This window comes from Mesoplodon mirus (assembly GCF_964341445.2).
Source record: "Mesoplodon mirus genome assembly, chromosome: 19".
NCBI classification, from domain to species: Eukaryota; Metazoa; Chordata; class Mammalia; order Artiodactyla; family Ziphiidae; genus Mesoplodon; species Mesoplodon mirus.
Genome location: NC_138995.1, coordinates 63438858 through 63500367, shown reverse-complemented (window position 1 = coordinate 63500367; position 61510 = coordinate 63438858). Strand labels below are relative to the sequence as shown.

The window sequence follows — 61510 nt, the reverse complement described above, 5'->3', positions numbered from 1 at the left end:
TGGGTGGTCACACAGGCTGGGGCTGGGTGTGTTGGTGAACAAGGCCACGCGCCAGAGGGAAACTTGGTTCCTGGTGCTTCACCCGCCCCAGTGCCTTGGGGATCCTGGCTGAACTGCCTACCTGTGGGTTCCCTAAGAACTCCTGCCTCATTACAATAATCGTCCTTGCACTTGAGCCGGCTTTGTTACTGGTGTAGTGTTCTGCTGTTTTCAGCAGCCCCAGATCATTTCCCCTTTCTGGGAACCACCGAGTCTTGTGGGAATGCCACAGTGCCCTTGCCCCTTCCCTGTCCAAAGGCTGAGCCCTGTGCCAGTCAGGCTCCCTGAGCAGAAGGGCACACAGAAGTCATCCCAGTGGCAGCACTGACCAGACATGAGTTCCTGCTACAGAGAGAGCCGAGAGCTGTTCTGGTAACTGTCCTTCCTGAGGCCTGATTGTTTAGTTCTTCCTTTGATTCTCTGAGTACCCATTATCCTTCCAGGCTACTCCTTACTTGCTTTACTTGGCCATAGTTATTTATAACCCCAGAGAGTCCTAACTGATACAGAGAATGGGTTGGAGATAATAAACCCTGAGGGAAATTGGGATACTTGGAAACATTCAGTATTGGGCCTTGGAATGGGAAACTCAAAAGACCAAGGCATGTGGCAGTAAAATATTTAAGTACTGCCCATGGTCGGTCATCTGGAGTCATCTCCTTCCTGGGGTGAAGGGCTTGATAGCAGCTGTCACAGACAAATCCAAAGACTATGAAGGAGGTCGTCAGGGGGCTTCCCTGGTGGTGCAGTGGTTGGGAGTCCGCCTGCCGATGCAGGGGACACAGGTTCGTGCCCCGGTCTGGGGAGATCCCACATGCCACGGAGCGGCTTGGCCCGTGAGCCATGGCCGCTGGGCCTGCGCATCCAGAGCCTGTGCTCCGCGGCGCGGGGGGCCGCAGCGGTGAGAGGCTCACGTACCACAAAAAAGGGGGAAAAAAAAAGATGTCGTCAGGGAGCTCAGCTCTGTGCTCTGTGGTGGCCTAGAGAGGTGGGATTGGGGGTGGGGTGGGGTGGGAGGCTCAAGACAGAGGGGATATATGTATACATACAGCTGATTAACTTTGTTCTACAGCAGAAACTAACAATACTGTAAAGCAATTTTACTCCAATTGAAAAAAAGACTATGAAGAGTGTCGAGATCAGAGGTACAGGTGGGTTTCTACCTTTAACCTGCATGGCTCTGACTTTGGTCAGTTAAACCCATAGCCTTGCCCTATTCCCAATGTGAAAAACTTGGGCAGCCCTAGGGAAACACGATCCTGGCAATCAGAATGGTGGGTCTAGGAGACCGGGAAACACTGAGACCACCCCGAAGCTCCAAACCCTTGAAAACACTCCTCATTCACCACTTCCATCCCACACAGAGGAAGTCGTGGGGGCTGCCCGTGGGAGGGGCAGCCGTTGAAATGCTCTCTGATGTTCTTGGCAATGGGAAAAACCTGAGTATTGAAAAGGGGGCTGCTTCTCAGAGGAAGCATGGCTGGTGTAATCAGATCCTGGGGGGATGGGAGTCCTGACACAGATTCATGGATGTGATGCCCCCGCAAAGGATTTATATAACAAAATAAGCCAAAATCTAGGTCCAAAAGAGGCTAACTAGGGCCACCATACTCAGAAGGAGAAAGAGAGAGAGAGAGAGAGAGAGAGAAGAAAGCCTATTTAAAGAAATAATGGCTGAAAATTTCCCAATTCTGGGGAAACAAATGAACATCCAGATTCATGGCGTCAAAGAATCCCAGATAGGTTGATTTTTAAAAGTTCTACCTCAAGACACAAAATAATCAAATTCTCAAAAGTCAAAGACAAAGAGAATTTTGAAAGCAGCAAGACTGACCACAAACAAGATAGCCCTGGTAAGACTGTCAGCAGCTTTCTTTGCAAAAACTTTGCAGGCCAAGAGATAATGGGATGATACATTCAAAAGTGCTGAAAGAGGAAAACTGCCAACCAAGAATACTATACCTGGCAAAGTTGTCCTTCAGAAATGAAGGAAGATAAAGGCTTTCCCAGACAAACAAGAGCTGAGAGTTCATCACCACTAGACCTACCTTACAAAAAATGCCAAAAAGAGTTCTTCACGCTGAAATGAAAAGACACTAATTAGCATATGAAAATATGCTAATTGAAAGCACATGAAAGCATATGAAAATAAAACTCACTGGTAAAAGTGAGTATATAGTTAAATACAGAATACTCTAATACTGTTATGGTGGTGCACAAATAACTTTCAATTCTTGTATAAAAGTTTAAAGACAAAAGCATTAAAAATAACTATAACTACAATAAATTATTAATGGATACACAATATAAAAAGATGTAAATGGTGATATCAATAACAAAGTGTGTGGGGGTGGTGGAGGAAGTGTAAGTATAAAGTTTTTGTGTTCAACTGAAGTTATCCATTTAAAATAGACCATCAAAGCTATAGGATTTCTATGTGAGCCTCAGGATAAACACAAATAAAAATAGTAGATAGGGCCTCCCTGGTGGCGCAGTGGTTGAGAGTCCGCCTGCCGATGCAGGGGATACGGGTTCGTGCCCCGGTCTGGGAGGATCCCATATGCCGCGGAGCGGCTGGGCCCGTGAGCCATGGCCGCTGGGCCTGCGCATCCGGAGCCTGTGCTCCGCAACGGGAGAGGCCACAATAGTGAGAGGCCCGCATACCGCAAAAAGAAAAAAAAAAAAAAAAAAAAAAATAGTAGATACACAAGATATAAAGAAAAAGGAAATCAAAGCAGACCATTCCATAAATCATCAAATCACAAAGGAAGACAGCAAGAGAAAAACAAAGAAGCTACTGAAAAAGTCAAAAAACATTTACCAAAATGGCAATTATATGCCCTAATTTATCAATAATTACTTTAAATGTAAATGGATAAAATTCCTCATTCAAGAGACATAGAGGTACTGAATGGGTAGAAAACAAAACAAAACATGATCCAAATACATATTGCCTACAAGAGACTCATTTTAGCTTTAAGGACACATATATGCTGAGAGTGAAGGTTTGGAAAATGATATTTCATGTAAATGATATGGTAACCAAAAGAGAACAGCGGTGGCTATTCCTATATCAGACAAAGTAGACTTTAAGTCAAAAAGTGTCACAAGAAAGTCATTATATAATGATAAAGGGGTCAAATCATACAGAGGATATAATAATTATATATGTACCCAATATCAGAGTCCCTAAGTACACAAAGCAAATATTAACAGAGCTGAAGGGAGAAATGGGTAGCAATACAATAATAGTAGGGGACTTCAATACCCCATTTTCAATAATGGATAGGTCATCCAGATAGAAAATAAACAGCAGTTTGGAACAACACTATCCAAATAGGCCTAGAGACATATAGAACATCCCATCCAGCAGTAGCAAAATACACCTTCTTCTCAAGCACACACAAAACATTCTCCAGGGTAGATCATATGTTAGCCCACAAAACAGGCTTAACAAATTTAGGAAGGTGGAAACCATATCAAGTATATTTTCCAAACACAATACACAACAATAGAAAAGATCAATGAAACTAAGACCTTTTTTTTTTAAGATTTTTAAAAGCTGACAAACCTTTATCTAGCCTAAGAATAAAGAGAAAACTCAAATAAATAAAATTATAAATAAAATAGGTGACATTACAACTGATATGACAGAAATGCAAAAAACATATGTATCATAAAATCCACCATGGGACAATTATATGCTAGCAAATTGGACAACCTAGAAAAAACAAATACATTCAGGGGAACATACATTCTTCCAAGACTGAATTATGATGAAACAGAAAACCTGAAACGGCCAATAATGAATAAGGAGATCAAATCAATAATAAAAAAACGTTCCAACAAAGAAAAGCCCAGGGTCAGATGGCTTCACTGGTTAATTCTGTGAAACATTTAGCAAGGAATTAACATCAATCTTCAAACTTTCCCAAAAATTATAACTGGAAAGAACACTTCCAAACTTATTTTGTAAGGTCAGCATTAACCTAATACCAAAGTCAGACAAGGCCACTATAAGAAAACTACAGGCCAATATCCCTGATGAATATAGATACAAAAATTCTCAACAAAACACTAGCACACTGAATTCAATAGCACATTAAAAGGATCATACAGGGAATTCCCTGACCATCCAGTGGTTGACACTTGGCATTTTCAGTGCTGGGGACCAGGTTCAGTCCCTGGTCTGGGAGCTGAAATCCTGCAAACCACGTGGCACAGACAAAAAAAAAAAAAAAAAAGGATTATTCACCATGATCAGGTGGGATTTATTCCTAGGTTGCAAGGATAGTTCAATCTCAACATGATAAAGGCCAAATATGACAAGTCAACAATTAACACCATACTCAACAGTGAAAAGCTGAAAGCTTTTGCTTTAAAATCAGGAACAAGACAAGGATTCCCACTTTCACCACTCTATTCAACATCATACTGGAAGTCCTAGATAGAGCAATCAGGCAAGGAAAAGAAATAAAGGAATCCAAATTGGAAAGGAAGAAGTAAAAGTCCTTTTTGCCATGGAACGTAACGTATTCACAAGTTCTGGGGATTAGGATATGGACCTCTTTGGGGAGCTATTATTCTAACTAACCACCCCCTTTCCTTAATTTGGAAAGAGGTGAGGGACAGGATGTTGCCCGCTTTGTTTCCTAGAGTGAGAAGGGGAGGAGCTCTCCTTCTGGATGAGTCTCCTAAGGGCAAATATCACCTAGACCAGTGGTGAAAAGCACCCGCACTTGAGCCAAGCTGAGTCTGGGTTCATATCCCAGCTTCCCATGTTCTAGCTGCTCCTTACCATCTCTGTACTTTCATTTTCAGCAAAACAGAAATAATAATAATATCTATCCGGGACCAGCTGCATAATTTGGGGGACCCACTACCAAATTAAAACATGGAATCTCATGTTCAGAAATTATGAAGAATTTCAGACATACACAGCCGAGCATTAAACCTACCTGGGGACACATCTCCAATCCCATCCCCCACACCCAGAAAGGGGGTTTTCTGGGCATGGTGGGGGTTAGGGCTGGTGACACAGTGAGCCCAGGTTTTCCTTTCTGCTCACCCTCTCAAACAACCAGGGTCAAGGAGTCCCAGTGGCCTGCAACTACCATCCAATCGACCCCTGAGAGAGGAAACAGGAATCACTCCCCATACCTCCTCTGGGCAGAGTCCTCCTGGGTAAGTGGCACAGACCTCTCTGGGTCTGAGTGACTCTAACCTGGACCTGAAGGGTTGCCCACCTCCACTGAGCCTGCCAGATCTGGAGAAGTAGTGGAGGAGCCCTCTCAGACCGAACCGCCAAAAGACTTCCTAGGGTCAAATGTTTTCTGCTCTGGGTTCCAGCCACTGTCCTCCTTGCTATTCTTAGACACATTACTCATGTCGTCATCTCATCTCTTTGCATTGGCTGTTCCCTCTGCCTGGAACACGTCTCCTCCAGATATCAATAAATCTTGTTTCTTGGGATCCTTCAGAGTTTTGTTCAAATGTCATCTTTGGGGGATACCTTCCTTGGCCACCCTGAAATTTCAGCACTTCTCAAACACACCCCCTGTTTGATTTTTCTCCATAGCACTATTTTCCACTATCTGATTCACCACTTACCTTACTTATTTTTCATTGTCTCTCTTTTCCATTAAGAAAGAAATGCCACAAGGTCAGAGATTTTTGTCTATTTGATTCGCTGTTTCCTTAGCACCTAGATTGGTGCCTAGCATAGTATGTACTCAATAAATGTCAGTTAAATGAGCAGTCAGCTACTTAGGCTCTGGATCTAGATTTCCTGGGATCAGATCCCAGCTTTGCCCACTGGCCAAATGTTGCCTTGGGCACATATTTTATGCATTCTGACCTCAGTTTTCTCATTTGTAAAATGAGGTTGTTTTCATGATTCAAAGAAGAAATGCATTACCCTGGTTACTCTTCCATAAATGACAGTTATTTTTGCTATTATTACCACAGCTACATCCCCAGATACCCACTGAATTAGCTTCTTTTGTTTGTTTGTTTTTATTTTTTCCAGCTTAATAGAGACAATTGACAAATAAACCTTGTATATATTTAAGGTTTACGATATGATGTTTTGATAGCTATATACATTGTGAAATGATCATCACAATCAAGATAAATAATATACCCTTCACCACAAATGGTTATCCCCCCTTTTTCTTGGTAAGAGATTTACTCTCTTAGCAAATTTCAAGTATACAATACAATGTTATTAACTAAAGTCACCAAGCTGTACATTAGCACTCCAGAACTTATTCATCCTGCATAACTAAAACTTTATACCGTTTGGTCAGCATCCCTTCATTTTCCACACCTCCCAGACACTGCAACCATTATTCTATTCTCTGTTTCTAAGAGTTTGACTTTCTTAGATTCTACATATAAGTGAGATCATGCAGTATTTATCCCCATATTATTTTCCATAGTAGCTGTATCAATTTGCATTCCCACCAACAGAATAAGAGTTCCTTTTTCTCACATCCTCACCAACACTAGTTATCCTCTGTCTTTTTGATAGTAACCATCCTAACAGGTATGCAGTGCTGTCTCATTTTTGCTTTGATTTGCATTTGCCTGATATTTAATGATGTTGAGCCCTGTTGGATATATCTGTTGGCTACTTGTATGTCTTCTTTGTAGAATGTATATTCGGGTCCTCTGCTCATTTTTTAACTCGGTTGTTTATTTTTTGCCATTGAGTTGTATGAGTTCCTTATACATTTTTGGTAGTAACCCCTTCTCAGATGTATAGTTTGCAACTATTTTCTCCCATTCCACAGGTTCTCTTCACTCTCCTGATTGTTTCCTTTGCTATACAGCTTTTTAGTTTGATGCAATCCCACCTGTTTACTTTTGCTTTTGTTACCTGTGCTTTTGGTATCATATCCAATAAAACAATTGCCAAGGCCAATGTCAAGGAGCTTTCCTGATATGTTTTCCTCTAGTACTTTCATGGTTTCAGGTCTTATGTTTAAGTGTTTAATCCATTTTGAATTGGTTTTTTATATGGTGTGAGATAAAGGTTCAATTTCATTCTTTTGCATTTGGATATACAATTATATCCAAAACTGAGTATTCCAGCACAATTAATTGAAGAGAGTATCTATGCCCCATTGTGTGTTCTTAGCACCTTGGTTGAAGATCAGTTGACTGAAGATGCATGCATTTATTTCTGGCTCTCTATCCTGTTCCATTGCTCTATGTCTGTTTTTATTCCAGTACCATACTAGTTTTATTGCTGTGGATTTGTAATGTATTTTTTAAATCAAGAAATGTGATGCTTCCAGCATTGTTTTTCTTGCTCAAGATTGTACGGGCTAGTCAGGTCTTTTGTAGTTCCATCTGAATTTTAGGATTTTTTTTTCTATTTCTGTTAAAATGCCATGGAATTTTGATAGGGATTGCATTGAATCCGAAGATTGCTTTGGGTAGAATAGAAATGTAAACAATATTAATTCTTCCAATCCATGAACATCGTATATCTTCCCATTTATTTGTGTCTTTGATTCCTTTCATCAATGTTTTATATTGTTCAGTGTACAGATCTTTTGCCTCTTTGGTTAAATTTATTTAATAGTATTTTATTCTTTTTGATGGTATTAGAAGAAGAACTGTTTCATAATTTGTTTTTCAGATAGTTTGCTGTTAGTATATGAAAATGCTATTGATTTTTGAGTGTTGATTTTGTATCCTGCAACTTTATTGAATTTGTGTATTAGTTCTAACTGTTTTTTGGTGGAATCTTTTGGTGGGGGTGGAGTCTTTAGGATTTTTGTTTGAATATCATCTACAAACAGAGAAAATTTTACTTCTTCCTTTCTGATTTGAATGCCTTTTATTTCTTTTTCTTGTCTAACTGCTCTGGCTAGTGCTTCTAGTACTATGTAGAATAGGATTGATGAGAGTGAGCATCCATGTCTTGTTCCTGATCTTAGAGGAAAAGCTTCCAACCTTTCACCATTGATATGATGTTAGCTGTGGGCTTATCATATATGGCCTTTATTAAGCTGAGGTACAGTCCTTCTATAGCCAATTTGTTGGGAATTTTTATTTATCCATCATGAAAGGATGCTGAACTTTGTCCAATGGTTTTTCTGCATCTATTGAGATGATAATGTGGTTTTTATCTTGTCTATTAGTGTCGTATCATTTATTGATTTGCATATGTTAAACCATCCTGAATCCCAGTACATATCCACCAAAGATAACGACTCTTTAAAAAAACTAGTCCCAATACCACTATTGCACTTAAAATAATTTCTTAATATCTCCAAATACCCCGTGTTCAAATTTCTCCATCAGAAATGACAATTTATTTTAAAAGTACTATTTTAAATCTTTTTTTAAAATTACTCATATAAAATGAGCATAAACTTGTGATCTTGTTGAACGCAGTTTTTTTGTTTTTTGCTTTTCATTGGATGCACATAGCTCTTGGCTGCACAAGGCTGCCAAGGGGTGCTGGAAGTTTTGAGGCAGGGTCTCCAGGGACCTCTGTGCTATTTAATACTTTGCCTCCTGGTAAGGGGATGAGGTGCAGAGCGTGAAGCCCCCCTCTCCCCCATGCTCCCTCCATCTGCAGGAACCCAGGGCTGGGGTGAAAGGAGTGAGGCATGCCACTTCTTGCTCCCACCTCCGTCACTCTGGCGTCCCTGGACCGCCCCCTTCGGTCTCGGGACTACATTTCCCAGAGGTCCTCGAGCGCCACCCGGGCTCGAGCTCCTTAGCAGACACGGAGCGGCTAGCGCGGCGAGGCGCGGTGCCTTCTGGGACAGGTAGTTCGGTGGGCGGCTCTCGGAGCGCTTTGGTCCAGGTTTGAATTCCGCCCACCCGCATTCGGCTCGGAGGGAAGGCAGACAGTGCGCCGAGCGGTGAGTTTTCGATAGGAGAGGATGGGAGGTGGGCTGGGAGAGGGACAGTGTGTGTGTGTGTGTGTGTGTGTGTGTGTGTGTGTGTGTGTGTGTGTGTTGGGGGGAGGGCTCTGTATCTGCCAGTGGAGGAAGCGGGGATGGCTCGGCTGCGCGCTAATGGGGGTGACAGCGGGTGGGTCCTCGGCCACCCCTTCCTGACCTGTTGTGTCTCCGAGGGTGAAGGGTCTGGGTGTGGGTGTGGGTGTGAGTGAGTGACTGGCTCGCCAGCAGGTGGCTGTGTTAGGGTGGGAGTGTGGCTCTGCGGGGGTCCGGGGAGTGTGTGGCCTTGTCTGTCCGTCCCAGGGCGGGAGATTTTAATGGGATTCCACACAGCACGAATTCTGACTTTGTGAGGCGTCTGTGTGAGTCTGCGTCTGACTCTAAGGAGTTGTGCCCAAGGGTGTGCATTTTTGTCTGACAGGTGGAGTCAATGGGTACTTAGGTGTGTGTGTGTCTCTGTGTGGGTGTGTGACTGCAGCAGAGTCTGATTGTGTGTCTGAATTTGGGGAGCTCGTGTCTTCACTATGTGAGGGGCATGCTAATCTGATGGCTGTGGCAGACGGTTATTAAGGGGCCTCCAGGACCGTGGAGGGGTCAGTTACGAATTTGGCCGGCTGGGGGCATGGTTGAATGATTTGGGGGGAATACCTGAAGCAGTTTGGGGGGCGTTGGAGCTGCGAAAAGAGGGTTCTCGGAGGACGCATATGAAGTTTTGGGAATGAGAAGGGCCTTCGGAAAACGGCTTTTGAGCCAACAGTGGTTATGCGCATAAGTGCCCGGCTTTCCGGGGGGCTGGGAGCATGACTGGTCTGCACATGTGAAAGGGGGCAGCTTCTGGGCAACGGGACCTGGGTCTGTCCTGGGTGTCAGCCAGAGGGAATCATGTGTCTGGAGGGTGATTTTGAGTTTTGACATGTGGCTGCAGGTGTGTTTGTGTCCTGATGCCCCAGTGTCCAACGTGTTTATCTGAAAACTGTGTGTGTGTGTCTGTGTGGGTGTGTCTGCGTGGGTTACCTGTGGTTTGAAGTTGTGTGAATCTGAATCTGCACATTTGTAAGTGGGGAGCAAGTGGGTTTTATTGTTTTTAAAAGGCTTGCAAGGCTGAGGGGGTGACTCCAATTTTCCAGGTGTGTGTGTGTCTGTGTCTGTGTGTCTGCATGCCTGTATTTCTGTGGATGAATTTCTGCATATTTGTCTGTCTGATCTGCTAGGAGGTCTAAATTTTTTCAAGCCTACAAGGCTGAAGGAGTGATTCTGAGGTTTAAAGTGAGCCATTGTGAGTAGGAGCTGGGGGCGTCCAAAGGGGAGTGACAGGGGGCATCTGAGGCGGGAGGCTACCGGGGGGATGGGTCCCCAGGTGAGACTGAGGGTGGACCCTGGAGTGTGAGGCAGAGGTGGTCTGAGTGTCCCATAGGGTGCCCTTTGAGCTTTAAGTGTGCAGATGTGGGTGTCCTGCGTGTATGTGTGCCTGGTGTGCCCAGTATTTGAAGCTGTGTGTATATGCACATTTGTGTGTGTGTGTGTGTGTGCGTGCATGTGCCTGAGTGTTACTGAACCTCAGGTTGTGTTACTGCCCATTTGTGTGTATTTGAGGATCTACAAGTGGGTCTTAACTTGTACAAGTAGGACAACGAGGCCAAGGGGGTGTCTCTGAGTTTTTGAAAGTATCCCACTGTGAGTAAGAGTGTGAGTTCTGGGCAGGAGGTCACCTCGTGGGAGGGATTCATTGTGCGCCTGATGATCCTGCAGGACCCACCCTGTCCCCCAACCTCCCCAAGGGGTCCTCAGACCCCAGTGCCTCTGAAGCATGAGCCTCTGTGCCTTTCCTAGGAAGGCCTGGCCTGGGCAGAGGGGGAGGAGCGCTGGGGGAGGGGACGGATTCTGAGGCCCAGTAGGAACCCCTCAGTAACAAGGATAGTGATGCTGGCAGGCTGGGGGGCCTTCGTGGAGGAAGAGGCCCCCTGACCCTCCCCCCTAAAAATACAATTACAGCCAACACTCTGACGCCTGTGCTGGTGTCAGAGACTGTTTTAACCACCTGACTTGTGCTCGGGGGCGGGGGTTGGGGGTTTGTGTGTCGCTGAGCAACTCATTCCCATTCATTCACGCAAGTTTGTTCACCGCCTCCTTGGGCATCTCTGGAGCCAGCGCTGCTCGGGCGCCAAGGACAAGCACTGAGCAAGCGCGCCCGCTCCTGCCCAGCGGCCCAGCCAGAACCTAGGTCGGGAGGTCAGTCCCAAGGCCACAGCTCTGAAGGGTCCCTGTTATCAGGGCGGGGACAGTTTGGGCCAGGGCGGCACGGGATCGCGCTGCAGAGTCTCCTCGGGGATGTGCGGGTGCGTTCGGGGCAATGGGGCGCAGGAGCTGCTGCCTAGGAGCCCCTGAGACCCTATGGTACCCGCGGTGAGGCCCCTTGAGGAACCCGCGTCTCCCCTGAGGGCGGTCGGGATGCTCAGATCCTTGTGAGCCGCGGGGTGACTCCAGGTCAGGATTTCTCTGGCCACTGGGAGGAGAGGAGACTGGAGGGGACAGGGGAGGCTGGGGTGTCAGTAGTAGGGGTGGCGGGGACTCCGTCCAGGACAGGTGGAGGAGGAGCCCGGGTCCTGGTCCTGAGGTTTTAGGGGGCAGGACGGGCAGACGGGGGACTCTGTAGTTGGATGGCGGAGGCCGGGGTATGGGGGGAGGGGATACTTAGGGAGAGGTCTTTTTGGGATCAGGGAGCCAGGTACGGAATTGGCCTAAAAGAACATCCAGAGGGCCATTCGGGGGGCATGGAGCCCCTCCTGGAGGCTTTGGGAGGCGCCTGAGGAAGCTTATGCAGATTTACTTAAGAGAAGGACACTTGGCAAAGGGCTGTGCAGCCTCCAGTGATTCTGCGCTTGCACTTGCTTAGCTGCGGGTTAGGGCTGGGAGCATGCCAGGGGCATGCATCTTAGAGGGGCAGCCTCTGGGGGATGGGCCATGGGTGAGACTGGGGACCGGCCCTTGGTGTCAGCCAGAGGGGAATTGTGTTGGAGAGGGTGACTTGTATTTTCAGGTTGTGCGTCTGCCGTTGTGTGTGTCCCAAGCGTGTGTGTGTGTGTGTGTGTGTGTGTGTGTGTATCTACTGGTGGGTCTCAATTTTTAAAACTAGGTCTGTGGGCTCAAAGGGTGTCTCAGAGGTTTTCAAAGAACATCATGGGGTGTTGGAGTGTGTGTGTGAGTCCCTGATGGGGACCACCAAGTTCCTGGGGGATCATCGTGTGTCTGATGGTCCTGCCGGGCCAGCCCTAACTCCCCAGCCACACTTGAACTGGCAGCCAGGCCCTTGTGCCTCAGCTGCTCTGAAGCATGAAGCTCTGTGACCTGGGGATCTTCTTCCATAAGGTTCTGTCTTCCTTGGAAGACCTGGCCCAGAACCAGGGCCTGGATGGGTGGGGGAGGGGCGCTGCGGGAGATCGGAGGCCAGGTTGGAAGGTTCTGGAAGCAGGGACAGTGATGCAGGGAAGGTGGGGGTGGGAGAGGAGGTGCTGGAAGAGGCCTCCTAACCGCCCTCCCCCCCACCAATAACAGTAGGGTTGGATCCAACACATAAACTGCCTGACTCTGTGTCAGGCTGTGTTCTCAATACCTGACATGTGTTTAATCATATTCAACCCTCATGTTTAATCATTCATTGTCCTTCTTTTTATGGAGGGGAAACCTGACAGCACAAGAGGTTAAATACCCGCTGAACCGGGGCTTGTTAGGTAAAATACAGGATGCTTACTTCAATTTGAATTTCAGACAAAGAATTACCTTTCAGTATAACTATGTCCCAGATATTTCTTGCCTATACTTAAACATAACTTGGCAAAATAAATAAAGGGTGATTTTTTATGTAGACACGTCCCATGCAGTGTTTGGGAGGTACTTATACTACAATATGATTTGTGTATCTGAAATTCAAATCTCAGTTTGCTGTGTATTTCTTGTAATCTTGCTGTTGTTAAATCTGGCGAGCTTGATCCTTGAGCTCTCTTGGCTAGTGACTGGCAGGCTGGAACCCCCCAGTGCACCCTGCAGACACACTGGCCCAAGTCCTGCCCAGGGTAAAGCTGGGGTGGAGGCGGGTTCCCAGGACCCCACAGCTGAGCCTGCTGCTAGGCACCCTTGCTGCAGTGCTGACCCCTCCCCAGGGGCTGTGTTGAGGGGTCTGTGGACCGGCCCCCTCGTCTTCACAGCAGTCCTGAGAGGCAGTCACTTGATCATCCTGTACCAGAAGAGGCCCCCAAGGACAGGGAAGAGAGGTCCTGGTCTGAACCATTTGGTCAAGCTGCAATGTAGCCTTAGGACCGGGCTGAGATAGAGCACTGGGAATGCTGTCCATGAGCGCACTTATTTAGTGCCTGCTGTATGCCAGACACCAGAGGCCCTTTTGATATAAAGTTAACTGAGCTGCACCTTCAGGCCCCAGCACTTTGTGTCATAATATTTCTATTCTTTTCTTAAAGGGACATGAGACCCAGACATCATTAGCCGTGGTCTTGTCCTTGGCAGGTGCCATGCCAAATGCTCTCCCCAAATCACACAGTGAGCCTTGGAAGCCACTCTAGGAGGGAGGCATTGCCAACACTTCCCCTTGGATGTTGGGGACCTGGCGACTTGGGGAGGGGATGGAGCTGCCTGAGTCCACCGACACCTGAGAGCGGTGCTGGGGTTCACAGCCGGGCCATCTGGGTCCCCAGCCCAGGCACTGACTGCTCTGGTCTCCTGTCCATAGGGAGCACCTGTGGGGTCACGATGCTACCTCTCAGCACCGTCGAGGGCCAGGAAACGGAGGAGGTGCAGACCAAGCCGCCGGAGAAAGGAGGTGAGACACACGTGGGGTGGAAACCTGTGGGCAGGTGGGAGTGGGGAGGGTCTCCAGGGCAAGGCTGATGAGGAAGTGTTGACCCTGAAGACTGATCCCAACCCCAAATATCTCCCACGGGCTCCTTCTGGGGAGGGAGGGCCCTGAGGGGCTCCCAGGGTGGAACCTCCCTGACATCCCCTCAGGTCAGTGCGTCCTGTCTCTCCCCTGTTCAGAGCCTACAGCAGTGTCTCCTGGGAGCTGAATGAATTTGGGCTCCTTTTTGTGGCCTGGACACCCCTGTTGTCTCACCCCAGCCCCTTCACTCACTGACATTCCCTGTCTGTCCCCTGTGAGACTTCAGGATGCAATTTAATGCATGTCTGCAGGCACTGCTATGCAACGTCCCTAACCTTTCTGTGCCTCAGTTTCCTCATCTGTAAAATGAGATGATAATAGTAGTTATTTCAGGGAATTATAATGAACAACCAAACAAGCTAATACTTGTAAAATGCGTAAAAGCGTGCCTGGCACATAGCAAGTACTCCACACATATTAGCTCTTGTCAAGGGTTCACGATGAAGATTTTATTATTATTGTTTCTCAAGCCTCAGAGGGCAAGATGGCCTCATGCCTCTTTCCTCCTCCCGCAGCCCTGCCTTCTGGGGATCCTGATGATCTGCTGAACAATCCCTCCAAAAAGGAGGGAAGGATGTCAGCCAAACTCCTGCCGATCTGTCCCTTGGTAAGTCTGCTTGTTTCCTCGCTTGACCAGAGTCCCCTGGGTTCTGAGAGGAAAGGCACATCCGCCACCCCCTCTGCCCAGCAGAGACGCTTGGATGGCTCAGTGCCCCTTGTACCCTTGAGGATGTAGCCCCAGCTCTGGGGGATGGTTTTCTTGGAGATGCTGCCCTCTTTCCTGCCTTCTTTTCTTTCCTAATTCCTGCCTCTGCTCCAATGTCACCTCCTCCATGAAGCCTCCCTTGCTCACTTTTGCCCCATTTCTCTCTAACCCCCTGCCTTCCTGAATTTTCTTCAGAGTAATTAGTGCTACCTGAGAGCATACCTGTATCTGTGTGTTCATCATCTGTGTTCCCTACTAGAGTGGTTCCTGGGGAGCAGCAACGTCCTCTGTTGTTCAGTGGCATATCCCCCTACCTAGAACAGATGTAACCAGCGTTAGGCACTGTATACACATGGGCTGATTAAGTGAGGGAATGAATTACGTAAGGGTCCCTCCTGCGTAGGCAGCTGTGTCTTTGTCCACCTGGACACCATTCCTCCTTCTGCTACTAACACCCTTGATTTTTCTTGGGGGACCACCTGTCTCCATGCCCTTCAGATGGATCTGATCCCATCCTCAGACCAGCTCCAGGTATGCCCCTGACCAATCAGAGCCGGCAATGCCAAGGTCCCCCGTGATGGGTTCCAGGCTGGGCACGTGACCCAACCTTGGCCAATGAGGCATCTGCTCTGTCTCTGGGATTCTTAACAGGTGGGAGGGGAGTTTGGAGCAGCCCTGATGGGGAACCATGGGAGCCCCGGGGAGAAGTCAGGGGAGGCTCAGGGTCAGGATGCTCGCAAGAACACGTTTCCTATTAGGGCCTGCAGCAGTCCCAGGGAGGACTCTCTAGAAATGTTATTAGAAAAGAACGTAAGAGTCACAGATTTTGCAAAGCAGTACAAAGATCATCCAAATTCACCAACTGTTAATATTTTTTATTTTCATGTTCTCTCTAATATATATATTTATATATACATTCCTCAGTCTATCACCTTAGATATAGAATATACTCTTACATAAGTGTGGGACTGTTGTAACATTCAGGCTTTTATCCTTATGCACACTTTCATCTTATCTATGTCCATATTCCTGTTTTGTGAATTAGCTACATACTACCTTTTTTTTGTTGTTCTTTTCCCCACAGCACAAGGTCCATTCTGGTCCAGGTATTGTGCTTAGTAATGTACCTTTAGACCTCTTTAATCTGGAAAATCTCCTCAACTTTTCTTGCCTATGACAACTTTGAAGACCAGAGTCACCCCACCCCATATTGTTTTATTTATTTATTTGTTTGTTTGTTTTTTAACCATTTCCCCGTGAATGAGATTCAGGTAGCTCTGATCTCTGGAACACCACCTAAGTGATGCCCTGTCCTTTTCTAGACATCACATCTAGGTGCACACGAGGTCTGTCTGCCATCATTGCTGATGTACTCGGAAGAAATACTGGTCCGATTTCTCTACTGAATACTTTCTGATTTTGTTTTCTCCGTGAAGCTAGCTAATAAGAGATCAGTTGGGACACCTTTTTCATGAAGCAAAAATCTTAGAAGTGGAGAGCATTCTGTTCGGCCCATTTTGGGTACTTTGCCCACCATAGAACCAATCATCAGCTGAGGGGATGCAGGACCCTAATTGCCCCAGCCTGGGTCACATGACAGTGGGAGTGTGTGTGGTAGAAGGTCCTTACCTTTCCCCAAACGCAGAGAACAGACGTATGGATGAGGAAGTGGTTCTCAACCAGAGGCAATGTGTCCCCCTGCAGACACCTTCAGTGTCTGGAAACATATTTAGTTGTCACAGCTGAAGGGGTGACGCTGCTGCTGTACAGCAGGTAGAGGCCAGGGATGCCTCTCAACATCCTGCAATGCACAGCATGCAGCATCCACTGCAAGGGACGATCCTGCCCCAATATGTCCTCCGTGTGGATGTTGAGAAACCCACACTGAGGACATTTTGGGAAGAACTGTTCTGCAAAGATGAGGGCATGGAGTACAAGAAAACCCCTCTCACTGAGCAGCCAGATTGTTAAAGATCCTTTTCTTGGATTATCCTGTTCAATCCTCACACTCCCCTTTGAGAAAGCACTTGTTTATACTTCATTATACAGAAGTGTAAACTGAGGCAGGGGAAGGTCAGGTCGCTTGCCCCAGGATCCCCAGCTGTTTGTAGCCAAGTTGGAATTCAGCCCCAGGTGGGCTGCCGCTGAGTGCACGTGCTCAGCCCTCACACTTGGGCGAGTGGATGCTACCCAGGGCACTAACGTTCTCCTCTTTCTTCTGTGTTCTCGTTCCTTTAAGCCAACTGTTTGCTTCGCCTATTACTTGGAAACGGATGACTCTGACTCTGATTCCCAGTTTCTTCCTGAACCTTCGAAACCTGGCTCGAACTGCACCTCCCCTTCCAAGCCTGGTGCAGAGTACGAGGAGATCCAGGCGTGGGAATGTCCCCTGTGCTGCCTCAGCATCCTCTGCCTTTCCTAAAACCCGAGGTCCCTCTGCTTCCCGCTCTGGACCCTGTGCTCCCAAAACATGCATGCTGGCCTACTGTGATGTAAAATTCCATAATACAGCTGCTTAAATATGCCGAAATTGATTTGTCCTCCATGTTGGTGGTCTGTGTGTAACCTCTCGGGGCAAAGGTGCAGACACTCCTTGGATTCGGGCAGCCAGGGTCCTTTGACCTTGGTGCTCTGTGCCACGTGGCTGGAGAGGGCTCACCCCCCACATCCCGTCCACAATGTGGCTCAGGGGAAGGGGGAGGGGAAGAGGGAAGGGGAAGACACACTTGAGTCCTTCAAAGGGCAACTCCTACGAGATGCCCAGATCACTTTTCCTCAAACCTCATTGTCCAGAACATAGTCACATGACCACATCTAGCTGCAAGAGATGCTGGGAAGTGCAGTCCTTAGCTGGGCAATCCTGTGTCACCTAATTGCTTCTATTATTATAGCAAAGGAGAATGGCTATTGTGTCCCTACTGACTGGGTCTGTTAAGTTACTTTATCCTCAGCACCAGGCTGTAATGAATACATGAGCGAATAAGTGTATTCTTCAGTTCTGTACCTCTCTCCCATTGACTAGGATCTCCATTTTTACACAAATATTTAGAATGATGAACATTTCTTGAGCACTGACCATGTGGTAAGCACTGAGCTAATGTCTTTACACATTTTGATCCACTTAATTCTCACAACCATATGGCTGGTTCTGTTCTTATCCATCTTCCCAAGATAAGAGAACAGAGGCACAGAGAGTTCATGTCACTTGCTTCGGGTCACACAGATCATAAGTAGCCAGCCCAAGATTCACACCCAGGCAGGCTGGCTCCAGAGTCTGTGCCCTTAACCATCATGGTAATAACCTCACACATGTGGACACTGGGACTTTCCCAGATGGTCACACAACTGTGAGTGGAAGAGCATCTTCCAACATTCATACCTTCCAAGATTCATAGCATCCGTTCACTTACCTCTTCAGATATTGCATAAATACTTGGAATATGCATGTAGCACATATTTAGACACAATAATGCCAGTTAACTACAACAACAACAAAATCCACAGAAATTGTTGACTGAAGTGAAAATGTACAATGTGAGGGCTGTGAGTTTCCATTTTGTTTGGGGTTTACTGAGGATTATAGCCCAGGAGACAGCCTCTCACAGAGCTCTGAGGAACTGCTCCAAAAGGCAGGTAGGAGGTCAGGTTCTATGTGATTTTGGAGAACGTGTATGTGCAATGAAGCACACAGCTTGGTAGAAGGGTACTGTTAGTCACAAGGAACACATATGTCACTTATGATTTTAGCACTTTTCTAAGTATGAGACGATACAAGAATAGTGGTTTTTAAATTTTTCTCCTGAAAATATCTAACTATCTGAAAGCCTTTCTGCCAGTTTTCCCAGAGCATAGAGTACCTCAGCCTGATCTTCACTCTTAATTACTTTCCAGATGTATTGTTGGTATCAACTGCAGTGGCTAATGACTTCATTTTTGTAGAAGTGGGTGGTGGGGAACCTTCTTTTGTTGGCAGTGCACTCCTCTTCTTTTTTTTTTTTTTTTGTGGTACGTGGGCCTCTTACTGTTGTGGCCTCTCCCGTTGTGGAGCACAGGCTCCGGACGCGCAGGCTCAGCGGCCATGGCTCACGGGCCCAGCCGCTCCACAGCATGTGGGATCTTCCCGGACCGGGGCACGAACCCGTGTCCCCTGCATCGGCAGGCGGACTCTCAACCACTGCGCCACCAGGGAAGCCCGGCAGTGCACTCCTCTTGGTCATAAATTCAACCAAGGTTTGGGAGGCATTTTATAGCCAATTTCTCCCTCAGCGCTAGTAAGGTTTGTTGCTAGTTCAGGCGAGTATTTAACTGATAGGCCATTCAGTGTGTTATTGCTGGACTATGCCCTGTTAATGGTAGCCATACATGTTTCTGGACCACCTATCTTACTAGTCCCTTATGGTCCAGGAAATGGTTCCCTCTTGTTGCTTCTTCCCATATCTAGAATTACACTATTACGATCATTGATCTCACGTAGAACTATATATTTCATCAGTTGTTTCAAGTCGCCTAGGCATCATTATATTTATTGGAGGCTCAGTCACACAATTCTTTTTTACTTTTTTAAATATTTATTTATTTATTTATTTTGGCTGCGTCAGGTCTTAGCTGTGGCACATGGGATCTTTGTTGCAGCATGCAGTCTTCTTAGTTGCAGCATGCATGTGGGATCTAGTTCCCCGACGGATCAAACCCGGGCCCCCCGCATTGGGAGCGTGGAGTCTTACCCACTGGACCACCAGGGAAGTCCCAGTCACACAAATCTTAATGCAAGAAATAACAATATTGTAAATAGGCAGAATACAAGCAATATAGCTAGTAGCGTCATAAGTAAATGTTTAAGACAAGAAATTCCATTAGGTGCAGCCCAGTATATCCCAGGTCGTTTGTCCCTGTCTATTACATACCAATCACTAACTTTAAGAGAAATGATATATTAGCATTGTTCATAAAGCACCCAGGCCAATTCCCTGTAGTCATTAGGCTGATTATCCTTAGTATGATTTAATTTTCCTCCACATAAGGGAAACCCTTAAATTTCAATGACCATACCCTGATATTTGCAATATAAATTCATCCTGTAACTGAGGGACAGTCCCTCCTAAAAACCAGAAAGTTATATTCTTTGACTGAAATTTCCCTCATTGCTCTGACTGAGCTTCAGTAACTTTTAAAGATGATTCATTTAAAAAATTTATTTTATTAAAGTATAGTTGATTTACAATGTGTTAATTTCTGCTGTACAGCAAAGTGATTCAGTAATACGTATATATACATACTTTTTAATATTCTTTTCCATTATGATTTATCATAGGATGGATTTATTTATTTATTTATTTATTTATTTATTTATTTATTTTTGGCTGCGTTGGGTCCTCGTCGCTGCACACGGGCTTTCTTTACTTGTGGCGAGAGGGGGCTACTCTTCACTGCGATGTGCGACCTTCTCATTGCAGTGGCTTCTCTTGTTGCAGAGCATGGGCTCTAGGCGTGCGGGCTTCAGTAGTTGAGGCATGTGGGCTTAGTTGCTCCGTGGCATGTGGGATCTTCCCTGACCAGGGCTCGAATCCATGTCCCCTGCACTGGCAGGAGGATTCTTAACCACTGCACCACCAGGGAAGCCCTATCAGAGGATATTGAATATAGTTTCCTGTGCTATACAGTAGGACCTTGTTGTTTATTCATCCTATATATAATAACTTGCATCTGCTAATCCAAAACTCCCAATCCATCCCTCCCCCAACCCCCTCGCTTTGGCAACCAGAAGTCTGTTCTCTATGTCGGTGAGTCTGTTTCATAGATAAGTTCATTTGTGTCATATTTTAGACTCCACATATAAATGATATCATATGGTATTTGTCTTTCTCTTTCTGACTTACTTCACTTACTTCCATAATCTCTAGGTCCCTCCATGTTGCTGCAAATGGCATTAGTAGTATTAGTAATATTCCATTGTATATATGTACCACATCTTCTTTATCCATTCATCTGTCGATGGACATTTAGATTGTTTCCATGTCTTGGCTATTGTGAATAGTGGTGCTATGAACATAGGGCTGCATGTATATTTTTGAATTATAGTTTTGTCCAGCTATATGCCCAGGAGTGGGATTTCAGGATCATATGGCAACTCTATTTTTAGTTTTTTGAGGAACCTCCATACTGTTCTCCATAGTGGCTGCACCAATTTACATTCCTACCAACAGTGTAGGAAGGTTCCCTTTTCTCCACACCCTCTCCAGCATTTGTTATTTGTAGACTTTTTAATGATGATCATTCTGACCAGTGAGAGGTGGTACCTCATTCTAGTTTTTATTTGCATTTCTTTACTAATTAGCGATGTTTAGCATCTTTTCATGTGCCTGTTGGCCATCTGTATGAAATATGATTCATTTTTATGGCTATGGTCAGAGCAAGTAGTTTGATTGGCTAAGTGAGGGGGTCCCATCTTGTAATATGAGTAGTGGCCCAAATAAAGCAAAGACACTACAAAAAAGAAAATTACAGACCAATGAATAAAGGTGTAAAAATCCTCAACAAAATATTAGCAAATTGAATATGATAATATATAAAAAGTATCATACACCAGGATCAAGTGGGTTTTATTCCAGGGATTCAAGGATAGTTCAATATCTGCAAATCAATCAATGTGATACACCACATTAACAAAAGGAAGTCTAAAAGTCACATGATCATCTAATAGACACCAAAAAAGCATTTGGAAAAGTTCAACCTCCGTTCATGATGAAAACTCTGATGAAAGTGGGTATAGAGGGAACATACCTCAACTGAAAAAAGGACATTTATGACAAACCCACAGGGAACATCGTAGTAGATGGTGAAAGCTGAAAGCATTTCCTGTAAAATCAGGAAGAAGACAAGGATGCCAACCCACATCACTGCTATTTTACATAGTATTGGAAGTCCTAACCACAGCAGTCAGACAAGAGAAGGAAATAAAACGCATCCAAATTAGAAGGGAAGAAGTAAAGCTGTCACCATTTGCAGATGATGTGATACTATATACAGAAAACACTAAAGTCTCCACCAAAGCTATTAGAATTACAACAAGGTCCTACTTTATAGCACAGGGAACTATATTCAATACCCTGGGGTAAACCATAATAGAAAAGAATTTTAAAAAGAACATATATATATGTGTATAACTGAGTCACTTTACTGTACAGCAAAAATTAATACAACATTGTAAATCAACTATACTTCAATAAAAAAATAAATAAAGCTATTAGAACTAATAAATGAATTCAGTGAAGTTGAAGGTTACAAGATTAATATACAAAAATCTGTTGATTTTTATACAATAGTAATGAACTATCACAAAGAGAAACAAGAAAACAATCCTGTTTAAAATGGCATTAAAAAGAATAAAATACCTTGGAATAAAATTAACCAAGGAGCTTAAAAACCTATACTCTGAAAACTATAAAACATCGATAAAGGAATTGAAGATGATAAAAAGAAATGGAAAGATATCCCATGTTCATCATTGGAAGTATTAATATTGTTAAATGTCCATACTAAACAAAGCAAACTAGAGATTTAATGCAATCCCTATCAAAATACCAAGGACGTTTTTTCACAGAACTAAAACAAATACTAAAATTCATATGGAACCACAAAAGATCTGAATTGCCAAAGCAATCTTAAGGGAAAAGAATAGAGTTGGAGTAATAATGCTCACTGACATTAGACTATACTACAAAGCTACAGTAATCAAAACAGCATGATACTGGCACAAAAACATACACACAGATCAATGGAACAGAATAAAGAGCCCACAAATAAACCCGCACACATATGGTCAATTAATCTATGACCATAAAAGGGCAAGAATATGCAATGGGGAACAGAAAGTCTCTTCAACAAGTGGTGGTGGGAAATTTACACACTACATGTGAAAGAGTAAAATTAGAACATTTTCTCACACCATATACAAAAATAAACTCAAAATGGATTAAGGACCCAAGTGTAAGACCCAAAACCATAAACTTCTGAAAGAGGACAAGGCAGAACACTCTTTGACATAAATCAGAGCAATAGTATTTTTGGATCAGTCTCCCAAAGCAGAAGAAATAAAAGCAAAAATAAACAAATGGGACCATATTAAACTTAAAAGCTTTTGCACAGCAAAGGAAACCATCAACAAAATAAGGACACAACCTACTGAATGGGAGAAAATATTTGCAAATGATGTGATGGACAAGGGCTTAATTTCTAAAATATACAAAGAGCTCATACAACTCAATATCAAAAACAAACAAATAACCCAATCAAAAAAAGGGCAAAAGACCTAAATAGACATTTCCCCAAAGAAGACATACAGATGGCCAACAGGCACATGGAAAGATGCTCAGTATTGCTAGTTATTAGAGAAATGTAAATCAAAACTACAATGAAGTATCACCTCACACCAGTCAGAATGACCCTCATCAAAAACTCCATAAATAATAAATGCTAAGTTTTATAAATAATAATAAGTGTGGAGAAAAGGGAACCCTCCTGTGCTCTTAGTCGGAATGTAAGTTGGTGCAGCCACTGTGGAAAACAGTATGGAGGTTCCTTAAAAAACTAAAAATAGAGCTACCATATGATCCTGCAATCCCACTCATGGGTGTGTATATATATATATATATATATATATATATATATATATATACAAAAAAAAAGAAAACACTAATTTGAAAAGATACATGTACCCCAGTGTTCATTGCAGCATTATTTACAATTACCAAGATATGGAAGTGACCTAAGTGTCCAACCCCACATGAATGGATAAAGATGTTATACACATATAACATCTTACACACACACACACACACATACACACACACACAAAATGGAATACTACTCAGTCATAAAAAAGAATGAAATTCTGCCATTTGCAACAACGTGGATAGACCTGGAAGATATTAGCCTTAGTGAAATAAGTCAGACAGAGAAAGACATACTCCATACTATTACTTATATGTGGCATCTAAACAATAAAACAAACAAATGAACATAACAAAACAGGAACAGACTCACAGATGTAGAAAATAAACTAGTGTTTACCACTGGGGAGGGGAGGAGGGGCAAGATAAGGGTAGGGGGTTAAGAGATACAAATTACTATGTATAAAATAAATAAGCAACAAGGATGTATTGTACAGCACAGGGAAATATAGCCATTACTTTGTAATAACTTTAAATGGAGAATAATCTATAAAAATATCGAATCACTATGTTATTCACCCAAAACTAATATATTATATATCAACTATACTTCAATAAGAAAAAAAATAATGGCCCCAACAGAAGTATAACTTCTTTCTTCTAGAATAAATTTCTTAAGGGCTATCCAATTAGAGTCTTGCAGAGGAGAAATCCACCAAGATAACCCAATAGTACTGGACGTAGGTAACTGACCATAAACCCAACAACTGGAATAATCTTTAAACTCTGCATAGGATTGTGCTAATGACAGAAAAACATTTCATTCACATGCAAAAGTCGTCACAATAAAAAAACAGTATAAATAATCATACGGGTCAGGTCTGGCATCTTGGGATAGCCGTCTACTTCTGATGCCATCTTCTTTTTGTCCTGGTCTGAATATAATTTCTACTGTGTTTGAGCATCATTGTGAGATGAGGTTGAGGTCAGCAGTCCTCTCCATAGACCAGTCATATTCCACCTGTGATATCTACAGATTTGGGTTGTTTCCTCTCTTCTCAAGGTCTCCAACGTGTCTTGAGATTCCTCCACCTACTAGGAGGTATCCTTCCTTATTTACCTGGTAGTGTTGCTGGGAACTCTGAAGCAAGGTGCCAGGTTATTTTTCCAAGGGGCTTTATGGCTCTATAAAGTTCACCTTGGCTCTTTAAAGCTGTCTAGTCATATCTGATTCTGTGCATATTCTTAAATATGACATGCCAGTCAAAGCAATGGTAATAAAACAAGTGTTTCCATTTATGTCCCGTTATAAGGAGAATAGATTCTTATGGAACTTATGCAAATAACTATGTTGTCATAAAAATAAGAATACTAAGAGTTTCCAAATTCTGGAAGGATCGGGTAGAGAGAAAATATAAATGTTTCAATTCTGCTTACAAAAGTGTAATTTACCAAACTGCTGTTATAATTAGTTGAAAGTGAAATGCTTCCTTATGTCTAGAAAACAAAAATTAAAAGCCAGTGATATTTCAGACAAAAAGCCATAAAAATTAAAAACATATTCATCCCTTCACTGAGTCCTATGGAACTAATCTTTGTTGATCTTAATATTGTGTTAACAATTTATGAAGTCATCAGGTTTTCCATTTGAATTCTTTAATTTCTTACTCAGTTCAGTGGTATGATTCGAAAGTTATCAGAAATCTGTATCTGTCAAAAAGACATTTCAGTGTAAACAAATTATACATAAAGTTCAAAACAGTTTCTCAGCCCCACCAGGCACATGTCAGTGGCCAAATGTGGCCAGAGGCTACTGTACTGGACACTGCAGATACAGAACATTTCCACGGTCACAGAAGGGTCTGTTTCAGGACCGCTTTAGATGTCTTACATTATCAGAATTATTACACACCGTAGCCCCCAGAAAGTGAGGATGTGGGCTTGGTGCTGTGAGACACTGAAGAAGCACAGCCAGGTGGAGCATCTTATCAATGGCTCTTGGAGACTCCCGGCTCCATGCACGGTCCTCTGGGCAGTTTGAGTCTCAGGGTGGCCAGTGCCCTGCCCGCACGACAACCCCTCTTCCTGGGGCAGATTAACCAGTCGGTTACTGATAATGTAGATAAATGCTAACATTTCCTGGGCACTTTCCACCTGTCAGGTATGGAGCTGAACACTTTATATAGATGATCTACCCTTCACCAGAGTCCAAGAAACAGGAACTAATATGATCCCCAATTTGTAGGAGAGACGAACAAGGCTCATGAGAGCTTTTTAGAAAAGATTATTATTTCAGTTTTTGAACATAAATCAAGACTCTATGGCTATTTATTATATTACACTTTTTCAACTTCATGGGATTCAAATTTTCATAAACTATATCTTTAAAAAATAAAGTATAGCTGTTTTCAATTCTGCCCAAACTGCCCCTTTTCCAGGAGCAGCTTGGCTTTATCTACTGCAGGAGCTGGCACAGAAAATTCTCTTGGTCAAGGCTGGGCAGACTCTGGCCATCCAGCCCACAGCCTGTTGTATAAAGAAGGGCTCATTAGCACAGCCATGTCCATTCCTTATTTACAGTCCGGGCTGTTTTTGTGCAAAGTCTTTTAGCTGCGACAGAGACTTATTGGTTCAGAAAGGCTAAACTATTTGCTATGAGACCTTTGACGGAAAAAGGTAACTGACTGCTGCTTCTGAATAGCTTCAGGATACATAAATAAGATTGAGCCAAAGGGTGTGCTAGGGATTGAATGTGGAAGACCAAGGAATGGTGGGCGTCCTTTTTTTCCCCTTTTGGCCACACTGTGCAGCATGCAGAGTCGAATCCATGCCCTCTGCATTGGGAGCACAGAGGCTTAACCACTGGACCACCAGGGAAGTCCCTGTGGGGGGGCATCTTGAATGACTTCATGAATTCTGGCTTGAGCCACTGGAGGTGCTGGGTTCCAAGTTGAGGATGCCTTGGGAGGGACAGAAGTAGGATGATAAGGGTTCATTTCATTTTGGACGTTTTAAGTTGAATTATAGCCAAATAAGCCTTAGTAAGCGCAGGGAGTGTGCATTAAATCTACAAATATTTAATTGACCTTCGTGTCTGTCTGGTTTTTCAAATTACCTTAATATTCACCCATTCCCTCTTGTCCAGGAATCTGGCACTGCCCAGTGAGTTCTGATCTGCAGGTCAAGCTTGAAACTTGATAGTCAATTAAGTTATTCATTCATTTACTCCAAAATCTTTTACTGACACCATAAATAAAGTCAAAATTTGAATAAGAAATGGATCAAAAGTACATTCAGTACACATTACAGAGGAAAGATCAATATCCTTAATATGTAAAGAACACTTACAAATAGATAAGAAAAAGACCAATGACCCAATCAAAAATTGGTGAGATATATGAAAAGATAATTCATAGTAAAGAAATGAAACTGCTTCTAACCATGTTTTCACCCAGCAGTTGGTAAAGGTTAAAAAATGTGTTCAAAAAAATAATAAAAAATGTGTTCATATACTGACTTGGCCTCTCCAAATGCATTGTTAGTTGGGTTCTCATCTGGCACTCTTTGCATAGAGCACTTTGGCAATAGCTGTCCCCAAATTTGAAATGCACATATGCTCTGATGCAATTCTTTCAGTTCTAAAACCTGTCCTGAGAAGCTTCCAATTGTGTGCAATGACACATTTTCAAGGAAGGTCATTCCAGTAGTGTTAGTAGTAAGAAAAAACCAGAAGGCACCCAACTATCCAGTCTTAGGAGACTTGGTTAAACAAATCATGGTAAAGTCATTCAGGGGAATAGTCTACCACCATCAAAAAGAATGAGGCAGTTCTGTATGGACTGATATGGCAAGACTTCCAAAATATATTCGTTAGCTAAAAAATGAAAACAAAAGCAAAAGTGTGCATAGTAGGATATCATTTATGTAAAAAAGAAACAGGTGGCTAGTGGCAGATGAAATATATTGGTTTATATACACACATGCAAATACATGTATAATTAAACCTATAAATTAACATATAATTAAGCATACAAATAAATGAATAAATATTTATCTCCGAAAGCATAGATAAGAAATCCGTTAATGCCAGTGGGGATTAGTCTAAGGAGGGAACCCAGTGGGGAGAGCTGGAGGAGAAGGAGACATACTCTTTTCCATATATTTTATCCTGTTGGAAGTTTTCACCACCCTTGCAGAAACCAAAGTTCCCCTACATCCATTTCCCCTTTCTTCCAGAACATTAGAGCCCTGCATCGCAGCTGGGATATTGCTATCTGAACGAGGGACAGCATTTCTCACCTATTGTGCTGGTTGTCCGTTTGATTAAGGTCTGGCCAGTGAGGCATAAGGGTAAGGACCATCCTTACCAGACAGCCCAGGTGGGGTGTGTTTCTGCACCTGTGTGCCCATCCGCAAGTGGGTCTCAATTGTTACCAGCAGGCCTGGGAGGCTGAGGCGGTATCTCAGGGGTTTTGAAGGTATGCCATTGTGAGTAGCAGTGAGTGTGTGGGCGTCTGGGAGAGGGGTCACCGCTTGCCTGGGGGTCACTGTGCTTCTGATGATTCTGCAGGACCAGCCCCCAGCCCCCAGTAACCGCTTCCCCCGACCCAAGCATCCAGGCCCTTGTGTCTCTGCTGCTCAGAAGCATAACTTGCGGCTCTTCCCTGTCAACCCGCACCTCCCTTCTCCTGGAAGACCTGGTCCAGGACAGAAGGCTAGACTCGTGGGGGAGGGGCGCTGGGGGGAGGACGGCTATCTGGGGCCCAATTGGAAAGCCCAGCAACAGAGACAGTGATGGAGGGAAGCTGGGGTCAGAGAGGAGGTGCAGGACCAGGATTCCCAGTCCTCAAACCCTAACAACATTATACTTTGTTTCAGGCACTGTTTCAGTCACTGGACCTGAGTATCTATGTGGACAGGGGAGGGGCGGTGGTCGTGAGGGACTCCTTTCGCGCCTTTGTCCTGCGTGTCCCCGGGCACATTTTCTGGACCCCCTGCAGGATGCCAGGGGCCAGCACTGAGCTAACCCGCCCCGCCCCTGCCCCCCGGGAAGCCCGCTCCAAGCCTGCTCCAAGTCGCAGCCCGGGAGGGGCGGGCAGTCCTGCCGCTGCAGCTCTGAAGGGTCTGCGCCATCAGTGCGAGTGCGCAGTAGGGGGCGGGGGGCGGCGGATGGCGCTGTGGGGTCTCCGCGGGGAGGGCGGGGGCACCCAGCCAGGATGGGCGGGTGCGTTCTGGGCAATGGGGCGCAGGAGCTGCTGCCTAGGAGCCCCTGAGACCGGATGGTGTGCGCGCAGTGGAGCACCTTGAGGAACCCGCGTCTCCCCTGAGGGCGGCCAGAGTCCTCAGACCCTTCTGAGCCTCGGGGCGACTCCTGGTCCGAGGATTTCTCGGGCCACTGAGAGGAGAGAAGACTGGAGGGGACCGAGGAGGACTGGGCTGTCCGGGTTAGGGGATGGCTGGGTCTCCTTCCAGGTCAGGTGGAAGAGGAACAGGGTCCCGGTCCCGAGATTTTAGGAGGTAGGAGGGTCAGATCTGGGGACTTCGTAGGTTGATGGAGGAGGCCGGAGGTATGGGGGTGGGACACTGGATAGATCAGTTGGGGGTCGGGGGCTAGTTCCCGAATCGACCGAATAGAACGTAGGAAAATGACTTGGGTGGGGGGAGTCCAGAGGGCATTTGGGGAGTGGGGAGGGTCGTGAAGCCCCTCCGGAAGCTTTTGGGGGAGTCAGAGGAAGCTTGTGGGAAGGGCGCTTGGAAAAGCGTTTTCGAGCCTCCAGCGATGTTGTGCGCCCCTGCCTGCCTGAGGGTGGTGGCTGGGAGCTTGCCGGGGGCGTGCATCTTGGAGGGGCAGCCTCTGGGGTATGGGCCCTGGGTGAGACCTAGGGTCGGTCCTTGGTGTCAGCCAGGGGGGATCATGTGTCTGGAGGGTGATTTTCAGTTTTGAGATGTGTCTGCAGATGTTTTTGTGTCTTTATGCCCTGCTTTCCAAAGTATTTGTTTGAAAATATGTGTTCCTACAAGTTAGTGTGTGTGTGTGTGTGCGTGTGTGTGTCTGTATGTCTATGTCTGCCGGGGTGTCTGCTGTTTTGAGCTCTGTGAACCTGAATCTGCACGTTTGTGTGTGTGGATCTGTGAGTGGGTCATATTGTTTCTAAAAGGCCTGCAAGCTGAGGGGGTGTCTCTGATTTTCTAGGAATGTCTGTGACTGCAGTGTGGGTGTGTGTCTGCAGTGTGTGTGTGTGTGTGTGTGTGTGTGCACGACTGGGTGTTGCTGAGCTTTTGGATGAATTTCTGCATATTTGTCTGTCTGATCTGCTAGGAGGTCTCAATGTTTTCAAGCCTACAAGGCTGAAGGAGTGATTCTGAGGTTTAAAGTGAGCCATTGTGAGTAGGAGCTGGGGGCGTCCAAAGGGGAGTGACAGGGGGCATCTGAGGCGGGAGGCTACCGGGGGGATGGGTCCCCAGGTGAGACTGAGGGTGGACCCTGGAGTGTGAGGCAGAGGTGGTCTGAGTGTCCCATAGGGTGCCCTTTGAGCTTTAAGTGTGCAGATGTGGGTGTCCTGCATGTGTCTGTGCCTGGTGTGTCCAGTATTTGAAGCTGTGTGTGTCTGCACATTTGTGTGTGTGTGTGTGCGTGCAAGTGCCTGAGTGTTACTGAACCTCAGGTTGTGTTACTGCCCATTTGTGTGTATTTGGGGATCTACAAGTGGGTCTTAATTTGTACAAGTAGGACACCGAGGCCAAGGGGGTGTCTCTTGAGTTTTTGAAAGTATCCCACTGTGAGTAAGAGTGTGAGTTCTGGGCAGGAGGTCACCTCGTGGGAGGGATTCATTGTGTGCCTGATGATCCTGCAGGACCCACCCTGTCCCCCAACCACCCCCAAGGGGTCTCCAGGCCCCAGTGCCTCTGAAGCATGAGCCTCTGTGCCTTTCCTAGGAAGGCCTGGCCTGGGCAGTGCGGGGGGAGCGCTGGGGGAGGGGACGGATTCTGAGGCCCAGTAGGAACCCCTCAGTTACAAGGACAGTGATGCTGGCAGTCTGGGAGCCTTCGTGGAGGAAGAGGCCTCTTGACCACCACCCCTAATAATAAAATTGCAGCCAATACTCTGACGCCTGTGCTGGTGTCAGAGACTGTTTTAACCACCTGACTTGTGCTTGGGGGCGGGGGTTGGGGGTTTGTGTGTGTTGCTGAGCAACTCGGCCCGTTCATTCACGTGAGTTTGTCCACAGGTTCCCGGGGCATCTTCGGAGCCAGGCCTGCTCGGGCGCCAAGGACAAGCACTGAGCAAGCCTGCCCGCTCCTGCCAAGGGGCGCAGATAGACCCGGGTCCGGAGGTCAGTCCCACGGCCGCAGCTCTGAAGGGTCGGCGCCATCAGGGCGGGGGCGCAGCGACGGGCGGGGTGCGGAGCGGAGGGTGCAGGGTCTCCGCGGGGAGGGCGGGGCACCAGGCCAGGATGCGCGGGTGCGTTCAGGGCAATGGGGCGCAGGAGCTGCTTTCTAGGAGCCCCTGAGGCCCGATGGTGCCCACGGTGGGGCCCCTTCAGGAACCCGCGTCTACCCTGAGGGCAACCCGAGTCCTCACCCGCTTTGAGCCTCGGGGAAAGTCAGGGTCCTATGATTTCTCTGGCCACTAGCTGGAGAGGAGACTGGAGGGGACAGGGGAGGCCGGGGTGTCAGTAGTAGGGGTGGCGGGGACTCCGTCCAGGACAGGTGGAGGAGGAGCCCGGGTCCTGGTCCTGAGGTTTTAGGGGGCAGGACGGGCAGACGGGGGACTCTGTAGTTGGATGGAGGAAGCCGGGGTATGGGGGGAGGGGATACTTTGGGAGAGGTCTTTTTGGGATCAGGGAGCCAGGTACGGAATTGGCCTAAAAGAACATCCAGAGGGCCATTCGGGGGGCGTGGAGCCCCTTCTGGAGGCTTTGGGGGGGCGCCTGAGGAAGCTTATGCAGATTTACTTAAGAGAAGGACACTTGGCAAAGGGCTGTGCAGCCTCCAGTGATTCTGCGCTTGCACTTGCTTAGCTGCGGGTTAGGGCTGGGAGCATGCCAGGGGCATGCATCTTAGAGGGGCAGCCTCTGGGGGATGGGCCATGGGTGAGACTGGGGACCGGCCCTTGGTGTCAGCCAGAGGGGAATTGTGTTGGAGAGGGTGACTTGTATTTTCAGGTTGTGCGTCTGCCGTTGTGTGTGTCCCAAGCGTGTGTGTGTGTGTGTGTGTGTGTGTGTGTGTGTGTGTGTGTGTATCTACCGGTGGGTCTCAATTTTTAAAACTAGGTCTGTGGGCTCAAAGGGTGTCTCAGAGGTTTTCAAAGAACATCATGGGGTGTTGGAGTGTGCGTGTGAGTCCCTGATGGGGACCACCAAGTTCCTGGGGGATCATCGTGTGTCTGATGGTCCTGCCGGGCCAGCCCTAACTCCCCAGCCACACTTGAACTGGCAGCCAGGCCCTTGTGCCTCAGCTGCTCTGAAGCATGAAGCTCTGTGACCTGGGGATCTTCTTCCATAAGGTTCTGTCTTCCCTGGAAGACCTGGCCCAGAACCAGGGCCTGGATGGGTGGGAGAGGGGCGCTGCGGGAGATCGGAGGCCAGGTTGGAAGGTTCTGGAAGCAGGGACAGTGATGCAGGGAAGCTGGGGGTGGGAGAGGAGGTGCTGGAAGAGGCCTCCTAACCGCCCTCCCCCCCACCAATAACAGTAGGGTTGGATCCAACACATAAACTGCCTGACTCTGTGTCAGGCTGTGTTCTCAATACCTGACATGTGTTTAATCATATTCAACCCTCATGTTTAATCATTCATTGTCCTTCTTTTTATGGAGGGGAAACCTGACAGCACAAGAGGTTAAATACCCGCTGAACCGGGGCTTGTTAGGTAAAATACAGGATGCTTACTTCAATTTGAATTTCAGACAAAGAATTACCTTTCAGTATAACTATGTCCCAGATATTTCTTGCCTACACTTAAACATAACTTGGCAAAATAAATAAAGGGTGATTTTTTATGTAGACACGTCCCATGCAGTGTTTGGGAGGTACTTATACTACAATATGATTTGTGTATCTGAAATTCAAATCTCAGTTTGCTGAGTATTTCTTGTAATCTTGTTGTTGTTAAATCTGGCGAGCTTGATCCTTGAGCTCTCTCGGCTAGTGACTGGCAGGCTGGAACCCCCCAGTGCACCCTGCAGACACACTGGCCCAAGTCCTGCCCAGGGTAAAGCTGGGGTGGAGGCGGGTTCCCAGGACCCCACAGATGAGCCTGCTGCTAGGCACCCTTGCTGCAGTGCTGACCCCTCCCCAGGGGCTGTGTTGAGGGGTCTGTGGACCGCCCCCCTTGTCTTCATAGCAGTCCTGAGAGGCAGGCACTTGAGCATCCTGTACCAGAAGAGGCCCCTGAGGATAGGGAAGAGAGGTCCTGGTATGTACTACTTGGTCAAGCTATCTTGCAGCCTTAGGACAGGGCTGAAATATGGCACTGAGAATGCTGACCATGAGTGCACTTATTTAGTGCCTACTGTATGCCAGACTCCAGAGGCCCTTTTGATACTCAGTTAGCTGACATTCACCTCCAGGGTCCCAGCACTTTGTGTCATAATTTTTCTGTTCTTAAAGGGGCATAAAACCCACACCCATGATCCCTGCCCTTGCCCTTGCCAGGTGCCATGGCAATTACTCTCCCCACATCACACACTGGGCCTTGGAAGCCACTCTAGGAGGGAGGCATTGCCAACACTTCCCCTTGGATGCTTGGGGAGGGGCTGGAGCTGCCTGAGTCCACCGACACCTGAGAGCGGTGCTGGGGTTCACAGCCGGGCCATCTGGGTCCCCAGCCCAGGCACTGACTGCTCTGGTCTCCTGTCCATAGGGAGCACCTGTGGGGTCACGATGCTACCTCTCAGCACCGTCGAGGGCCAGGAAACGGAGGAGGTGCAGACCAAGCCGCCGGAGAAAGGAGGTGAGACACACGTCGGGTGGAAAACTGTGCACAGGTGGCAGTGGGCAGGGTCTCCAGGGCATGGCTGATGAGGAAGTGTTGACCCTGAAGACAGATCCCAACCCCAAATATCTCCCACTGGCTCCTCTTGGGGAGGGAGGGCCCTGAACTGCCCCCAGTAGTTCTATCTTACATGATGATAGTACAACATCAAAACTAGCCCATGGATATTGGCACAAATCCATGTGTATTTTTCCATGTGTTTTATCACATGTGTAGTGGCCTGTAACAATCATACAGGAGAAAGAAAATACCTGACTATTTCCTGCAGAGGCGTCCCCACAGGCAGCTGCATATCAGCCGTCCCTTCCTCCTGGACACGGGCTCCCCAGGGTGCCACCCTCTCCAGAGCCCCCTGTTGTCTTACCCCAGCCCCTTCACTCGCTGACCTGCCCTCTCTGTTCCCTGTGGGCCTTCAGGATGCAATTTAATGCATGTCTGCAGGCAATGCTGTGCAACCTCCAGCAAGTGTCCTAACCTCTCTGTGCCTTCGTTTCCTCTCTAATGTTGGATTAACATAGTATCCATCTCAGAGGCTTATTATGAAGAACCAAATAAGATAATCCGTGTAAAATACTTAAAAGCATGCTTCACACATAGCAAGTACGCCACACATATTAGCTCTTGTCAATGGTTTCATGATGAATATCTTATTATTACTGAGTTTCTCAAGCCACAGAGGGCAAGATGGCCTCATGAGTCTTTCCTCCTCCCTCAGCCCTGCTTCCTGAGAACCCTGGTGAGGCGCCCCCCAGAAAGAATGCAAGAGTGTCAGCCAGACGGGTGCCGATCTGTCCCATGGTAAGCCTGCTTGTTTCCTCCCTTTGACCAGAAGCCCTTGGGTCTGAGCTCAGGCACATCTGCCACCCTCTCTGCCCAGCAGAGACCCTTGGATGGCTCGGTGCCCCTTGTACCCTTGAGGATGTAGCCCCAGCTCTGGGGGAGCTTCCCTCTTTCCTGTCTTCTTTTCTTTCCTAATTCCTGCCTCTGCTCCAATGTCACCTCCTCCATGAAGCCTCCCTTGCCCGCTTTGGCCTCATTTCTCTCTAACCCCTTGCTTTGCTCAATTTCTTCAGCGTTATTAGTGCTACCTGAGAGCATACCTGTATCTGTGTGTTCATCATCTGTGTTCCCTACTAGAGTGGTTCCTGGGGAGCAGCAACGTCCTCTGTTGTTCAGTGGCATATCCCCCTACCTAGAACAGATGTAACCAGCGTTAGGCACTGTATACACATGGGCTGATTAAGTGAGGGAATGAATTACGTAAGGGTCCCTCCTGCGTAGGCAGCTGTGTCTTTGTCCACCTGGACACCATTCCTCCTTCTGCTACTAACACCCTTGATTTTTCTTGGGGGACCACCTGTCTCCATGCCCTTCGGATGGGTCTGATCCCATCCTCAGACCAGCTCCAGGTATGCCCCTGACCAATCAGAGCCAGCAATGCCAAGGTTCCCCGTGATTGTTCCAGGCTGGGCACGTGACCCAACCTTGGCCAATGAGGTGTCTGCTCTGTCTCTGGGATTCTTAACAGGTGGGAGGGGAGTTTGGAGCAGCCCTGATGGGGAAACATGGGAGCCCCGGGGAGAGGTCAGGGGAGACTCAGGGTCAGGATGCTCGCAAGAACACGTTTCCTATTAGTGCCTGCACCAGTCCCAGGGAGGACTGTCTAGAAATCTTATTAGAAAAGAATGTAAGAGTCACAGTTTTTGCAAAGCAGTACAAAGATCATCCAAATTCACCAATTTTTAGCACTTTTTCTATTTTCGTGCATTCAACCCTGATACACACTTTCATCTTATCCCTGTCCATATTCCAGTTTTGATAATTTGCTACATGCTGTCTGCTTGGTGTTCTTTTTCCTCCTACACAAGGTCTGGTCTAGGGCCAGGTATTGTGCTTAGTAATGTATCTTTACTTCTCTTTAAGCTAGAAAACCTCCTCAGCCTTTCTTTGCCTCTCATGGCACTGAAGGTTTTGAAGTCCAGAGTCACACCCCGCTCCATATTCATGGTTTATTGGGTTTATTTTTTACCATTTCCCCATGAATGAGATTCAGGGTAGCTATGATCTCTGGAATCCAACCTAAGTGATGCCACGTCATTCTCATGACGTCACGTCTGGATGCACCCGAGGTCTGTCTGCCATCACTGGTGATATGAATTTTGATCTATTCAGCCAAGATGCTTGTCCCATTTCTCCACTGAATAATTTCTGATTTTCTTATTTCTCCATGTAACTAACTAATAAGAAATCATTGGAGAGACATTTGTAGATGAGCCAAATAACCTAGAAGCAGAGACCATTCTGATGGGTCCTTTCGGGTCCTGTCCTCACCACTGAACTAAGCATCAGCTGAGGAGATGCAGGACCCCAATTGCCCCAGCCTGGGTCACATGCCCATGGGAGTGTGAGGGGTTGAAGGTCCCTACCTTTCGCCAACCCTGAGAACAGAAGTATGGGATGCAGCAGTGATTATCAACCAGAGGCAATGTGTTCCCCACGGGACACCTTCAGTGTTTGGAAACATATGTGTTTGTCACAATTGAAGGGGTGATGCTGATGGCATCTAGTGGGTAGAGACCAGGGATGCTGCTCAACATCCTGCAATGTCCAGGATGTTCCCCCCCCCCGACCCCTGCAAGAAGGATCTGGACCCACAGTGTCACTAGTATGGAGGGTTGGTAACCCGGAAATAGGGGGAAGGACGATTCTGCACAGGTGAGGACACTGAGTGGAGCGAAAGCCTTCCAGCCCACCCTAAGCCTCCCAGCCGGGAATGCCAGCCTGGTGAAGCTGAGAGCCCAGACTCCAGAGTCTCAGCGCTGGGTTCAAATCTGGCCTCAGCCACTACCAGCTGTGGGACCGGGAACCAGTTCCTGAACTTCTGTGAGCCTCAGTTTCCTCATCTGTGAAATACGGCAGTAGGAACACCCCCCTCACAGGGTTACTATGAGGATTAAGTGAGTTCACATTTGTGCTGCGCTTACAACAGTGCTTGGGATATAAGTACCTGTCACATAAATGATGGGACATGTCTGTCCCCTGAGGAGGTTACATACTCACTTCTAATCCTGACTGCCTGATATCCCCCACCTCTACGTCTGATCATAAAGAGTGAGAAAGCTTACTGGTCCCTCCCTACCTCCGTTACCTCATCTGTAGGATGGAGAAATAAGAACAGAGGCCACCTCTTGAGCATTAAATGGGACCTGACATGTCATTCATGCAGCAGAGTAAATACTCAATAACCACTGGGTAGAAATAATAGTCCTCTCAGAAATTACTGCAGCTACGTACTGCCAGCACTGTGGGAGATGCTTTATATTGAAAGGAAGTGTTTAATTTTTTTAGGAAAGCAGATGGTTTTAAGAAAGCAGCAAAGCAAACGTTGTCACAACTAACGGGTTTCCAGCTCTCAGTAAGTGGCAAACATTGTTAAATTTAAAGATCCTTTTCTCGGATTACCTTGTTCAGTCCTCACACTCCCCTATGAGAGAGCAGTTATTTATATTCCATTATACAGAAATGTAAACTGAGGCCAGGGAAGGTCAGGATGCTTGACCCAGGATCCCCAGCTGTACGTGGCCAAGTAGGAATTCAACCCTAGGTGGGCTGCCCCTGAGTGCACGTGCTCAGCCCCCAAACTGAGGGTGACTGGACACTACCTAGGCGCTAACATTCTCTTCCTTCGTCTCTGTTCTCTGTCCTTCTAGCCAAATGTTTGCTTCACCTTTTACATGGACTCGAATGACTCTGACTTTGAATCACAATCTTCTCCTGAAACTTCGAAATCTGGCTCAAAGTGCACCTCCCCTTCGAAGCCTCGTGCGAAGTGTCAGGGGATCAAGGCGTGGGAATGTCCCGTGTGCCGCCTCAGCATTCTCTACGTTTCCTAATACCTGAGGTCCCTCTGCTTCCCGCACTAGACCCTGCGCCCCCAAAACACACTTCCTGGGCTACTCTGGTGTAAAACTCCAAAATACAGCTGCTTAAATATGCCAAAGTTGATTTCTCTCTGATGGTGATTGTGTGTAACCTTCCAGGGGGGAAGTGTTACAAACTGGTGGATTTGGGCAGCCAGGGTCCTTCGACCTTGGTGCCACGTGGCTGGAGAGGGCTCACCCCCCACATCCCATCCACACTCTGGCTCAGGGGAAGGCGGAGGGGAAGAGGGAAGGGGAAGACACACTTCAGTCCTTCAAAGGGCAACTCCTACAAGATGCCCAGATCACTTTTCCTCAAACCTCATTGGCCAGAGCATAGTCACATGACCACATCTAGCTGCAAGAGATGCTGGGAAGTGCAGTCCTTAGCTGGGCAATACTGTGTCACCTAATTGCTTCTATTATTATAGCAAAGGGGAATGGCTATTGTGTCCCCACTGACCGGGTCTGTTATGTTAATTTAGCCCCGGCACCAGGCTGTGATGAATACATGAGTGAATAAATGTACTCTTCAATACTGTATTTCTCTCCCATTGACTAGGATCTCCTCCATTTTTACACAAATATTTAGAATGATGAACATTTCTTGAGCACTGACCATGTGGTAAGCACTGAGCTAATGTCTTTACACATTTTGATCCACTTAATTCTCACAACCATATGGCTGGCTCTGTTCTTATCCATCTTCCCAAGATAAGAGAACAGAGGCACAGAAAGTTCATGTCACTTGCTTCAGGTCACACAGATCATAAGTAGCCAGCCAAGATTCACACACAGGCAGGCTGGCTCCAGAGTCTGTGCCCTTAACCATCATGGTAATAACCTCACACATGTGGACACTGGGACTTTCCCAGATGGTCACACAACTGTGAGTGGAAGAGCATCTTCCAACATTCATACCTTCCAAGATTCATAGCATCCGTTCACTTACCTCTTCAGATATAGCATAAATACTTGGAATATGCATGTAGCACTTATGTTTAGACACAATAATGCCACTTAACTACAACAACAGCAAGATCCACAGAAATTGTCGATTGAAGTAAAAATGCACAATGTGAGAGCTGTGAGTTTCAGTATTTGGGGACTTACTGAGGACTATAGCCCAGGAGAGAGCCTCTCAGAGAGCTCTGAGGAACTGCTCCAAACGGTAGGTAGGAGGTCAGTTTCTGTGTGATTTTGGAGAAGGGGTCCATGCAGTCAAGCACACATCTCAGCACAAGGTTCCTGTTGGTCATGAAGAACAGACATCTCAGTCAATGATTTTAGTGCTTTTCTAAGTATGGGAAGATGCAAGAATCTTTGTTCATAGTACTTTTTTTTCTGACAATATCTAATTATCTGAGGGCCATTTCTGCCACTTTCCCCAGAGCATAGAATGCCTCACCCGGATCTTAACCCCGAATTCATTTCAGGGTGAACTGTAGGTGGTACAGAATCGTGGGCAGCATCATTTAGTTGGCAAACTTCAGGAGCAACAGCCACAAGGGGTCGTGGAGGTGTCTCTGCTGAGGTTTCTGGGCTCCTCCAGATGCCTGGTGGACGCTGGTCCTCAGCTCACCTAGGCTGGCTTCTCTTGGGGGCACTGGGGAGACCTGGCCCCACTCCAAGTATCTTTCATCCTCCAGCACGCTTGCCTGGTCATGTTCATCCACATGGCAGGGGTAAAGACGCAAGAGAGAAACAAATGCCAATTTCATAAGCACTTTTCAAGCTTTTGCTTAAATAACCTTTTACCTGCATCCCTTTGGCCAAAGCAAGTTCCATGGCCAAGTACAGATTCAGAAGAAAAGGGCACTGCACACTTAGGACAAAGGGTATGGACATGGGGGAGGGTGGAAAACTGGGGCCATGTTTGCAACCTACCACAGGGCAGGAATGTGATCATATCCCCAACCTGCATCGGCTCCCACCTGTCAGAACACAAGAGGATTGATTCACCAGCCAGGCACCTGGGAGGGAAGCCAGGAATGTGAGAGAGCCTCCACCTGCCAGGTGGCCCTTCTCAAGAGTCAGAAAAGTCTCTGGGAGGACATGTTATCAGTGTGAGGGATGAGGAAAGACTTCCTGTGTAAGTCAAGTGTTCAGAGTCATCAGAGTATGCTCCCCAGATAGAAACCCTACAGGTGTCCTGAGTATGGGAAAGCTTTCACCGAAGACCTGACTCTTAATAATCACGGGAAATTCCACACTGCAGGGAAGCCGTGTGCATGCACCAAAGGTGGGGTCCTTCGGGCAGGTCTCCTCCCTGACACACCACCAGAAAATTCATGTTGGAAAAGACTGTAAACTCTCCCGGTGTGAAAAGACCTTTAGCTGGAATGCACGCAAACCCCCCCAGTGCAGGTAAAATGAGGAAACCTATGTGGGTGGAGATTTCCTTCATTTCTCCTCAGAAGTTTTCTGGTAGACCAGAAGTTCTCATTTGGGGTGATACTCCACCGCCCCTCCTGGAACTTCTCCACAATGTAGGGATATTATGGTTGGTCCAGCGTGGTGCTACTAGGCTCTAATGGGCAGGGGCCAAGAATCCCCTACACCTCCTCCAATGCACAGGCACACCCGCTGCACAAGGAATGTTCTGGCTCCAAATGTCAATAGTGATACTATGGGAACGTGCATTTGAGAAGGAATTCAGTTTAATTTTCTTGCCCACAGCAAAGTAACCATGAACTTCTTATGGCTACTTCAACGTAAAGGAGTCAAACATAAATAAAATTCAGAACAGAGTTTCTCAGCTGCTCCAGGCAAGTTTCAGTGGCCAAATGTGGCCAGGGGCTACCGCACTGGACAGTGCAGATACAGAATATTTCCATGGGCACAGAAGGGTCTGTCTCAGGACTGCTTTAGATCTCGTAGGCTATCAGAATTATCACAAAGTGTATCCCCCAGAAAGTGAGGATGTGGGCTTGGTGCTGTGAGACACTGAAGAAGCACAGCCAGGTGGAGCATCTTATCAATGGCTCTTGGAGACTCCCGGCTCCATGCACGGTCCTCTGGGCAGTTTGAGTCTCAGGGTGGCCAGTGCCCTGCCCGCACGACAACCCCTCTTCCTGGGGCAGATTAACCAGTCGGTTACTGATAATGTAGATAAATGCTAACATTTCCTGGGCACTTTCCACCTGTCAGGTATTGTGCTGAGCATAGAAGATCTTATGTAACCTTCACCAGAGTCCTAGGAAATAGGAACTAATATGATCCCCAATTTGTAGGAGAGAAACCCGAGACTTATGAGAGGTGTTTTTAAAGGTTGTTATTTCAAATTTTGCACATATATCACGAATCTATTCTTATTTTTATATTACAGTTCACAGGATTCAAATTTTCATAAAGTATTTCTTTTTTTTTAAGTATATATATTCACATTTCTGTCCAAACAACACTTTTTACAGGAACTTCTTGGCTTTAACTACTCCAGGGTCTGGTACAGAAAATTCTCTAGGTCAGGGATGGGCAGACTCTGGTCATCCAGCCACAGCCTGTTGTGGAAATGAGGGCTCCTCGCCACAAGTACACCCATTCCTTACCTAACGTCTGGGCTGCGTTCATGCGAAGTGGAGTAGCTGCTACACAGACCCGATGGCCCAGAATTCTAAAGTATTTGCCATGACATCCTTGACAAGAGAGGTGACTGACCTTGCTTCGAATAGACGCCAGACTGAAATCAATACGGGTGGAGGTGTGAGAATGGTTAGAAAAAGGAGGGAAAATCGTGAACTATTGGGACTGTGATGCACAGTGTAAAAGATATTTTGTGTTTGAGTCCAGGGCACATGCTACATACATGTGTTCCTCCGTGTGTGGCGTGTTTGTTCATGTTCGAAGAACAAGTTTAGAAATACTACGTATTCTTATTTCCTGCACAAGTAATTCTCAACCACTAAAACCCTGCCCAGGGCGACCTCCTAAATTGCTTTCCCTAACGAAGGAAGACGAAGAGGCCCCCGACCCTCCCCGCTATTAACGGAATCGCAGCGAACACTCTGACGCCTGTGCTGGTGTCAGAGACGGTTTTAACCACCTGACTGTGTTTGCGGGCGGGGGCTGGGGGGTGTGCCTGTCGCTGAGCAGCTCAGCCCTGTTCATTCGCGCGAGTTTGTCCACCGCGTCCCCGGGCATCTCCGGAGCCAGCGCTGCGCGGGCGCCAAGGACAAGCACTGAGCAAGCCCGCCCGCTCCTGCCCAGCGGCCCAGCCAGAACCCGGGTCCGGAGGTCAGTCCCGAGGCTGCAGCTCCGAAGGGTGTGCGCCATGGGGCGGGATGGCGCCGCGGGGTCTCCGCGGGGAGGGCGGCGCTCCCAGGGAGGATGTGCGGGTGAATTCTGGGGAGTGGGGTGCAAGAGCTGCTGCCTAGGAGCCCTTGAGACCCGATGGTGCGCGCGGTGGGGCCCCTTGAGGAACCCGCGTCTCCCCTGAGGGCGGTCGGGATCCTCAGGTCCTCGTGAGCCGCGGGGCGACTCCAGGTCCGAGGATTTCTCTGGCCACTGGGAGGAGGGAAGAGTGGAGGGGACAGGGGAGGCTGGGGTGTCAGTAGTAGGGGTGGCGGGGACTCCGTCCAGGACCGGTGGAGAGGAGCCCGGGTCCTGGTCCTGAGGTTTTAGGGGGCAGGACGGGCAGACGGGGGACTCTGTAGTTGGATGGACGAGGCGGGAGGAATAGGTTTGCTCTGCACACCAGAGAGGCCGGTCGGGTATCAGGGGGTCAGGTAGCGAACTGGCCAAGTAGAAAATCGGAAAATGATCCTTCAGGGAGTCCAGAGGGTAGTTTGAGGGATGAGGAGCGGGGGCAGCCCCTCCGGTTGTGTTTGGGGCTTCGCTGAGACGCATAAGGGGTTTGCAGATGAGAAGGGCCTTTGGAAAACAGCTTTTGAGCCGCCAGCGCTTCTGTGCGCCTGCGTGTTGCGGGTGGGGGCAGGGAGCCTGTTTGGGGCGCGCATCTTTGAGGGGCAACCTCGGGGGGTTAGGCCCTGGGTGAAACTGGGTATGGGCCCTGGATGTCAGCCAGAGGGAAATTGTGTTGGAGAGGGTGATGTGTAATTTCAGCTTCTGCGTCTGCAGTTGTGTGTGCCCCGAGTGTGTGTGTGTGTGTGTGTGTGTGCGTGTGCATGTCCAGGACTGCCTGTGAGGAGGGCATTCAGTACTGACAAGCAGGCCTGCCCACGGGGGAGGCGGGGGTCTCTGAGTCTCCCTGGAGTGTGTCTGCAGATGTGTTTGTGTCATTATGCCCTGGTTTCCCCAGTGTTCATCTGAAAATGTGTGTCTCTAACACTTGTGTGTGTGTCTATCTGGCCGGGTGTTCCCGCCCTTTGACGCACCTTGTATTTGCACGATTATGTGTGAGAGTCTGTGATGGGTCTTATTCTTTAAAAAGGCTTAGAGGGAGAGGTTTGACTCTAAGTTACCAGACAGTGTGTTCTGAGTGTGTTTGTGTATTTAATCATATTTAATCCTCAGGTTTAATATTTATAGTCCTCATTTTCATGAGGGGAAAGCTGACAGCGCAAGAGGTTAAATAACCCCTGAATCAGGGATTGCAGTTAAAATACAGGACACCTGCTTAAATTTGAATTTCAGATAAATAATGAATTACGTTTTAGTATAACTATGTCCTGAATATTTCATGGGACTTACCTATACTTAAACATAATTTAGAAAAATAAAAAAAAAATGATTTTTATGTAGACATAACCCATGCAGTGTTTGAACATACTTATGGTAAAAAATGGTTTGTGTATCTGAAATTCAAATCTCAGTTTTCTGTGTATTTCTTGTAATCTTGTTGTTGTTAAATCTGGCAAATTTGATCCTTGAGATCTCTCGGCTAGTGACTGGCAGGCTGGAACCCCCCAGTGCACCCTCCAGGCATACAGGCCAAAGTCCTGCCCAAAGTAAGGCTAAGGTGGAGGCGGGGCCCCAGGACCCCACAGCTGAGCCTGCTGCTAGGCACCCTCGCTGCAGTGCTGGCCCCTCCCCAGGGACTGTGGTGAGGCGTCTGTGGACCGCCCCCCTCGTCTTCACAGCAGTCCTGAGAGTCAGTCTTAAGACTTAAGACTTAAGCATCCTGTACCAGAATGGGGCCCCTGAGGCCAGGGAAGCAAGGTCCTGGTCTGAACCATTTGGTCAAGCTGCCTTGTAGCCTTAGGACAGGGCTGAAATATCACACTAGGAATGATGGCCATGAGGTGCACCTATTGAGTGCCTGCTGTATGCCAGACACCAGAGGCCCTTTTGATACTCAGTTAACTGACATTCACCTTCAGGGTCCCAGCTTTTTGTGGCATAATTTTTTTTCATTTTTACTTATTTACAAAACAGAAACTGACTCACAGACTTAGAGAATGAACTTATGGTTACCAGTGGGGAAGGGATAGTTGGTGAGTTTGGAATTGACATGTACACACTGCCATATTTAAAATGGATAACCAACAAAGACCTACTGTATATCACAGGGAACTCTGCTCAATGTTATGTGGCAGCCTGGATGGGAGGGGAGTTTGGAGGAGAATGGATACGTGTACATGTATGGCTGAGTCGCTTTGCTGTGCACCTGAAACTATCACATTGTTAATCGACTATACTCCAATACAAAATAAAAAGTTTTTTTAAAAAGGTAATACTTCTTCATTGTTTAAAAGGTCATAAACACCAGACCCATGACTCCTGCCCTTGCCCTTGCCAGGGGCCATGGCAATCGCTCTCCCCACATCACACACTGGGCCTTGGAAGAACACTAGAGGGAGGCATTGCCAACACTTCCCCTTGGATGTTGGGGACCTGGAGACTTGGGGAGGGGCTGGAGCTGCCTGAGTCCATCCGACACCTGAGAGCGGTGCTGGGGTTCACAGCCGGGCCATCTGGGTCCCCAGCCCAGGCACTGACTGCTCTGGTCTCCTGTCCATAGGGAGCACCTGTGGGGTCACGATGCTACCTCTCAGCACCGTCGAGGGCCAGGAAACGGAGGAGGTGCAGACCAAGCCGCCGGAGAAAGGAGGTGAGACACACGTGGGGTGGAAACCTGTGGGCAGGTGGGAGTGGGGAGGGTCTCCAGGGTAAGGCTGATGGGGAAATGTTGACCCTGAAGACTGATCCCAACCCCAAATATCTCCCACTGGCTCTTCCTGGGAAGGGAGTGCCCTGAGGGGCTCCCAGGATGGAACCCCCAGACATCACCTCATGTCAGTAGGTCCTGTCACTGCCCTGCTCGGACCCTTCAGAGATCTCCTGGGAGCTGAAGGAATTTGGGCTCCTTTTTGTGGCCTGAACACCCCTGTTGTCTTACCCCAGCCCCTTCACCCACTGACATTCCCAGTCTGTTCCTGTGGGTCTTCAGGATGCAATTTAAGGCATGTCTGCAGGTGCTGCTGTGCAAGCTCCAGCAAGTGTTCTAACCTCTCTGTGCCTTGGTTTCCTCATCTCTAAAGTGGGATGATGAGAGTAGCCATCTCAGAGAGATATTATGAAGAACGAAAAAAGATAATACGTGTAAAATACTTAAATGCATGCCTGGCACAAAGCAAGTACTCCACATATATTAGCTCTTGTCAGTGGTTTCATGATGAAGATCTTATTATTACTGAGTTTCTCAAGCCTCAGAGGGCAAGATGGCCTCACGCCTCTTTCCTCCTCCCTCAGTCCTGCTTTCTGAGAACCCTGATGATCCACCAAAGAAGCCCATCAGAATGAAGGGAACAATGTTATTCAGAGTCCTGCCGTTCTGTCCTGTGGTAAGTCTGCTTGTTTCCTCCCTTTGGCCAGAGGCCCCTGGGTTCTGAGAAGTCAGGTACATCCACCACCATCTCTGCCCAGCAGAGACCCTTGGGTGGCTGGGTGCCCCTTTGTCCATCTCTCATTCTGGATGTGGCCCCATCTTGTGGGCGATGGTTTTCCTTGAAGAAGCTGCCCTCTTTCCTGTCTTCTTTTCTTTCCTAATTCCTGCCTCTGCTCCAATGTCACCTCCTCCATGAAGCCTCCCTTGTGCACTTTTTCTCCATTTCTCTCCAACCCCCTTGCCTTGCTGAAGTTTTTTCAGAGTAATTATTGCTACCTGAGAGCATACCTGTATCTGTGTGTCCATCATCTGTGTTCCCTACTAGAGTAGTTCTTGGGGGCAGGAACCTCCTCTGTTCCTCAATGACATACCCCTGTGTGTAGAACAGATGTAACCAGCGGTAAGCACTGTATACACATGAGCTGATTAAATGGAGGAATGAGTTAGGGAACGGTCCCTGCTAAGGCAGGCAGCTGTGGCTTTGTCCACCTGGACACCATTCCTCTTTCTCCTACTAACACCCTTGATTTTTCTTGGGGGACCACCTGTCTCCATGCACTATGGATGGATCTGATCCCATCCTCAGACCAGCTCCAGGTATGCCCCTGACCAATCAGAGCAGGCAATGCCAAGGTCCCCCGTGATGGGTTCCAAGCTGGGCAGGTGACTCAACCTTAGCCAGTGAGGCATCTGCTGTGTCTCTGGGATTCTTAACAGGTGGGAGGGGAGTTTGGAGCGGCCCTGATGGGGAACCAGGGGTACCACGGGCAGAGGTCAGGGGAGGCACAGGGTGAGGATGCTCGCAAGAACACGTTTCCTATTAGCGCCTGCAGCAGTCCCAGGGAGGACTCTCTAGAAATCCTATTAGAAAAAAAATGTAAGAGTCACAGATTTTGCAAAGCAGTACAAAGATCATCCAAATTCACCAATTGTTAACACTCTTTCTATTTGCATGTTTTCTCATATATATATAATATACATATACATTACATATAATATACATATGTATTCCTCCGTGTATACGGCCTTAGACATAGAATATTCTCTTTGGTAAGTGTGAGACTGTTGTAACATTTGGGCTTTTAACTCTTACATGCGCTTTCATCTAATCTAATGTCCATATTCCTGGTTTGTTAGTTTAATACCTAATGTCTTTTTGACGTTCTTTTTCCTCTTACACAAGGTCTCGTCTAGGTTTCTTAGTAATGTATCTTTAGTCTCTTTAAGCTGGAAAATCCCCTCAGCCCTTCTTTGCCTCTTACAACGCTGACGATTTTGAAAACCGGAGTCACACCCTGCCCCATGTTGATGGCTTTTTACTCTGTTGTTTTAGTTGTTGTTTTGACCCTTTCCCCCAGTGAGATTCAAGGTAAGCTATGATCTCTTCAAGACCACCTAAGTGGTGCCCTGTCCTTCTCAGGACATCACATCTAGATGCACATGAGGTTTTGCACGTGAGAAGGAACTCAGGTATAATTTTCTAGCTCTGCAACACAGTAATCACTAACTAACTGCATGAGGCTACTTCAATGTAAATGAATCAATCTTAAAAAAAATTCAAAACACGGTTTCTCAGCCGCTCGGGGCAGGTTTAAGTGGCCAGATGTGGCAAGTGCCTACCGCACTGGATGGTGCAGATACAGAATATTTCCATGGTCACAGAAGGGTCTGTTTCAGGACAGTTTTAGATCTCTTACATTATCAGAATTTTTACACACCGTAGCCCCCAGAAAGTGAGGATGTGGGCTTGGTGCTGTGAGACACTGAAGAAGCACAGCCAGGTGGAGCATCTTATCAATGGCTCTTGGAGACTCCTGGCTCCAGGCACGGTCCTCTGGGCAGTTTGAGTCTCAGGGTGGCCAGTGCCCTGCCCGCACGACAACCCCTCTTCCTGGGGCAGATTAACCAGTCGGTTACTGATAATGTAGATAAATGCTAACATTTCCTGGGCACTTTCCACCTGTCAGGTATGGAGCTGAACACTTTATATAGATGATCAAGTGTAACCTTCACCAGAGTCCAAGAAATAGGAACTAATATGATCCCCAATGTATAGGAGAGAAACCCAAGGCTCATGAGAGCTTTTTTAAGGTTGTTATTTCAAATGTTGTACATAATCAAGACTCAATGGCTATTTTTTTTTTTTTTTTCTTTTTGCGGTATGCGGGCCTCTCACTGTTGTGGACTCTCCCGTTGCGGAGCACAGGCTCCGGACGCACAGGCCCAGCGGCCATGGCTCACGGGCCCAGCCGCTCCGCGGCACATGGGATCCTCCCAGACCGGGGCACGAACCCGTATCCCCTGCATCGGCAGGCGGACTCCCAACCACTGCGCCACCAGGGAGGCCCTCAATGGCTATTTTTATATTACACTCTTTCGACTCTCAGGATCCATATCTTCACAAAGTATTTCTTTTTAAAAAGAAAAACAACAAATTGTATCTGTCCACATTTCTGCTCAAACTGCCCTTTTGCCAGAGGGCAGCTTGGCTTCATCTACTGCAGGAGCTGGCATAGAAAATTCTCTAGGTCAGGAGTGGGCAGACCCTGGCCATCCAGCCCACAGCCTGTAGTGTGAATAAGGGCTCATTAGCACAGCCACGTCCATCCTTAGGTAGAGTCTGGGCTGCTTTCCTGCAAAGTCCAGTAGCTGTGACACAGCCTGTATGGTCCAGATAGCGTAAACTATTCGCCATGACATCCTTGACAACAAAGGTGACTGATCTTGCTTTGAATAGGTGCCAGACTGAAATCAATATGGGTGACAGTGTGAGAATGTTTAGAAAAAGGAGGGAAACTCTTGAACTACCGTGAGTGTGATACAGTATATAAAAGATATTTTGGGTTTGGGTCCAGTGTACACGCTACATACATGTCTTTCTAGGTGTGTGCGGCATATATTTCCTCATATTCAAATAAGAAGTTTAGAAACAGTACTTACCCTTATTACCTTCATAACTGATTCTCATTCTGTTAAAACCTGCCCATGGCGACCTCCTAAATTGGTTCCTCTAACGAATGAGGCCCCCGACCCTCCCCCCTAAAAATAAAATTGCAGCCAACACTCAGATACCTGTGCTCGTGTCAGAGACTGTTTTAACCACCTGACTTCTGTTTGGGGCCGGGGATGGGGAGTGCTTTGCGTGACGCTGAGCGACTCAGCTCTGTTCATTCCTGCGAGTTTGTCCACAGATTCCCTGGACATCTTCGGAGCCAGCGCTACCCGGGCGCCAAGGACAAACACTGAGCAAGCCCGCCCGCTCCTGCCCAGCGGCCCAGACAGAACCCGGGTCCGGAGGTCAGTCCCGAGGCCGCAGCTCTGAGGGTGTGCGCCATGGGGCGGGGGCGCAGCGCGGGCCGCGGTGCGGGGGAGGGGAGAGGGGGCGGCCGGATGGCGCTGCGGGGTCCCTGGGGGGAGGGCGGGGCCGCCTGGTCAGCATGCGCTGGTGCGTTCGGGGCAATAGGGCTCAGGAGCAGCTGCCTAGGAGCCCCTGAGACCCGATGGTGCGCGCGGTGGGGCCCCTTGAGGAACCCGCGTCTCCCCTGAGGGCGGTCGGGATCCTCAGGTCCTCGTGAGCCGCGGGGCGACTCCAGGTCCGAGGATTTCTCTGGCCACTGGGAGGAGGGAAGACTGGAGGGGACAGAGGAGGCCGGGGTGTCAGTAGTAGGGGTGGCGGGGACTCCGTCCAGGACAGGTGGAGGAGGAGCCCGGGTCCTGGTCCTGAGGTTTTAGGGGGCAGGACGGGCAGACGGGGGACTCTGTAGTTGCATGGACGAGGCGGGAGGTATGGGGGTTGGTCTGCACACCTGACAGGCCAGTTAGATGTCAGGGGTTCGGTTATCTCACTGGCCGAATAAAAACGTAGGAACATGACTTTGGGGGGAGTCCATAGAGCAGTTTTAGGGGTGAGGAGGAGCGGGGAGTCCCTGCCAAAAGGTTTGGGGGTTCACTAAGAACGAATAAGAAGGTTTGCAGATGAGAAGGCGCTTGGAAAACAGCTTTTGAGCCTCCAGCGCCTCTGTGCGCCTGCGTGCTGCGGGTGGGGGCAGGGAGCCTGTTTGGGGAGCGCATCTTTGAGGGGCAGCCTGGGAGGGATGGGCCCTGGGTGTCAGCCAGAGGGAAATTGTGTGGGAGGGTGATGTGTAATTTCAGCTGGTGCATCTGCAGTTTTGTGTGTCCCGAGTGTGTGTGTGTGTGTGTGTGTGTGTGTGCAGGATTGCCTGTGAATGGGGCGTTCAGTAGTGACAAGCAGGTCTGCCTGCTTGAGTAGTGGGGGTCTCAGACTTCCCTGGAGTGTGTCTGCAGATGTCAGTGTGTTGTTATGCCCTGGTTTCCTCAGTGTTCATCTGAAAATGTGCGTTTCTGTGTGTGTGTACCTGGCCGCTGGTCCCACTGTATGATGCACCTTATATTTGCACGATTATGTATGACAGTCTGTGATGGCTCTTAAGCATCTTAAAAAGGCTTCAAAGAAGAGGTTTGACTCTAAGTTACCAGATAGTGTGTTCTGAGTGTGTGTGTGTATTTAATCATATTTAATCCTCATGTTTAATCATTTATTTTCCTCATTTTCATGGACGGGAAAGCTGACAGCACAAGAGGTTAAAAAACCCCTGAATCGGGGCTTGCCAGGTAAAATACAGGATGCTTACTTCAATTTGAATTTAAGACAAATAATGAATTACCTTTTAGTATAAGTACGTTCCAAATATTTCATGGGACTTGCCTATACTTAAACATAATTTAGAAAATTAAATAAAAAATGACTTTTTATGTAGACATGCCCCAGGCAGTGTTCGGTTATGCTATACTAACAAATGATTTGTGTATCTAAAATTCAAATCTCAGTTTGCTGTGTATTTGTTGTAATGTCTTTTTGTTAAATCTGGCAAACTTAATCCTTGAGACCTCTTGACAAGTGACTGGCAGCCTGGAACCCCCCCAGCCCACCCCTTCCAGACACACCGGTCCAAGCCCTGCCCAGGGTAAAGCTGGAGTGGAGGTGGGGTCCCAAGACCCCACAGCTGAGCCTGCTGCTAGGCACCCTTGCTGCAGTGCTGGCCCCTCCCCAGGGGCTGTGCTGAGGTTTCTGTGGACCGGTTCCCTCATCTTCACAGCAGTCCTGAGAGGCAATCACTTAAGCATCCTGTACCAGAAGGGGTCCCAAGGTCAGGGAAGTGAGGTCCTGGTCTGAACTATTTGGTCAAGCTGCAATGTAGCCTTAGGACAGGCCTGAAATACAGCACTGGGAATGCTGACCATGAGCGCACTTATTTAGTGCCTGCTGTATGCCAGACACCACAGGCCCTTTTGATATCCAGTTAACTGTTATTCACCTTCAGGGTCCCAGCTTTTTTCAAAATATTTCTTCTTTTTCTTAAAGGGGCATAAACACCAGACCCATGATCCCTGCCCTTGCCCTTGCCAGGTGTCATGCCAAATGCTCTCCCAGATCATGCACTGGGCCTTGGAAGAACACTAGAGGGAGGCATTGCCAACACTTCCCCTTGGATGCTTGGGGAGGGGATGGAGCTGCCTGAGTCCACCGACACCTGAGAGCGGTGCTGGGGTTCACAGCCGGGCCATCTGGGTCCCCAGCCCAGGCACTGACTGCTCTGGTCTCCTGTCCATAGGGAGCACCTGTGGGGTCACGATGCTACCTCTCAGCACCGTCGAGGGCCAGGAAACGGAGGAGGTGCAGACCAAGCCGCCGGAGAAAGGAGGTGAGACACACGTCGGGTGGAAACCTGTGGGCAGGTGGGAGTGGGGAGGGTCTCCAGGGTAAGGCTAATGGGGAAATGTTGACCCTGAAGACTGATCCCAACCCCAAATATCTCCCACTGGCTCCTCCTGGGAAGGGAGGGCCCTGAGGAGCACCCAGGATGGAACATCCCTGACACCCCCTCATGTCAGTGGGTCTGTCTCTCCCCTGCTCAGAGCCTGCAGGGGTGTCTCTTGGGTCTCCTGGGAACTGGAATCAATCTGGGCTCCTTTCTGTCATCTGGTCACCTGCCTGGATTGGCCTTGCATCCAGTTGCCAGGTCTAGGGGCTACGACGAGGTCATTTGTTTGGGATGTGATGGAGGCCTGACCCACGGATTTAGCTGAGGGGATGGGCAGGAGTTGGGTAGGTTGTGGACCCTGCTGGTGGCTTGTCCTCATGAGTGAGGGATTCTGGGTCTGTTGTAATGCTTCCTTTCTGAAACATCTTACTTTGCGATAATTTTATATTCACAAGAAGTTGCCATGATAGTACATAGAAGTTCCATGGACACTTCATCCCATTTCCCCCAGTATCTGTATTTTATATGATGATACTACAACATCAAAACTAGCCCATGGATATTGGCACAATCTGTGTGTGTTTTTACTTGTATTTCATCACATCTATAGCTGTGTGTAACCATCATACAAAACAAGATACAGGCCACTTTTTTAGCTACCTACTCCCTTACCAGAGGTAGCTACTTTCCAGCTTCTTGTCCAATCTTCCAGAATGTTCTATGCTCACTCATACAGACAAGCATGTGTATGTATCTGTTACTATGTATTTATGTCTGATGTACTGTGTGTACTGTATATGCCACTGCCAGTTCCTATTTTGTCTTGTTTCATTTAATTCTGATCTGGCACTTGGTATCTTCCAGTCACAGTCCCAATGCTTTCCAAGCATCCAATCACTCACGTTTCACAACTCTGTGAGGTAAGGACAGAGATTGCCCCATTTTGCAGATGGGAAATCTGAGGGGTGACAAGGATGAATGATTAGCTCATGCTGGGATTTGAAGCGTTTGGCCTCGGGGTCGTTGACCTTAAGCATTGTGTCCCCTGTCCATCTTGGGGACTTTTCCCCACAAGATGACAAGTTTGTGTTCCAGCTGCCTGGCATTCCATGGTCTGTCTGTCCTGTCCTGTAGTTTATTTAACCTGGTTCCTGCAGGTGGCCATTCGGGCTATTCCCAGTCTTTGAGGAAGACAATAAATGCAAGTAGAAATAAGATTATAGTTGGGTCATATTGCACACAGGGGAGTATACCCAGGACAATATGTTTGAAAGGGGGAATGGCTGCATCAAAGGAGGATGTGCATTTGTAATTTGGTGAGTTTGACTGAATGGTCCTCCGTAGAGAGGCGGATTTCCATTCCCAGCAGGAGAGTAGGAGTTTCTAAGAAAATATCTGGATTTGTTGGTAGCTTTGAGATATCAGGAGACTTCACTCTAAATCAAGACATCTGTCTTCTGTGGGGAAACTAGACAATTTCCTGCAGAGGCGTCCCCACAGGCAGCTGCATATCAGCTGTCCCTTCCTCCTGGACACGGGCTCCCCAGGGTGCCACCCTCTCCAGAGCCCCCTGTTGTCTTACCCCAGCCCGTTCACTCACTGACATTCCCTCTCTGTTCCCTGTGGGCCTTCAGGATGCAATTTAATGCATGTCTGCAGGCAATGCTGTGCAACCTCCAGCAAGTGTCCTAACCTCTCTGTGCCTTGGTTTCCTCATCTCTAAAGTGGGATGATAGTAGCCATCTCAGAGTTATTATGAACAATCAATTAAGCTATGATGTGTAAAATACTTAAAAGAGTGCCTGACACATAGCAAGTACTTAACACATGTTAGTTCTTGTCAGTGATTTTATGATGAAGATATTATTATTGAGTTTCTCAAGCCTCAGAGGACAAGATGGCCTCATGAGTCTTTCCTCCTCTCTCAGCCCTGCTTCCTGAGAACCCTGGTGAGCCGCGGAAGAAGTCCACTGGTATGAAGGGACGACTGTCGTTCAGAGTCCTGCCGATCTGTCCCATGGTGAGCCTGCCTGTGTCCTCCCTTCAGCCAGAAGCCCCTGGATTCTGAGAGCTCAGGCACATCTGCCAGCCTCTCTGCCCAGCAGAGACCCTTGGGTGGCTGGGTGTCCCTGTGCCCCCAAGGATGTGGCCCCATCCTCTAGAGGATGGTTTTCCTTGAAGATGCTGCCCTCTTTCCTGCCTCCTTCTCTTTCCTAATTCCTGCCTCTGCTCCAATGTCACCTCTTCCATGAAGGCTCCCTTGGACACTTCCTCCTCATCTGGATCTAACCCCCTGCCTTGCTGAATTTTTTTCAGAGTAATTATTGCTACCTGAGAGAACACCTTCTATCTGTGTGTTCATCATCTGTCTTCCCTACTAGAGTAGTTCTGTGGGGGCGGGGGCAGGAACCTGCTCTGTTATTCAATGACATATCCCTGTGCATAGAACAGATGTAACCAGCGGTAGGCACTGTACACAGGTGGGCTGATTAAATGGAGGAATGAATTAGGGAACGGTCCCTGCTAAGGCAGGCAGCTGTGTCTTTGTCCACCTGGACACCATTCCTCCTTCTTCTGCTAACACCCTTGATTTTTCTTGGGAGACCACCTGTCTCTATGCACCTTGGATGCATCTGATCCCATCCTCAGACCAGCTCCAGGTATGCCCCTGACCAATCAGAGCCGGCAATGCCAAGGTTCCCCATGATAGGTTCCCGGCTGGGCACGTGACTCAACCTTGGCCAATGAGGCATGTGCTCTGTCTCTGGGACTCTTAACAGGCAGCAGTGGAGCTTGGAGCAGCCCTGATGGGGAACCAGCGGGGCCACAGGGCGAGGTGAGGGGAGGCACAGGGTGAGGATGCTCGCAAGAACGCCTTTCCTATTAGCGCCTGCAGCAGTGCCAGGGAGGACTCTTTAAAAAATCTTCGTATTAGAAAATAATATGACAATCAAAGATTTAAAAAAAAACAGCACAAAGATCATCCAAATTCGCCGATTGTTATCATTGTTTCTATTTTCATGTTTTCTCATATTATATATATTCATATATTTCTATAGGAATATATATATATATATATATATATATATATATATATATAACTACTCTTCCCTGTGTATCACCTTAGAAATAGAATATTCTCTTATCCTACTGTTGGCATGTTTTCACCTCTGGGCTTTTAACCCTGATACACACTTTCGTCACATCTGCTGTCCGTATTCCAGGTTTGTTAATTTACTACATACTGTCTGCTTGGTGTTCTTTTTCCTCCTACACAAGGTCCTGTGTAGGGACAGGTATAGTGCTTAGTAAAGTATCTTTAGTCTCTTTAAGCTGGAAAATCCCCTCAGTCTTTCTTTGCCTCTTATGACACTGATGAGTCTGAAGATCAGAGTCACACCTCGTACAACGTTGATTGCTTTTTTGGTTCTGTCTGTTTTGTTTCATTTCTATGCTTGTTTGTTTTTTACGCTGTCCCTCTAATGACACTCAGGATAAGCTACGATCTCTGGAACACCACCTAAGTGATGCCCTGTCCTTATCAGGACATCACGTCTAGATGCACACGAGGTCTGTCTGCCATCGTTGGTGATACGAATTTTGATCCACTCAGCTGAGATGCTTGTCCCTTTTCCCCACTGAATACTTTCTGATTTTTGTTTTCCCCATGCAACTAACTAATGAGATATCAGTAGGGAGACACTGTAGATGAACCAAATAATCTAGAAACAGAGAGCATTCTGATTGGTTCATTTAGGGTCCTGTGCTCACCAATGAACCAAGCATCAGCTTAGGAGATGAGAACCCTAAATCTCTCAACCTGGGCCACATGCTCATGGGCAGTAGAAGTTCCCTACCTTTCCCCAACCACAAGAACAGAAGTATGGGATGAGGCAGCTATTCTCAGCCAAAGGCAGTTTATCCCCCAGGGGACACCTTCAGTGTCTGGAAAATTTTTCTTTGTCACAGCTAAAGGGATGGTGCTGCTGGCACCTGGTGGTAGAGGCCAGAGATGATGCTCAACATCCTGCAATGTACAGGATGCCCCCCTGACTACAAAGAATGATCTGACCCCAAAATGTCATTAGTGTGAAACTAATGTTCTGTTCTTTCTTCTCTGTTCGCTTTCCTTCCAGCCAAGTGTTTGCTTCACCTATTACTTGGAACCGGATGACTCTGACTCCGATTCCCAATTTCCTCCTGAACCTTCGAAACCTGACCCAAATTGCACCTTTGTTCCTCTGCCTGTGTTAGAGTTTCGTGAGATCAAGGTGTGTGAATGTCCCCTGTGCTGTCTCAGCTTTGTCACTGCTTCCTAATACCTGAGCTCCCTCTGCTTCCTGCTCTTGACTCAGCACCCTGGAATCATGCATGCTGGGCTACTGTGATGTAAAATCCCCAAATACAGCCGCTTAAATAAACCAAACTTGATGTCTCTCTCATAGCTGTGGTCTGTGTGTAAAACTCCCAGGGCTGGGGTGTTGCATCCCCGTGGAGTTGGGCAGCCAGGGTCCTTTGACCTTGGTGCCACGTGGCTGGAGAGGGCTCACCCCCACATCCCATCCACATTCTGGCTCAGGGGAAGGGGAGGAGGATGAGGGAAGGGGAAGACACACTTTAGTCCTTCAAAGGGCAACTCCTACAAGATGCCCAGATCACTTTTCCTCAAACCTCATTGGCCAGAGCATAGTCACATGACCACATCTAGCTGCAAGAGATGCTGGGAAGTGCAGTCCTTAGCTGGGCAATACTGTGTCACCTAATAGGTTGTAATAATAGAATATTACAGCAAAGGGGAATAGATGTTGTGTCCACCACTGCCCAGGTCTGTTATGTTAATTTAGCCCTGGCACCAGGCTGTGATGAATACATGAGTGAATAAATGTACTCTTTCAATACTGTATCTCTCTCCCATTGACTAGGATCTCCTCCATTTTTACACAAATATTTAGAATGATGAACATTTCTTGAGCACTGACCATGTGGTAAGCACTGAGCTAATGTCTTTACACATTTTGATCCACTTAATTCTCACAACCATATGGCTGGTTCTGTTCTTATCCATCTTCCCAAGATAAGAGAACAGAGGCACAGAAAGTTCATGTCACTTGCTTCAGGTCACACAGATCATAAGTAGCCAGCCAAGATTCACACCCACGCAGGCTGGCTCCAGAGTCTGTGCCCTTAACCATCATGGTAATAACCTCACACATGTGGACACTGGGACTTTCCCAGATGGTCACACAACTGTGAGTGGAAGAGCATCTTCCAACATTCATACCTTCCAAGATTCATAGCATCCGTTCACTTACCTCTTCCGATATTGCATAAATACTTGGAATATGCATGTAGCACTTATGTTTAGACACAATAATGTCACTTAACTACAACAACAACAAAATCCACAGAAATTGTCGATTGAAGTAAAAATGCACAATGTGAGAGCTGTGAGTTTCAGTATTTGGGGACTTACTGAGGACTATAGCCCAGGAGAGAGCCTCTCAGAGAGCTCTGAGGAACTGCTCCAAACGGTAGGTAGGAGGTCAGTTTCTGTGTGATTTTGGAGAAGGGGTCCATGCAGTCAAGCACACACCTCATTACAAGGCTACTGTTGGTTGGAACAAACGGACATATCAGTTAATGTATTTAGTGCTTTTCTAAGTATGGGAGAATCAAAGAGTCTTGGGTCATATTATTTTCTCCTGAACATATCTAATGTCTGAGGTGTAACCAAACCCAGGGTTGGCCACTTGCCGCTCATAAGCTAATAATTCAAGAGGCAAGTGTCAATAGAAAGGAAAGGTGCTTTAATCAGGAAAGCCGACAATCTGGGGAGATGGTGGACTCGTGTCCAGGGACCAACTCCAAAGATTCTGCTCAGCCTTGACAGTTTTTAAAGGGAAAAATGGAGGAATATCAGTGAATCATGGAGGCAGGAGGTTGGCTTCTGCATCATTCTCCATTGCATGTCGAACTGGCTGAGTCTCTCTTCAGATGTTATCTTGCCCACATGATCTGCCTGCAGGATTGCTTAGGGGCGCTATTGGGGGTAGAGAGCTAGTCATAGTTCTTTTTATCTAGGAAAAGAATCGACAGGTTAGACAAGGCATGATGTGTATTCAGGAGAGAATAAGTCAGGAGTTGGTTTCAATTGCTTAGTGATCTCATTCCTCTGATTAGGTTCTTTTAAGGTTAGAGGGGAACAGAAATGGACAAACAGGAAAGGGCCAAAAAACCTGCATTCAGAGGGAAATTTCTGCCACTTTCCCCAGAGCATAGAGTGCCTCACCCAGATCTTCACCCTGAATTCCTTTCAGGGTGAACTGTAGGTGGTACGGAATGGTGGGCAGCACCATTTAGTTGGCAAACTTCAGGAGCAACAGCCACAAGGGGTCGTGGAGGTGGCTCTGCTGAGGTGTCTGGGCTCCTCCAGATGCCTGGTGGACGCTGGTCCTCAGCTCACCTAGGCTGGCTTCTCTTGGGGGCACTGGGGAGATCTGGCGCTGCTCCAAGCATCTTTCATCCTCCAGCAGGCTTGCCTGGGCATGTTCATCTTCATGGCAGTGGTAGAGGCACAAGAGAGAAACGAATAACAGTTTCACAAGTACTTTTCAAGCTTCTACTTGAATCACATTTTGCCAGCATCCCTTTGGCCAAAGCAATTCCATGGCCAAGTGCAAATTCAGAAGAGGAGGGCACTACACACTTAAGGGGCAACAGGTTTGGACATGGGGGAGGGTAAAAAAACTGCGGCCATGTTTGCAACCTACCACAATGCAGGATTGTGATCATATCCCCAATCTGCATCGGATCCCACCTGTCAGAACACAAGAGGATTCACCAGCCAGGCACCTGGGAGGGAAGCCAGGAATATGAGAGAGCCTCCACCTGCCAGGTGGCCCTTCTCAAGAGTCAGAAAAGTCTCTGGGAGGATATGTTATCAGTGTGAGGGATGAGGAAAGACTTCCTGTGTAAGTCAAGTGTTCAGAGTCATCAGAGTATGCTCCCCAGATAGAAACCCTACAGGTGTCCTGAGTATGGGAAAGCTTTCACCGAAGACCTGACTCTTAATAATCACGGGAAATTCCACACTGCAGGGAAGCCGTGTGCATGCACCAAAGGTGGGGTCCTTCGGGCAGGTCTCCTCCCTGACGTACCACCAGAAAATTCATGTTGGAAAAGACTGTAAACTCTCCCGGTGTGAAAAGACCTTTAGCTGGAATGCACGCAAAACCCCCCAGTGCAGGTAAAATGAGGAAACCTATGTGGGTGGAGATTTCCTTCATTTCTCCTCAGAAGTTTTCTGGTAGACCAGAAGTTCTCATTTGGGGTGATACTCCACTGCCCCCTCCTGGAATTTCCCTGCAAGTTTGGGGATATTTCTGGTTGTCCAAAATTGGTGTTGCTACTAGGCTGTAATCGATAGAGACCAAGGATCCTCTAAACATGGTGCAATGCACCAGGAAACCCCCTGCACAGAGAATGTTCCGGCCCCAGATGTCAATGTCAATAGTATCATTACAGAGAATTGCATTTGAGAAGGAATTCAGGTATAATTTTCTAGCTCTCCAACACAGTAATCACTAAGTAGCTGCATGAGACTACTTCAGTGTAAACGAATCAATCTCATATAACATTCAAAACAGAGTTTCTCGGCTGCTCCAGGAACGCTTTAGTGGCCAAACGTGGCCAGTGGCTACTGCACTGGGCAGTGCAGATACAGAAAATTTCCAAAGTCACAGAATGGTCTGTCTCAGGACTGCTTTAAATCTCGTAGGCTAACAGAATTATCACAAAAGTGTAGCCCCCAGAAAGTGAGGATGTGGGCTTGGTGCTGTGAGACACTGAAGAAGCACAGCCAGGTGGAGCATCTTATCAATGGCTCTTGGAGACTCCTGGCTCCAGGCACGGTCCTCTGGGCAGTTTGAGTCTCAGGGTGGCCAGTGCCCTGCCCGCACGACAACCCCTCTTCCTGGGGCAGATTAACCAGTCGGTTACTGATAATGTAGATAAATGCTAACATTTCCTGGGCACTTTCCACCTGTCAGGTATTGTGCTGAGCATAGAAGATCTTATGTAACCTTCACCAGAGTCCTAGGAAATAGGAACTAATATGATCCCCAATTTGTAGGAGAGAAACCCGAGACTTATGAGAGGTGTTTTTAAAGGTTGTTATTTCAAATTTTGCACATATATCACGAATCTATTCTTATTTTTATATTACAGTTCACAGGATTCAAATTTCCATAAAGTATTTCTTTTTTTAAAGTATATATATTCACATTTCTGTCCAAACAACACTTTTTACAGGAACTTCTTGGCTTTAACTACTCCAGGGTCTGGTACAGAAAATTCTCTAGGTCAGGGATGGGCAGACTCTGGTTATCCAGCCACAGCCTGTTGTGGAAATGAGGGCTCCTCGCCACAAGTACACCCATTCCTTACCTAACGTCTGGGCTGCGTTCATGCGAAGTGGAGTAGCTGCTACACAGACCCGATGGCCCAGAATTCTAAAGTATTTGCCATGACATCCTTGACAAGAGAGGTGACTGACCTTGCTTCGAATAGACGCCAGACTGAAATCAATACGGGTGGAGGTGTGAGAATGGTTAGAAAAAGGAGGGAAAATCGTGAACTATTGGGACTGTGATGCACAGTGTAAAAGATATTTTGTGTTTGAGTCCAGGGCACATGCTACATACATGTGTTCCTCCGTGTGTGGCGTGTGTTTGTTCATGTTCGAAGAACAAGTTTAGAAATACTACGTATTCTTATTTCCTGCACAAGTAATTCTCAACCACTAAAACCCTGCCCAGGGCGACCTCCTAAATTGCTTTCCCTAACGAAGGAAGACGAAGAGGCCCCCGACCCTCCCCGCTATTAACGGAATCGCAGCGAACACTCTGACGCCTGTGCTGGTGTCAGAGACGGTTTTAACCACCTGACTGTGTTTGCGGGCGGGGGCTGGGGGGTGTGCCTGTCGCTGAGCAGCTCAGCCCTGTTCATTCGCGCGAGTTTGTCCACCGCGTCCCCGGGCATCTCCGGAGCCAGCGCTGCGCGGGCGCCAAGGACAAGCACTGAGCAAGCCCGCCCGCTCCTGCCCAGCGGCCCAGCCAGAACCCGGGTCCGGAGGTCAGTCCCGAGGCTGCAGCTCCGAAGGGTGTGCGCCATGGGGCGGGATGGCGCCGCGGGGTCTCCGCGGGGAGGGCGGCGCTCCCAGGGAGGATGCGCGGGTGAATTCTGGGGAGTGGGGTGCAAGAGCTGCTGCCTAGGAGCCCTTGAGACCCGATGGTGCGCGCGGTGGGGCCCCTTGAGGAACCCGCGTCTCCCCTGAGGGCGGTCGGGATCCTCAGGTCCTCGTGAGCCGCGGGGCGACTCCAGGTCCGAGGATTTCTCTGGCCACTGGGAGGAGGGAAGAGTGGAGGGGACAGGGGAGGCTGGGGTGTCAGTAGTAGGGGTGGCGGGGACTCCGTCCAGGACCGGTGGAGAGGAGCCCGGGTCCTGGTCCTGAGGTTTTAGGGGGCAGGACGGGCAGACGGGGGACTCTGTAGTTGCATGGACGAGGCGGGAGGAATAGGTTTGCTCTGCACACCAGAGAGGCCGGTCGGGTATCAGGGGGTCAGGTAGCGAACTGGCCAAGTAGAAAATCGGAAAATGATCCTTCGGGGAGTCCAGAGGGTAGTTTGAGGGATGAGGAGCGGGGGCAGCCCCTCCGGTTGTGTTTGGGGCTTCGCTGAGACGCATAAGGGGTTTGCAGATGAGAAGGGCCTTTGGAAAACAGCTTTTGAGCCGCCAGCGCTTCTGTGCGCCTGCGTGTTGCGGGTGGGGGCAGGGAGCCTGTTTGGGGCGCGCATCTTTGAGGGGCAACCTCGGGGGGTTAGGCCCTGGGTGAAACTGGGTATGGGCCCTGGATGTCAGCCAGAGGGAAATTGTGTTGGAGAGGGTGATGTGTAATTTCAGCTTCTGCGTCTGCAGTTGTGTGTGCCCCGAGTGTGTGTGTGTGTGTGTGTGTGCGTGTGCATGTCCAGGACTGCCTGTGAGGAGGGCGTTCAGTACTGACAAGCAGGCCTGCCCACGGGGGAGGCGGGGGTCTCTGAGTCTCCCTGGAGTGTGTCTGCAGATGTGTTTGTGTCATTATGCCCTGGTTTCCCCAGTGTTCATCTGAAAATGTGTGTCTCTAACACTTGTGTGTGTGTCTATCTGGCCGGGTGTTCCCGCTCTTTGACGCACCTTGTATTTGCACCATTATGTGTGAGGGTCTGTGATGGGTCTCATGCTTCTTATAAAGGCTTAGAGGAAGAGGTGTTGACTCTAAGTTACCAGATAATATGTTCTGACTATGTGTGTGTATTTAATCATATTTAATCCTCATGTTGAATAATTTATAGTCTTCCTTTTCATGGAGGGGAAAGCTGACAGCACAAGAGGTTAAATAACCCCTGAATCGGGGCTTGCCAGGTAAAATACAGGATGGTTCCTTAAATTTGAACTTTAGACAAATAATGAATTACCTTTGGGTATAAGCATGTCCCAAATATTTCATGGGACTTGGCTATACTTAAACATAATTTAGAGAACTAAATAAAAAATGATTTTTATGCAGTGTTTGAACATACTTATACTAAAAAATGTTTTGTGTATCTGAAATTCAAATCTCAGTTTGCTGTGTATTTCTTGTAATCTTGTTGTTGTTAAATCTGGCGAGATTGATCCTTGAGATCTCTCGGCTAGTGACTGGCAGG

General features: G+C 47.6%; 1 protein-coding gene and 1 long non-coding RNA gene across 2 annotated transcripts in view; both read left to right on the top strand.

The window, feature by feature from the left end:
* Positions 1-8865: 8865 nt before the first annotated feature.
* LOC309794840 (uncharacterized protein) lies at positions 8866-55210 on the top strand. Its single transcript, XM_082606712.1, has 13 exons — positions 8866-8924; positions 13705-13794; positions 14427-14518; positions 16857-16993; positions 28287-28510; positions 33148-33237; positions 41292-41432; positions 44119-44208; positions 44850-44941; positions 48177-48282; positions 50619-50708; positions 52697-52788; positions 54905-55210. The coding sequence occupies exons 2-13, from the start codon at positions 13725-13727 to the stop codon at positions 55085-55087; spliced, it is 1407 nt and encodes a 468-aa protein (XP_082462838.1). The 5' UTR covers positions 8866-8924; positions 13705-13724; the 3' UTR covers positions 55088-55210.
* Positions 55211-59800: 4590 nt separating this feature from the next.
* The window catches only part of LOC309794516, a 3479-nt gene continuing 1769 nt past the window's right edge, over positions 59801-61510 (top strand). Inside the window, exon 1 of the long non-coding RNA XR_014292115.1 lies at positions 59801-59900. This is a non-coding gene — a long non-coding RNA (uncharacterized lncRNA). The remainder of the gene's footprint in view (positions 59901-61510) is intronic.

Bases quoted from the DNA above. Each gene is read 5' to 3' on its own strand.
- LOC309794840 (XM_082606712.1), top strand. From the start codon at position 13,725: ATGCTACCTCTCAGCACCGTCGAGGGCCAGGAAACGGAGGAGGTGCAG. The intron at 28,511-33,147 runs GTGCGTTCTGGG...TCCTGTCCATAG, and splicing joins CACCCAGCCAGGATGGGCGG to GGAGCACCTGTGGGGTCACG. The intron at 41,433-44,118 runs GTCAGTCCCGAG...TCCTGTCCATAG, and splicing joins GCCAGAACCCGGGTCCGGAG to GGAGCACCTGTGGGGTCACG.